This window comes from Monodon monoceros, unplaced genomic scaffold (genome assembly GCF_005190385.1).
Source record: "Monodon monoceros isolate NGI ecotype Baffin Bay Population unplaced genomic scaffold, NGI_Narwhal_1 Super_Scaffold_6, whole genome shotgun sequence".
Taxonomy (NCBI): Eukaryota; Metazoa; Chordata; class Mammalia; order Artiodactyla; family Monodontidae; genus Monodon; species Monodon monoceros.
Genome location: NW_021703783.1, coordinates 99901942 through 99965168, shown reverse-complemented (window position 1 = coordinate 99965168; position 63227 = coordinate 99901942). Strand labels below are relative to the sequence as shown.

The 63227-nt window shown below is 59.3% G+C and overlaps 1 protein-coding gene across 6 annotated transcripts; it reads left to right on the top strand.

Annotated features, from left to right (window-relative positions):
• The first annotated feature begins 2738 nt into the window (after positions 1-2738).
• Positions 2739-34959, top strand: BRD1 (bromodomain containing 1). Of its 6 annotated transcripts, XR_003791152.1 has the most exons (13): positions 2739-4348; positions 12347-12503; positions 17356-17487; positions 17853-17981; positions 18320-18632; positions 20115-20375; positions 25087-25394; positions 25477-25581; positions 31462-31597; positions 32007-32134; positions 32451-32560; positions 32747-32901; positions 33544-34959. XR_003791152.1 is itself a non-coding variant. In XM_029205736.1 (12 exons), exons 1-12 carry the CDS (start codon positions 2985-2987, stop codon positions 33725-33727), a joined length of 3174 nt encoding a protein of 1057 aa, XP_029061569.1. In that variant the 5' UTR covers positions 2739-2984; the 3' UTR covers positions 33728-34959. The 6 variants fall into 6 exon arrangements, 4 of the variants coding, with proteins under 4 accessions (XP_029061569.1, XP_029061567.1, XP_029061570.1 ...); XM_029205736.1 differs by lacking the exon at positions 25087-25394; XM_029205734.1 differs by having other exon boundaries at positions 25087-25581; positions 33544-34704.
• Positions 34960-63227: the final 28268 nt, after the last annotated feature.

The window sequence follows — 63227 nt, the reverse complement described above, 5'->3', positions numbered from 1 at the left end:
AAGGTGAGTGCGCCGGACGGGCCGGGGCCGGGGCCGCCGCCTTGCCCGCCTCTCCCGCGGGCCGCCGCCGCCGGCCTCTCGGTGCTGGTGCCGCCGCCATGTTTGGCGGCCGCCGTGGCGGCGCATTGTCCGCGGGCGGCGGGCGGCGGGGCCGAGGGAGGCCGCGGTGTCAGGGCGGCGGCGGGGAGGCCGGGGAACCGGAAAGGAGAGAGGCCGGCCGAAGGGGAGGCCGGACTGTCGAGGCGGGGAGGCCGGACCGGGAGGCTGGAAGGCCGGGCCGGGCGGCCGGGTCGGGTTGGGAGGCTGGGCGGCCGGGAAGGAGGGAGGCCGGCGGGTGCGGAGGCCTGGAGGCCGGGCAGGGAGGCTGGAAGGCCGGGGAGGGAGGCCGGACCGGGAGGCTGGGCGGCCGGGGAGGCCGACGGGGAGGGAGGCTAGGCCGGCAGGCGGGAAGCCGGACGGGGAGGGAGTGCGGGCTGTCTGGGCGCTGGGGCCCGTCCCGCCCGCCGCGCCTTCCGCCCGGCCGCCCGGCGAGAAGGGAGCGGGCCTGGGTCTCGGGTCCGCCGGCCGAGCGTTTGCCCGAGGGTCGCGTTATGTAACGGACGCTCTGGGCACGTTGAGCCCGGACGGGAAACTCCCCGTTCCAGGGCCGCGTTTGAAAGACTCGAGGGGCGCGCGGACCCGGGCCGCCGCCCCCTCCTCCCACCACCCCGCGCTGAGAGCCGGTGCTGGACTCGGCGGCCTCCGGGGGCCCTTTGGAAGAAGTAACTTGATTGAGGCGTAATTTACGGAGGACGCGCGCGCTGCGGGTGCGCAGTGGAGTTCTGACGAAAGGCCGCGCCTCCGTGGAGAAGGCGCCCACCGCCCGGGAAGGGTCGTGGGTGGAGGGCGCTGCGTGCACTCACCTGCCTGCAGTCCCGTCCCTGCACGAGGGTGTAAGTGGTTTGTCCAAAGCCAGGCGGGAAAGGCACTGGTTGAGAAGGTGAGCCGGCCCTGGGTGCCGACTGCCTCTCTTACGGCCACATGGCTTTTCAAGGTGTATTTATCAGTAGGGTCTGGAGAGGCTGCTGATCGTCTCCTCGTGGGTACGCTTGTCCCCGCGCGGAAGGGTCAAGTGTGGGTGGAGCCCGAGGGCCAGAGATCGGGAAGTGATGGCCGGGTGAGGTGGTCTGCAGAGTGACCCACGCCTCCTTTCCCTGTCACCATCTAGCTTTCAAGTTGCGGAGCTGCACGACCGTTAAGTGCTGTTTTCCGGGTACTAAGTGTCCAGGGCTTCAGTGCCCTCTGGGAGAGCGTGGGTTTTGAAGGGCCGATTTTGCATAGTACTGTTGGTTCTGTGCTTCCGAGGAGAAAATTACACGTTCGCTTTGCATCTGCTGAGTAACCGACTGTCGCTTCTGCCCCACCCCAGTAAGGACCCCTGAAGCTGTGCGCTGTGCCCTGGCGCACCGGCGTCCCCTCCGTGCAGGCTGCGGTGCTGACAGTGGGGGGGCCGTGCCCCTCTCCCCCCCCAAGGGATGGCGGGGCCAGGGCTAGCTGGGCAGCGGCTTGGCTGACCGCACAACAGGAGTCCAGGGCTGCGTGGGCCCCTGGAGACCCCCGAGATGCAGGTGAGCGGCGGGTCGGCTGCTCGTGCTGTTTTCCGTGCCTGTCAAATTGCACGTAAAACGTGGATTTCTGTTTGACAGAAGAGAAAACCACAATCGGAAGGGTCTCTCTTAAAAAGTGCATTTTTAGGGTCCGCTGGGGTTTCCGCTCGGGTTTGAGACGGCGAAGTTGGCCCTGGGAGGACTTTTCCTGGAGGCCAGGTGGGTCGCTGTGCGGAGGCGCCCCGTGCCGGCTCCGCGGGGCCCCATCCCGTGGTGGGCCTTGGGCTCCACCTTGGAATGTTGTCAGCCAGTCTCTTAAATGTTACTCTGCTTCCTGTTAGTAAAGTGTGGTCGTTTGGAGGGAGGAGGGGTCCTTGTCATCAGTTCCCGAGGTGCCACCCTGCTTGGCGGGCAGTGGTCCAGAGTCAGGAGTCATCACACGAGTGAGACCTGTAGTAGATGCGGTTGGTGACAGACGGCAGACGTCTGAAAAGAGCAAATGCTCATAAGTCTCTGTGGCCCAGATTTCGGGCACCTGAGCCTGTGCTGGCACCTGAGAATGGGAGGGCTGGGGGCGCCTCTGCGGGCGGCGCAGGGGGTCTTGTGGTGGCCCTTGCTGTGGCAGGAGGCGGGCCCGGCACCGTGGTCAAGCCAGCAGCTGAGAAGTGCTCTGAGGGGCAGGGCAGGTGGCTGGCCCGTGGGGGCTTTTCGTGGTGGCCACTCCTGAGCACTGTAGAGGCTGGGTGGAGGCCTTCCAGGGGTGAAGCCTGCCCCCAGGCCAGTACGGGGCTTCCCTCTTGAGCCCCGGAGTGGTTGGTGGCCCTGTGCCCTAACACGGTTGTGGAGGACGCATTCGTCGAGAGGGTGGACGGGGCTGTGGTCAGGCTGCTGAGGCTTCCAGGCTCCCTAGGGGTGCTGACGGGACCTCCACTTCGGGGCTCAGGGCTCTCTCCTGGGCAGCAGTAGGCGGGGAGCCAGGGGCCAGAGCCTGCCGGGGTCCAGCCCTGTGTGTGCGCTGTCCTGAGCTCAGGGCTGCGACCCCTGCTTGTGAGGGATGTGGCAGTCGGCTCGGTGACCTGTGGATCCAAGAAGGCGACCGGCGAGCAGTGGGCGTCAGCATCCTGGAAGGACTTGTCATCGCGTGTGCCTCTGGGAGCCCCTCTTCACCGCCTGCCCTCTCCTCTGGTCCCGGGCGTCCCTGGGGAGGGGCAGCCTCGGGGCAACGGGCTGTTGGAGGTTGTTGAGATACCATTGTGAGTCCCGGGATGAGTGATTCTGGAAACCTCAGAGATAGGTTTGCTGGGAGTTTTGTTTGCCCAAGCGTACCTGGTGGCTTTCGCCTCTCGTGTCCTCTGAGTTAACGTGTCCTCTGCGTCCGTTTCAGGGAGTCAGTACCAAATGAGGAGGAAAGGCCGAGGTCATCGCGCTGCAGCGAGGCACCCTTCCTCCCCCGGCAGCACTAAGCACTCCCCCACGCGAGAGACGCTGACCTACGCGCAAGCGCAGAGGATGGTGGAGATCGAGATCGAGGGCCGCCTGCACAGGATCAGTATTTTCGACCCTCTGGAGATCATATTAGAAGATGACCTCACTGCTCAGGAGATGAGCGAGTGCAACAGCAACAAAGAAAACAGCGAGAGGCCGCCCGTGTGCCTGAGAACTAAGCGGCACAAGAACAACAGGGTCAAGAAGAAAAGCGAAGCCCCGCCCAGCGCGCACGGCGCCCCCACCCCGGCCAGCGCGCTCCCCGAGCCCAAGGTGCGCGTGGTGGAGTACAGCCCCCCGGCGGCGCCCCGGCGGCCCCCCGTGTACTACAAGTTCGTGGAGAAGTCAGCCGAGGAGCTGGACGACGAGGTGGAGTACGACATGGACGAGGAGGACTACGCCTGGCTGGAGATCGTCAACGAGAAGCGCAGGGGCGACTGCGTGGCGGCTGTGTCGCAGGGCGCGTTCGAGTTCCTGATGGACCGCTTCGAGAAGGCGTCGCACTGCGAGAAGCAGAAGCAAGGGGAGCAGCAGTGCCTGATCGACGAGGATGCCGTGTGCTGCGTGTGCATGGACGGCGAGTGCCAGAACAGCAACGCCATCCTCTTCTGCGACATGTGCAACCTGGCGGTGCACCAGGAGTGCTACGGCGTGCCCTACATCCCCGAGGGCCAGTGGCTCTGCCGCCACTGCCTGCAGTCCCGGGCCCGGCCGGCTGACTGCGTGCTGTGCCCCAACAAGGGTGGCGCCTTCAAGAAGACGGACGATGACCGCTGGGGCCACGTGGTGTGTGCCCTGTGGATCCCCGAGGTCGGCTTCGCCAACACGGTGTTCATCGAGCCCATTGACGGCGTGCGGAACATTCCCCCCGCCCGCTGGAAGCTGACGTGCTACCTCTGCAAGCAGAAGGGCGTGGGCGCCTGCATCCAGTGCCACAAGGCCAACTGCTACACCGCCTTCCACGTGACGTGCGCCCAGCGGGCCGGCCTCTACATGAAGATGGAGCCCGTGAAGGAGCTGGCCGGCGGCGCGGCCACCTTCTCCGTCAGGAAGACCGCGTACTGTGACGTCCACACGCCTCCGGGCTGCACCCGGAGGCCCCTGAACATTTACGGGGACGTCGAGGTGAAAAACGGCGTCTGCCGGAAGGAGAGCTCAGCCAAAACGGTCAGGTCCACGTCCAAGGTCAGGAAGAAAGCGAAGAAGGCCAAGAAGACGCTCCGCGAGCCCTGTGCGGCCCTGCCGCCTGTGTGTGCGCCCTACATTCCCCCTCAGAGGTAAGCGTGGCGGGCCCGGGCCTGCTGGGAGGGCGCGCAGGGTCTGACCGCGTGCTGTCTGTGCGGCCCTGACGGTCCTCTCCAAGGTGGCCTCCTTCAGTCTCCGCTTCATGGGAGCATGGATGTTGCAAAAGACTTGAGTCTGTGAGACGGGGAAGTCTGTCTGGTTTCCTCGATGCCCGCGCGGGCCCGCGGCCACATCGACTGCAGCCACCCCGGCCTGGGGCCCCGCGGCGCCCCAGGAGTTGTTGTCATTGACGCGACAGAACACCGTTCCTCACCCTGCTCCCTCCCCAAAATTTGGGAATCTTGTGGGATTTTTAAATTTGCTGGAAACTTAAGCAGCGTGGCTGGGTAAGGCTGACCCTGGGGCAAAGATCAGAGTGGGGCGACAGGAGCCACGAGGCGGGAGGTGCTGGTCTCCCTCCTGTCGTGGGACAGGCTTTCTGGTTTTCCTGATTGTTCTCTCGTGGTATCGGCATTGCCTGGTCAGTGTTGGGTTCTTTGCCTAGAGCCGTGCGCGGTGGTGGGGTCAGGACCCCGCTGGCCACCCCCATCCCTGGACTTGTTTCCTCCTCTGCTGGTTCTCCTTGGTGCTGACTTGTTGTGCCTGAGAACGCTCTTGTTTGGAGTACGAGGTAAGTGGCTTGATGAACTTCTCTCCGGGTGTGGTTTGGGAGAGACGAAGACACTTGCTTGAGCTTTGAGGAAGTGAAGCCCTGTATGGGAGGGCACGGGTCTCTAGAACAGTCTGGTTAAGAAAACAAAGCATCAGGATGATGAAGGGAAGACGTAAGTGGGTGTCTGCTCCCGAGAGCGGTTCTGGGATGTTGTCAGGTCGTGAGATGTGGTGGGAACTGCTACTGAAGAAGTGTGACCTTTTTCCCAGGATGACATTTTTTTGTCTTTACGGAACAGTACCTCTGTTACAGAATCAGTAAATTCAAAGCGAATACAAAGTGCTTATAATCCCTCTTATCCAGAGAAGCCTTCTGTTAAAATCAAGGTGTCTCTTTGCAAATAAGCCAGTCTCACTTTTAAAAGACAGTTTCACTTGGATTTCTACCTGTAGGTCAAAAAGTATAGGATTTGTATCAAGAGCTTCTATCTTAAGAGCCCGAAATTTTCAGCTTTACTGAAATTGAAGTAAATGAAACAAAAAATGTGATCTAGTAAATTGAAAACCCAGAAGTCTGAGGTGCTGCCTTGTCTGTCCAGCCCTGCCTGGTTCCCGGCCCCAGGGCCTGCCAGCCCGTCCGCAGGAGAAAGCACCTGCGGTTGGGAAACGTGGGCACCTGGAGTCTGAGATGACCCGGTCTGGTGGAGAGGACGACTTGCTTTGGAGTAAACACTTAAGCTCAGGTGACGGAGCTGATCCACGTGCTGGAGGAGTAGCTGGGCCATGCTCCGTCTTGTCCTTTCCTAATTTAGGAACAAACTGTGACTTCGGTTTGGAGCAGACGTAAACGACGCACCTGGATGAGTGCTCGCGGCCACAGGCTTTGCTGTCAGTGTTGCCCAGAGTTTCCGGGAGACCCTGACATCAGACCACCCTGTGGCGTGTTGGGGCAGGTGCTGGGAGGCCCAGGCTCACAGCCACTGCTCTCGTCCCGAAGCTGTGGCCTGAGCTGCGGCTGGGCTGCTGGTCCCGTTCTTAGGACCCCGGCACAGTGGCGTGTAGATGGGAGTAAAGCTCCATGCTCTCCACGGCCTCTGGCTCAGGACCCGTCTAGAGCTGCCACCAGGGTGGTGGGCGTTCTGAGCGAGCTTGGGAGCCGGCCCGGGGCAGGGGGGCTGGAAGAGGGGCTCTGGAGATCTAAGAAGAGGAGGATACCCCTTATTCTCTGCAGAGAGGAAGGAGGGTTGGCTGTGAGAAGGCTGGGGGTGTGGCAGGAACTGTAAGTGCTTTGGTGACTGGAGGGGTTTAAAAGCTTTCAAGTAAGAAAGATAACTCAGATCAACTAATTTTGAGATCATAGTCTTCTCAACAAGAGGGAGATGGTTGGTTTAATTTGTTTTATTGTTTAGTGTTTCTGAGCTACAAAGATTACTTTTCTTGTCTCTCAGTAATAGACTCCGGAACAAAGATGCGGGTGTTCTGAGGCTTCGCCCCCCAGTTCGAGGACTCCGAGCCTGTGGTCAGGCCGGCTGGCTGGGGCGGTCGAGGCCTTGCAGGCTGCCGCATGGCCAGGAGTGGCGCGGGCGCGTTGATGGGATGCTGTGCTCTGCCCTGGGTGGGTGGGTTGGGTCCGGCGGGGTCCTCGCGGCCGCTCGGTCCCTTTGCCTGTGAGGGTCCAGCCTTCAGCGAGGATGAGCTGCTCCTGAGCAGTTGTCCCAGTGGCGTGGAGCTGTGCCCGCCTGTCTGTGTCTCTCCTCCTGCACCTGTTCTCAAACCAGAATAATGCTTTTCCCAGCCCAGAAGCAGCATATTTAAAGTTGGGGGAGATACGAAAAGCCAGGGCTGAAGAAGGGAGAACAGGCGTGTGTTCTCCGTTTTCTGGCCTGCGCTGGTGCTGTGCTCTTTCTTTGTTAAGTGTTGCCTTTTCCTTGAGTAGCCGCTCTTCTGATTGGATCCTCTCTGCTTCTTCGTCCATTTCGTCTGCTTCATGAGGGGAAGGGCGGGGCCAGTGGAGGTGGGCACCGGGGAGGGGCCAGGCCAGGTGAAGGGACTCGTGGAGTTGGAGCCTCCTGGGTCCCTTGGGGTAATTAACCTGGTCACTCTGCTCTCTCTGGTTGCGCTATGGGTGTCCCAGTGTATCTGGGGAGGAGGGGCCTCGAGGGAGGAGCATCCGGCCTGGCCTGGCCTGGCCTCGGTGATACGCGTGTTCCTGCAAACGTAATGAGCTGTAACCGGAAGTGCGTGATGGGGATGGAGGATCCGGGTCACGGCTCTGTCCCCTTGAGGGCGCCGCTGGGACACCAGGTGAGGGCGGCTGGAGAGCGGGTGCTTGGGAGCCATTGGGCAGACAAATTTAATGCCTGTTGAACTTAACAGCAAGAAGTTTGCACTTGAGTTTTGTATGTCTTTTTTCATGTTTCTGGCAGTTAAGTTTATTACGTGTTATGGAAGTTCTCATGGGTTGTGGCCTGGGGAAATGGGAGAAGCCTGTCAGCCTCTGCAGGTGGGAGCCTGGCTCTGGGCGCCCCGTGCATGTGGGTGCCACGTCTGCTCTGTGGGCGCCGCCGGGCAGCCCTCCCGCCCGCCTGCCCGGGTCCTCGGGGAAGGGCTGTTTAAGGAGCGACTCCTGGAGAGAAGCCCTACAAACCCAGCCAGAAGTCAGAAGTGCGGGTCGTGAAACGCACGCGGTGTGGAGAAGCCGGGCCGCGTGTCCCGCTCCTGCAGGTGTCCCTCCAGGTGTCCCTCCCGGTCACGTCGGGCGAGCCCAGCGGAGGCGGCCTTGGCGGCTCTTGCCGCCTGATGTGGGGCCGAGCAGTGTGTCTCCCCAGAGCTGCTCTGAGTGTTCTAGTTCCGACCCTCCTGTGGCTTCGTTGCTTTCCTTGGTTTTGAACTGGGGGCTGGGGGACTGGCGTCTCCCTGGGCAGGTCCCCCGTCCCGGCTGCCAGCTCTGGGCTCTGCACCTGCGAGGGCCCTCCTGGGGCGGGGCAGGGAGCGTGGGAGCGCAGGGGAGGACTCTGGATGCTTCGCCACGTGTCTCCGCTGCGTTGTGGGCTCTCCTGCCGCGTGTCAGTCTCGGAGATTCCTGTGTGCGTAGGACTGAAGCGAGTGCTGGGCGTGGTGCCGTGGGCCACGCCCCGTGTCCCTCGGGTGTGCGGCCCCCGGCTGGTGTCCTGCTCGCTTTACCCCCGCCCCCCTCCTCCTGGTGGTCTCTGCTGGGCCCGGCCCTGGCGTCACCCCCGCTCAGCAGTCCTGCTGTGCTCACACGTCCCGCAGCTGGGCATCCCGGGCCCACGGGGAGGGTCTGCCGAGGTTGTGGGATCCGGCAGTTTCTGGTCGCGTTCACTGTATCTGCTTCCGCAGAGATGGGGCGGACGTGCATTGAAGTTTTCTTTCATCCTAGCACTTGGAGTCGCAGCCTGGAGTGGATGGCGGGATGGACCTTGGCGCTTTGGGCACCCTCCCCCTCCAAGGCACAGAGACCGGCATTGCATCTCGTCTTGTCTTCATTTCAGTTTCAGTTTTTTGTTCAGAAATAACTTCAAATTTATAAAATGTTGCAAAAGTCGAAAAAAAACCCCACCCAAACGCTCTTTACCCAGAGTCCCCTCTTGCCAATAACCCGTTTACCCTCTTGGGGGTGGTTTCCACGCGCCCCTGCGTGTCTCCCAGGGTGGGGCCGGCCTCCCCTGGAGCCTTCCTGCCTCCAGTCGGGATCAGTCCCACTCAGCCTCCTTTGATTTGGGCATCCCCAGACCTCTGTGTCCCCTGCGACAGGCCTTCGCGGCTCACAGAGGTGTGCCTGGGACTGCGGGGCCCCTGCGTCCCCACCTGAAGGGAGTGACGTCCCCTGCTCCTTGGTGACCGAGGTGTCACCAGTGCCTCTACCAGATGATTTCTGCTCTTGATTTTTCTGGCGTCGGATCCGGGGGCCCTTGGAGGCGACGGCTCCTCTCCACGTGGCCTGTCGCTCTTTTCTTCCTGGCCTTCCTCCCCGCGAGGGCTGGAAGGGAGCATCCCCCTCAGCGGGGTCCTTCTCTCCCCGCCGGCGTGGACTGGGAGGTGTGGGTGTCAGAGGGGTCTGCCCTGTGGGTCCGGGCACTGAGGTGGGCAGCTCGAGAGGGGTTTCTCAGGAAAGGAGGCTCTGCCCAGCTGACTGTCACTGTCAACCTGCTTAGTGGTCGAGGGGAGGGCCCCCGGGGCGGTCAGCCGCCTGGCCTTGGCTGTGTGGCTGTGGCCGTGGCCATGGGTGCTGGTGAGGTCTGGCTGGGAGGTGTGGATGTGGTCCTGGGGCTCCTGCCTATGGTCCATGCGGTCGGGCCGGGGGCACCCTGGAGCCAGTGTGGCCCAGAACCGCTTCCCTCCAGAGGCTGACTCGGGGCTCCTCGGGTCTGGCGGGTGGACTTCACTCACGTACCCCGACCTCCCAGCTGGCTGAGCAGGGAGGGTGGACCCTGCTCCCTGCAGATGCCGGCGGGGTGGCCCAGGTGCTCCTCCAGTGTCTGCATGTCAGGTGTTGAGAAGGGAGGGTGGGCCCCGCTCCCTGCAGACGCCGGCCGGGTGGCCCAGGTGCTCCTCTCGTGTCTGCATGTCAGGTGGGGATGGCTCTTAATGCCATTTGTGCCTGTTTGTCGTGACTTTTATATAAAAACTTTAAAAACAAAAAACTAAGATAGTAACATCGTTTATCAAATGTAGCAAAAAAAAAAAAAAACAAACGTTAAATGACCACTCGCTTTTGGGACCCCTCCTGTCGCATCAGCCCACCACTCGTCAGTCACAGCAACCACTCTTTGTAAATGGGGGTGGGTTCCTCTGGTTTTCCTGCCCTGGGCGGCTTGCAGTCTGGTGTGGGCTTGGGCGATGCCCTTGGATGCAGTGCCAGCACACCAGAGTCAGTCCCAGCTCTCCCGGTGGTGGGTCTCTCTCTTGGGTCTCTCTCTGCCCGGGCTCAGCTTGTGGGTGGCAGGTTGTTTGGTTGTGCTCATCACGTGTTTTTCCTCAGCTTATCTTCTCTTTTTTTTTTTTTTTTTTTGGCTGTGTTGGGTCTTCATTGCTGCACAGGCTTTCTCTAGTTGCGGCGAGCGGGGGCTACTCTTCGTTGCAGTGTGCGGGCTTCTCACTGCGGTGGCTTCTCTTGTTGCAGAGCACGGGCTCTAGAGCGCAGGTTCAGTAGTTGTGGCGCACGGGCCTAGTTGCTTTGTGTCACGTGGGATCTTCCCGAACCAGGGCTCGAACCCATGTCCCCTGCATTGACAGGCGGATTCTTAACCACTGCACCACCAGGGAAGTCCCATTTGTTTGTTTTTTTAAAAAATTAATTTATTTTTTATTTATTTTATTTTTGGCTGCGTTGGGTCTTCGTTGCTGCGCGCAGGTTTTCTCTAGTTGTGGCAAGCGGGGGCTACTCTTCGTTGCAGTGCGCAGGCTTCTCACTGTGGTGGCTTCACTTGTTGTAGAGCACAGGCTCTAGGCGTGTGGGCTTCAGTAGTTGTGGCACGTGGGCTCAGTAGTTGTGGCTCACAGGCTCTAGAGCGTAGGCTCAGTAGCTGTGGCACACGGGCCTAGTTGCTCTGTGGCATGTGGCATCTTCCCGGACCAGGGCTCGAACCCGTGTCCCCTGCACTGGCAGGCGGATTCCTAGCCACTGTGCCACCAGAGAAGCCCCCCATTTGTTTCTTTACTAGTCTTTTTAGAGAGCACGGTTCTGGTCTTGTTGAGATTTTCTTGTGTGTTGTTTCCCGTTTCATGATTTTTTGCTCTTTGTCTTGTTTTCCTTCGCTTTATTGAGATTTAATTGACACATAACATTGTAAGTGCGATGATTCGAATCACTTATACGTTGTAGTGTTGGCAGGATGAGGTCGGTTCGCTCATCCTTCACCTGCCGTACTGTTGCTGTGGTGGGGAGAAAATGGAAGCTCCCCTCAGCGGCTTTCCAGGGCGCTGCGCGGCCTTGGGGCAGTTGCCGCCACCTGCGTGCGGTCCTGGGACCTTCCTGTCTTGTCTTTTCCTGACTTCTTCAGTGGGGTGCTCAGCACATGACGAGTCAGCCTTGTATCTGTGCTGCCCCACTTGGCTGTTGCAATAACTGAGTGCGTGTTAGAACACACGTCTGCGTGTGTAGAGACCCCCGAGCTCTGTGCATTAAGATGCATGCACTTTGCTGCCCCTCCGTCAAGCCGCTGTCAAAAAGGTGAAAACAGCCCCCAACAGAAGGGCGACTCCGGGGTGCCCAAGGTGAACACAGCCCCGTCCGCAGACAAGGAGCCCTGGGGTCCCTGGTGCCCTCTGCTGGAGCCATCATGGGACAGCGGAGATGCTCTGGCCGCTGCTGGCAGGCGTTCCAGCCTTGCCTCTGGTAGCAACGCGTGACCAGGTGTCCCGAGCGGGTGGGCCTGTGGGCACGCTGGGGCTTGGGCTCTGCGTCTGCCTGGCTGCTCTCGCTGACCCCTGGCCTGTGCTTGGTGTGGAGCTGCCCCTTTGGTGGGTCTCCCCCGGGCACCCTGGGCAGGGCTGCCTTGTGTGGCGCGTGGCCTTTGGCACCGAGGCTCGAGCCGCATCCACTGCTCTAAGGAGGAGGACCGTCGTGGGTCTGGATGCGGCAGAGCCGAGGGTGTCGGCACAGTTCTGTGCAGCTCAGGGTCGTGCTTTTCAAAAAATGTGCTCTTGAAATTCCTTAATTTCTGACCTGAAATGTTGATGTTTGGTGCACAGTGGGGAAGCCTCCTTGTCCTGTCGAGGTTTAGTTCTCGGCTGCCTCGCTCGTCTTCCTGAGGCATGTTTCAGCAGCAGGGGTGACGGCAGGGACCGGGAAGCTGTCCTGCTGGTCTCCAAGGGTTTTACGCCGTTTTCGCGTCCCCTCGTGCAAGTGTTGTTACAAATCCTTCACGCTTTGCAGTCCTTGAAAGGGTGGAGTTTCGCAGGCGGCTTGGGGACGCTCACGGTCGTTTTGGTGAAGGGTAGCTGCCCCCCTCCGCTGCTTCTGCCTCCATTTATGCCATTGCTTTCCCTCTTGAGGGGACCAGGGCGCCACGGCCCTGAACCCCGTGAGAGTGGGTGACTCTTCAGGGTCGGCCACACCTGGTGGAGGTCGGTGCGTGTGGATGCCCGACTCAGAGAAAGCGGAAACACCCAGGGCTCCACCCGTTTTTCTTCTTAGATGTGTGCTCCAAGGGCCGCTGGAGTGACCACGGGTGGACGCAGCCTGCGGGTAGGCGGAGAACCAGGGAGGCGGTGGTGGCCGTGAGGGCACCGCCGCTGAGAGGTGCGGTGGGATGCACGCGGTGTGTTAACAGTAACGCTGTGGTTTCTCGTTTCCATGATGAGAGCGCACCCATGTCTTGCTTTACAGCTAAACTCTGAGTTTTTCCGTGTTCTAGATTAAATAGGATTGCGAATCAGGTGGCCATTCAGCGGAAGAAGCAGTTTGTTGAGCGCGCCCACAGCTACTGGCTCCTCAAAAGGCTGTCGAGGAACGGAGCCCCCCTGCTGCGCAGACTCCAGTCCAGCCTGCAGTCCCACAGAAACACGCAGCAGGTACGTGCCCGCGCCCCCGGTGTCCCTCAGCCTCCAGTGCCTCCGAGGAGCTCGGAGGATGCAGGCTCAGGTGTGTGGCCGGCCTCTCGGGCCAGGGGACCGCGTGCTGGCGTTAGCCCGGGGGGTGCAGGCAGTGCCTTCGTCTGCCTCTTTCCCAACCCTGCACGCGGGGATGCCTGCCGGGGGTGGAGCGGCAGGGGACAGGGGGCGCCGTGTGGGAGCGATGTAACTTGGGGGCCATGCCGAGGGCGACGAGGGCCAAGACAAGTGAGGGGGGGAGCAAAGAACAAAACCAGACTAGCGCTTACGTCTTAGCGGTTGATCTGCGTTCATAGACCTATCTGGTGTTGTAGAGCGTTTCTCTGAAAGGATGGATTTAGAAAGGAAGGGGTCGACCCTGCGATGCCCCAAAACAAGCAAGAGTCGTCTGCCCGTGTGTGCTGAGGGGCGCAGCCTCCTAGACTCGGGCGCACAGCGGGGGCCCTCCCGACCGGTTCCTGTTGGATCGCCGTGGCTCCCGCCGCACCCTGAAGGCTCTGCCGTCTGTCCCTGTGGATCATCAGTCAGAGCGGCCCGGGCGCTGCGTCCGGCATCTGGGTTCCTGGCGTGAAGGGAGCTCCCTCCACTGAGTTCTGGCCGGGGCAGGACTGCCTGGCAGCTGTGAGGGTCCCCATCCCTGGGGTCCCCACGTCGAGGGAATCAGCCGCTGTTTTCATCCCGGTGTTCCGGGAGTTGCTGCTTCCCGACTCTGCTGTCGCTTCTCCTTGGTCCCGGCGTGAGGCCCGGGCTGAGCGCTGCCCTCTGCACCTCGCCAGCGGCGACGTCCTTGCTAGGGAGCCCCTTCTCTCGATCTTCCCAGTTCTGTCGTGCTGACAGCGTAGGTCATTGAACGTTACTAACACACTTAGACGCTCAGTTTGACGTCTTCTTAAGGCTTTCTGGAATCCAGAGGAACCGTTAAGATCCTGGGCCTCTGTGGGGTGGGCTGTGTCCCCGACCCTCCTTCATCCCCAGGAAAGGAGGCACCGCAAGGCTACAGGGTGTGCTTCTCAGACCCGCTGCCCCCGAGGGTGTGCTGTTGGGGCCGTCTCTCCCCTGGGGGTCCTGGTGCCCGCAGTGCCATCTGAGTCCCCTCCCCCGAGACGTGGCACAGGCCTCTGTGCAGACGCAGTGCTGCTGCCCTTGTTTGCTCGGGTGGACCTTGCACACCAAGCGGCTCCCTGAACCCTGGGCTGCGGCTACGGTGGACGTGCGCACAGAGGGGCCGGGAGGTGCCGCGTCCTGAGCCCTGCTGGCCTGCCGGGTGCTCAGCTGTCCCGCGCCCGCCTGCCCGCTCCATCCAGCGTCGGGACCGCTGACTGCTTGTGTTGGTCGTGCTGCCGACCCTGCGGGCCGGGGGCGCCCGTGCTCACCGGTGGGGGCCTGGCCCCTGGGGCTCACCCTCAGCCTTCCGTCAGACCCGGGCCTTAGTTAGTGGCGCCCTGCGTGCTCCTCCCTCCTCCGCATCGGGCCCGGAGTTCGGGTCTCGGTCAGGGCTGTGTCGGAACACGTGCCCGTGGGCCGGGAGGGCCAGCTGTGGGCTGGGGGCCGTTCAGGAGGCCGCAGGGCTGGAACCATGGGGACTGAGGTCGGCTGGTTTGCTTGGGTGCTGTCTCGGGAGTTCCAGGAAAGGGGGGCGGGGGCCCAGAGTCTGCAGGCCTCTGGGGTGGCAGGTAAGCAGGCGTCGCAAGATCGGGGCAGCGAGGCAGGACGGAGGGCTTCGTCCTCGCCTGGGTGACGGCAGAGAAATGGGAGACGTGGAGAATGCAGCCCCAGGAGTCTCGTCTCAGGGCCCTGGGGGGGGCGCAGGGTGAACCGCGCTGGGAGTGGCGGCCCGGGGCCTATGTGGTTGCCGGTGGGACCTGGGCTGGGTTTGGGGGCAGGAAGCTGGGGGGTTGGCGTGTGCACGCGAGGGGCCTGCCTGCACCTCGGGAGCGGGGTGGGGGGTCACTCCTGGTGGAGCATGTGCTCTCAGGAGGCCGGCACGAGGGTTCGAGGCCAGTCGTGTTGTATTCCCATCCTGCCCCACACGAGGTAGATTTGTAACAATGGGAGGATTCACCCACAGGAAACGGGAAAGGGAAGCGTCAGCTCTCTTGGCAGAAGGAATTGGGAGGAACCACAGAGATCTGGGTCCTTATGACTTACACTGAGCCCTGATGTGTACCTTGGCTTGGCCAGGAGAGGGCTCTGACTGGGTCGTATAGAGCCCAGCTGTGTGGCCTGTGTGGGCAGGGACACGGACGCGGGGTGGCCTGCCACCCGCCACGCTGGGGGCGTGAGCTCCCGCTTCGTGGGAAGGTCAGGAGGCGGACGGGTGGAAGGGCGGCACCCAGCTCCTTCTTCCATCGCGTTCGAGCAAAGGTTGACTTGTGCGGACGTCCGAAACATTAACGTCCCACACGGGACGTTCAAGGCTTGGTGTGATTTTCGATGTTCTTTGAAACGTTAAAATTACTTGGTATTAGAAGTTAAGCTGACTCATTTAGCCCTGAGCCGGGCCCTGGAAGAGGGCAGGTGCAGCCCTTGCCTCCCGTGGCCGCCTTCTGGTTGGGGACAGACAGACAGACGGAATGAGCTGGCCTGGGGCAGACGAGATGCCTCGGGTTGTTGGGTGCTGCCTCCTCGGTGGTGTGTTCAGAGCGGGTCCCCTTGGCGGTGACCCTCCCTGGAGCCTGTCCTCCGCCATCCTGCAGAGCCTGCTGGGGGTGAGGGCCTGCAGCGAGTGCTGGGGTGGGGTGTGGCTCCCGTCCCTCCTGTCCTGCCTTTGAGCGAGCATGCCCGCCCCCTCACCCCGATGCGCCCCCTGGCGGGAGAGCGTCCCCTGCCCGCTGTCTGGTGGCTTTGGGACAACACGGTTGTCCTGCTCTGCTGGGGCAGGGCCACTCGGCTGTCTGCCTTGCTGCCGCTGGCGTCAGCTTCAGGGGCCGGGGTGGCTGTCCCTCAGGGTCTTTAGGCCCTTGGTGATGTCTGGGGAGTCGAGTGCGTGTGCCAGGGCCTCACCCCGCAGAGCTGGCCTGCCCTGTGCCTCCAGCACAGGGTTTTGATCCGACCTAGGTGGTCCTGACCCTGGCGGGGGGGGGGGGGGTCCTGGCCGTCTCCCTTCCAGGCAGTGGGTGTCCTCCCCTCCTTTGTTGGGTGGACCTCGGCTCGATTGCAAGCCGTCCTCTTAAGATCCTCTTTCCTGAGAGTTTTTTGGAACCAGAAATGGCTTCATTACTGCCCCAGTTTATGGAACTTCCCAGGGTTGGTTTTAGGTGAAGTAAGACCACTTGAGCAGAGTCAGAAACTCAGGCCCTTTTGTGCAGAAGAGGCGTGGGCCTCAGTCAGGTCCTGCCAGCAGGTTCCTGCGTGGTGGGGCCGTTGTATGCGGGGAGAGCCGCCCTTGGCGGCCCTTCAGTCCTGCAGCGGGTGGTAGTGGGCAGTGCGCACAGCAGATGGGCACCAGGGGCTTGTTGGGGCTTACCTGCCTTCCTCTCCCTCATTATCAGCTAAACATCCTGTTAGCTGATATTTTCAGCGTCTATTTCAGACTAACGGACAAGGTGATTTTCAGATGCTCTTGGGGAATTTGGTTTTCTAAGCCCACCTTTCAGTGTATTTATTTACTGGCTTTGTTCATACAGCCGATGTTACTGTTAACTCCTGGTTGATGCCTGAGAATTTCAGATAACGTAAAAACAAGCCCAGTGATTGGAATCTGGTGGAGCCTGGAGGACGCCTGGCGGAGAGGAGGCCCAGGGCCAGCCCATGTCCCCGCACCCGGCCTCCTGGGCCTCGCTCTGCTGCGTTTCCCCGTAGAGCGAGAAGAGAGGTGCCTTGCAGCTCGTCATTGGTTCTTTGCCTTCAGACGCCAAGGTCCTAGAGGGCAGTGTCAGCCCCTGTGTGGTGGCCTCAGGGTTGATCCTCACCGTTTCTGCCCTCGGGGCAGAGCGCCCCCTGCTGCCAGGTTCAGGCTTCGGACTGGGATAGGACTGCGATAAGCGTCGGGGGCCGGACCCCGCCTGCTGGCTGTGCTGTTTCCGCTCTGTCTGGATGGGGGGTGGAAACCCGAGGGGCAGAAGGGACCGGGGAGAGAAGAGGGCCTGAGAGTTGTTCCGGCGACAGTGCCGGCGCTGCTGTCTTAGCTGAGGCTGGAGGTGCGTGTGTCCACGACGGCAACAGGGAAGGGGAGCCCCGTGCATAAAGTCGGACTTGGCTTTGGGACTGCTGTAATCGGGAGGGCCCCAGACACCCGCTGGGAGCCTTAGCGGGGCTGGTGTGGGAAGGTGAGGAGCCCGACTGCCCCTTCCTCCCGGAGCTGTGGTCAGGCAAGCCTTCAGCTGAGATGCCGGCACAGGGTGGGCTGAGCCTGGGCACGTGGGCTTCCTGGTGGTGTCGGGCGCAGGCGGTAGAGGGTGGGCGCCTGGGGCTGGGGACGGGCAGCAGTCCTGACCCTCCGGGAGGAGCGCGCTGAGGGCCCGAGCGCCTGCGCAGCGCTGGGGCGGGAAGGAAGTGAGGACGTGCGCGTGGGGGGGCTGGGCGGCCTGGCTGGGCGAGGGTCTTGGGAGCGCCTAGCCGAGGCTGCCCGGAGGGCGCGCCGCCCGGGCGGCCAGGTCTCTCCACCGGCGTGCCCTGGTCCCCAGCCCTCGCTGCTCAGCCCCATCCCTCCCCGCCAGCGCTGGCCTGGAGATGGGCTGGCAGGGTGCGCACGCGTGTCCCCAGGAAGGACGTGCGCGGGGCCGAGACGCTGGGGAGGTGGCGCCTGGGCCTTGGAGCCCTTGCTCGGCGGGTCTGTGCGGGGGGACGAGGCCGACTCCATTCCTCTCCTCAGAGAGAAAACGACGAGGAGATTCAAGCTGCCAAAGAGAAGCTGAAGTACTGGCAGCGGCTGCGGCACGACCTGGAGCGCGCGCGCCTGCTCATTGAGCTCCTGCGCAAGCGCGAGAAGCTCAAGAGGGAGCAGGTGAGGCCGCGGGGGAGGGGCGTCCGGGGGCGGGGCGTCCGGGGGTGGGGCGTCCGGGGGTGGGGCGGGGCGTGCAGCTGCTTGTCCCCTGGGCCCGCAGTCCTCGCCCCTTGCCTCCTCCAAGCCGTCCTCCCTGGTGAGGGGTGCAGGCCGGGTGGCCCTGACCTGTCTTGAAGGAGGCTGGCTGGCCTGGGGTGGTGTGGTGTCCATTGCGGTCCCGGGAAGCACGGGCAGGAAGGGGCACCGTGTGTGCCCGTAAAGTGGGCCCCGTCGGCCACAGGGCGGTGTTGAGCGCTTGAGGCAGGAAGTGGCTTCTCAGCGGGAGGGTCCCCTCGGGCCCTGAGACCGCGTGCGCTGGCCCCCAGGTGAAGCTGGAGCAGGTGGCCCTGGAGCTGCGGCTGACCCCGCTCACCGTGTTGCTGCGCTCCGTGCTGGACCAGCTGCAGGAGAAGGACCCGGCCCGGATATTTGCCCAGCCAGTGAGCCTGAAGGAGGTGGGTGTCCTCGCCCTCGCGTTCCCCGTCCTTCCTCACGTCTGCGGTGACCAAAGGGACGAAGAAAGAGCCCTTCCCAGTGCGTGTCTGCCCGGCCAGGGGACGGGTTCCTGCGTTTGTGCTTTAGGGGCCTTGGCTGGGAGGGTCCTTGGAAGGACCCAGGCTTCAGTTTGGTGTGTCTCACTGCTGCCACTCGGTACTGTGTGAGCATTGTGTGTGTGCGTGTGTTCATGTGTGTATGTGCACGTGTGGCTGCCCTACGTGGCAGCTGTGCTGGTTATGTAGCACGAATGAATCCTGTTTTGTCTGTAAACGGCTGTTTTCTTCCCTGGAATCAGGTTCCGGATTATCTGGATCACATTAAACACCCTATGGACTTTGCCACGATGCGGAAACGGTTAGAAGCGCAAGGGTACCGGACTCTCAGGGAGTTGGAGGAGGACTTCGACCTCATCGTGGACAACTGCATGAAGTACAACGCCAAGGACACGGTGTTCTACCGGGCGGCCGTGCGGCTGCGTGACCAGGGTGGCGTGGTGCTCAGGCAGGCCAGGCGCCAGGCCGACAGCGTCGGCTTCGAGGAGGCCTCAGGGATGCACCTGCCCGAGCGGCCCCCCGCGGCCCCCCGGCGGCCTTTCTCCTGGGACGACGGTAAGCGCGGCTGTCCGGGAACAGGCGGGAGGGTGCTCCCCCCGCAGACGCCGTGCGGGTAGGCCCAGGAGAAAGGGGGTGGGAGCCACACACTGACTTGAGGCTTCCTAGTAGCCTCGTGAAAAAGCGGGAAACAGGCGAAACTTATTTTAGTGATGTGTTTTTAACCCACCGTGTCTCATGTGGCGAATTTAACGTGTAAACGACATAAAGATTGCGGAGGGTTGCGTCCACTGGCTTCTCATTTCCTCTTTGCCACGTAGTGTGTATTTTACAGTCAGTGCATCTCTGTTCAGGGCAGCCACGTTTCAGGGTCCCACTTGAGAGAGACGCGTGGCCTGTGGCCCCGAGCAGGATGGCCTAGGTCGGCCTGATACAGACCAGGAAGCAGTGTAGCCGAGGCCTTGGGCCCATGTGGGCCCTTACGGACTTGGGAGGGCATCTGTGGCCAGAGCAAGGCTGTCGCTGTGCTTGGAAGTTAGCAGGGCACAGGCACGGGGCCCTCTCCCCGGCGGTGCACTCCTTGCGCCGTGGCCTTGGGGGGGCCTGCCGTCCGCTGACTCGTCCGACCCTTGGAAGCTGCTGCCTTGCTGCACGGCTCTGCCCCCACAGGAGCCCTGGGCGGGCAGGGGCGCGGGACTGCGGAGGTCGGGCCTTGCAGGAAACAGCCGGGCGAGCCACCACAAGTGCTTGCGTATGCCTCTGCACCCAGGTTTTACTGAGGATAGAATTAGGGATGCAAAGTCTAATCCGCTCCTCCTTCAGCATTGGGGTGGCACGAGGGCGGACCAGACGCTGTGGTGAGGCTCCTCAAGCGACGTGCCTTCTGTTTCCGTGAACCTTCTTATGTGCGGGCTTTTGTCAGGATGCTTTCTGCTGTGTTTCCCTATACCGTCGTCTCGTTCCCTTCATGGACGAGGTGGTGCTTTAGTAAAAGGTTTGCCTGTGGGGGGAGGTGTGTTCCTTTGTCTGGATGGCCGCGCACTGCCGTTTTTGTCCTAGTTTTTATCTGCAGGGGCTTCTGTAGACTCGTTTTGTTTCTTGCCCGCTTCTCACTGATTTAAGATAATCTGTGCTTTATGAATTTTGGTGTTTGGCTGAAATGGAAATTGCTAGCGGTTTTTGTAGTAAATGTGCCCCAAACTCCAAATTATCTGTGAATTTTGCAGCCCAGTTTTAGAAAAGCCAGACGGCAGCCTGGGCCCGAGACTTGAGGTCAGACACCAGTCGCGATGCGCAGACGCCCCACGCTGGCGCCCTCGGGGAGTCCACACCTCCCTTGGGCCCTTTCTCGGAGTCCTCGCTCGGCCTGGGCGGCTGGCCTCAGCAGGAGGGCTCGGCGTCCCTGGGCGCCGCCCCTGCTCCTGTGTACGCCCCTGGCGGCGGCCCTCGTGGGCGCCACGCGCAGATGGGGGCCCGGGGCTCCCCGGCGGGGCCGGCCGGGTGGTCTGAGGCTTCTGATGGCCGTGCCTCTGCTTCCAGTGGACAGGTTGCTGAGCCCGGCCAGTAGGGCCCACATGGTCCTGGAGGAGCAGCTGCGGGAGCTGCTGGACATGCTGGACCTCACGTGCTCCATGAAGTCCAGCGGGTCGCGGAGCAAGCGGGCCAAGTTGCTGAAGAAGGAGATCGCCGCTCTTCGGAGCCAGCTGAGCCAGCAGCACAGCCAGCCCCCGGCCGCCGAGTCAGGTACTGCAGGCTTTGAAGAGGACGGTGCTCAGCTGGGGCAGGAGACCGGGGAGGAAGGTAAGCACGCTCGGGGGCGCGGGCCAGGAGTGCTCGGAAACCTCCGGGCACACGCCGGGCCGTCCGTGCCGTCTGCGCCGCGTTTGGGCACTAACGAGAGTCTGGGGCGTGGAATGAGACTTTTTTCTCAGCTTGGTTCCGGAAAACTATTTCAGGAGCACCGTCTATGTCGTCCGCAGCCTTGCCAGGGTGGTTGGAGAGTGACGGGGGGCATGACTGTGTGTCGGGTCAGGAGAGTGGAGCAGAGTCGTTGCACCGGGTGCCTGGTGACCTGCGCGGGGTGCGCTCAGCCCTCACTGGCTCGCTTCTGGGAGGGCGGAGGGCCTGGGGGGTGCGAAGGTCCCTCCCGTGCTCCGTCGTGGGCCGAGCGTGTGGGGCACAGGGCTGGGCCGGACGCACGCCCAGAGGAGCCCCCTCCCTGGCAGGACGGGCCGTGGACGCCAGTTCAGCCTGGGCTCTGGGAGGTGACCTCCGGGGGCTGGAGCTCTAGGGCGGGCCGAGGGCCCCCCCTCATGCTCTCCTTGCCTCACCTGAGGGTCAGCGCGTTTCAGGCAGCGACACAGGCCGTGGAGTCAGACTCCCTGCCAACACAGCAGTTGGCAGCTGTTTTAGGGTCTTCCTGATTTTTTTCCCCACCGCGTCCAGATAAGAATAACAAAGACGTTGATCAAACCAGACGCCAAGTTGTTCTACAGCTTATCTTCTTAAAAGAGCTGTGGTGTGCTGCGGACGGGTGCCAGCCTTGCGGGCCTGCAGCGTCCTGGCAGTGGCCGCGTGTGCCTCTGCATGGGCGCCCGTGGGCTGGCGCTGGGCCTCCCCCTGGCGGAGCAGTGTCCTGCGTGTCCCCCTCCTGTATTATCCAGTTGCCTGAGGCAGCAGTGGGGCAGGAAGGACCTGGAACCCTGAGCTCTCTCTTCCCTTAGAGAGCGACCCTGAGTCGCTCCTGCAGACTTTTCCTCGCGATGGCCTCTCTGTGTGCATGGCTGCGCTGTCAGCTGCAGGCTCTGCAGCTTCTCCTGGGTTCTGGGAGTTACGTTAGGTCCGTAGAGTCTGGGGGAGCCTCCCTGCCACCACCTGCGCCGGCCCTGCCTCTTGGGGTTCTGGTTCTGAGGAGCTCTTGCCCAAGGGGACCTTCGACAGCCGGGCCTACCTGGGTTCCCGGGCTGTGCCCTCTTCTGTGCCTTCAGGGGTCCTCGGGGTGCAGCGTGGGCCTGGAGCGTGGGTTCCGGCATGGGCACCTGCTTGCCTGCCAGCTGGCCCCTTCCCGCTGCCTGAGCTGCCCCTCCGGCTGAGGGCATGCGTTTCTCTTCTTGTGCAAAAGAGTGGGTTGGGGGGAGAATGTGTCGACAGGTTGGTCCGCCATCAGCTTCTGAGCTCTCCTGCTGGGCGGGCGTCCCCGGCGGCCCCTCTCGCTGTTCCGTGGGGCTGGCCCACATCGGAGGAAGCAGGTGGAGGCGCGGCAGATGTGAGCAGGGAGGCCTGGAGCCGTGCTGGTTAGGAGCGACACGTGGAAGGAGAGGTGTGGGTGGAGAGGAGAAACAGCCGGGCTTGTCAGGGAGGGTGGGGGGGCGCCCCCCGTGAAGAAGCGGCATGGCCTCCAGACATTGGGGCTGGGGTCGTGTGGATGACACAGAGGTTGGCGGAGGCGGCGGAAGCAGCCGTTTGTGAGCGAGTGTAGAAACGTGTACTTGGGATCACCGTCCCGGGGCAAAACTCAAGAATCTTCTGAAAGACTCAGGACCACAATATCAATCCGTCACGCTTGAAAGAGTGGTGATTTCTCAACATCAAATGCGGTCTTAGTTGTGATTTAATGTTCACGGGTTTCCGTTGGAAACCCGAGCAGGGAGGAGACGCTGGCGTCAGGCGCCAGGCAGGGGCGGCGGGCGTGGGGCTCCGCGCACCTTGGGGCGGGCGCCCGCGGACTCTGCCCGCGGTCTGTGCGGTGCTGGTCTGGGGCTGTCAGCCGGGGAGCCTCGTGCCCGGGTCGTCGGTTTCACACACGGTGAGGTTTCCGTCGAGCGGCGGGGGGGGGGGGGGGGGGCAGGGCAGTGAGGACGGCGTGGCCGAGGCCGTGGGCCTGGGTCGCTGAGGGGCCTCTGTCTCTAGCTGTCGGGGCTTCGGTCCAGTGTCGGGTTCGAGCCCTGTCTCCGCTGTTTTAAGACTGCGCCCGTCTCTTTCCCTGGAGGCTCCAGAGGGGCTGCCAGGGTCAGCTGGAGGCTGGACGGTGCAGTCATGCTCGAGTGAGGACAGGGGCCCCTGACTCGGGAGGGTCGGTGGCACGGCGTCCAGACAGGTGCCTCGCTGGGTCCCCAGGCCGTTTGTGGCTTTGGTTTGGAAGCGTCTCTTGGGCGGGTTGGCGCCACGGGTGTGGACGGTGGAGAAGCTGCCCTGCAGACGCCCCGAAGCAGTGGGGCAGGTGGGGTGCCCCGAGTGGAGCCGCCGGGCTGTTCTGTGTGTGATGAGCTCCTGTGAACAGGATTTCAGGTGCTCTGCATTCTTCGTTTATGCCACGAACAAAGAGCGTTGGTTCTGGAAGTTAATCGAGCGTTTTTCACGAGCGTTTAAGCGGCGTGTGACTGTTCGCAGCCAGTGACTGTACAGGGACTTGCGCTCTCGTGTCGGCTCCGTGTGCACCCCCCATGGCCCCCCCAGGGCCCTGCTTGGACCTGCTCTGAGCGTGGCGAGCGCGGCAGGGTCATTGGTCACTGTGCTGTCTGTCCTTGTCTGACGGACGAGGGCACGGAGGCTTGGGGCCAGTGGCCTGCGAGGGTCCCGCAGCTGGTGGTGGGGGTGGTTTGCACCGGGTCACCTGAGCAGCTTCTGTCCTTGACGCCCACTCTGCATCTGCGCGGCCCCCAGAGGCCTGGGACATGCCTCTGTGAGCCGCCCCGGCAGACTGCAGGGCCCTGTGCCGTAGCGTAGCCTTCAGGGAGGGGGAGGGTCGGGTGGCCCCTCTGAAGAGCCCCCCCGTTCCCCGCGGCTGGCACAGGCTGGGTGTGGGCGCAGTCCGCCGTGGACCATGTGGTCCCGGGCCTCGTGTGCGGGCGGCCAGGGCCGTGGGCGCCTGCCCCAGCAGGAGCGGCCAAGCCTGGGGGTGGGGCCTGAGGTCGCCTAGCCCGCTTGCTGAGTGGGGGGGGCCTGGCGGGGGCGGCACTGCCACCCCTGCGTCCCCCTGCCTGCCGAGGCTGCGGCAGGTGCTGACACCTTGGTGTCAGGTCAGCACGAGAGCCCCTGTGGGTCTGGGGGCGGGTGCGGGAAAGGGAGGGAGGAGGGCCCCGCCCCTGGGAAGATGCCCTTGGCGTTCCTAGTGAGTGACAGGAAGCCTCTCAGCGGTCACTCTGCATGTCCCTAGTTCCCACCTGGTCAGTGTTCCCCACGTGGTCACGAGCAGCGGGCGGGGGAGGTTCCTCACCAGCCTCGCGACGGCAGTGGGCCTCAGGCCCTAGCGTTTGCACACATGCGCGAGATGAGTCAGTGTCTGCTTCTGAAAGCTTCTAACAGCTTTTGGTCCAGGAGAGGCTCTCTGCTCATTTTCTGAGTCGCTGTCACGTGCTTTAACAGGCTTTGAGTGGCGTTTGAAAGCGAAGGCCCCTCTGGGGCAGAGCCTGACCACAGCTGCCTGGGCAGAGCGCTCCTGCAGTTCCGTGCCACCCTCCTGGGCTCCGAGCCTGGCTGGCTCTCCTCACCATAAGTTGGGAGAATTCTCGAAACATTTGCTCAGAGACGTAAACGAACCTTAGAAGTTGTGTAGCTTTTCATTTTCAGAATGACTTTGGATTTAAAATATTAACCTTATGTGTTCTAGACGGTTTTGGGGAGATGTGCAGGTTTCATAAAATAGAAACGGTACTTTGTGATGATACGTACTACTTAGTGTCCTTCTGGTTTTATGTCATACATCCTGAAGCCAGTATCAGCCTTGCCTGGAGAGAAACCTCGGTGGCTTTTATCCCAGAGGGTGTGCCCGCCCCGGCCAGCCCCGTCCTCCCTGGAGAGGCTTCTCCGGCCTCTCGGGGCCCGGGGCTGACAGGCTGGCTCTCAGGCGTCTTATTTCCATGTTAGTAACTTTTAAAGCCTTTTTCTTAAGAGGTTAAAACAGTCTTTGTCCAGAGGTTGTGTTTTTATATTTAAAGTCAGACTTAGAAGAAAGAACTTAGGTTGTAATGTCTCTGGAGGTGGCACAGAAGTTAGTGTATCTGAGAACAGAGTGGGAAGTGTTCCTGCTCTCCTGGATCGTTCGCAGCCACTCACCACTCCCTGGTTTTGACACGACTTAGAGTGCCCTGGTCAGAAGTCAGGTCTACGTGCTGTTTCCTCTGTCTCCTAACCTTGTGGACCAGGTCAGGACTGTGGGAATGCCCGCTTAGAGCCCCTTAGTTACGTGAAATATTTTTCTTCCTCAAGGTAAGTGGATGTTGATTGCAGAAACTGTCATGAACTCGAATGATGACTTGATGCTGGCGCACGTGCGGTGGTCTTCAGGGTTGTCTTCAGAGGGTAACTCTGGACACCTGGGCGCCAGGCGCCGCGGCCTCGGTGTTAGGGAAGCGCACACAGGGTAACCCGCGGCTGCTTGCAGACAGTTATGTGTGATGCTGTGTTTCCTTAATTGAATTAGTATTTTGGTGGATTCACATTTATAGTAAGTTTTATAATAGATTTTATAATTATCAGTTTTCAAAAATCACTTTATTTATAATTTTTTCAGGAGATAAATCTCCCCCTAAACTTGAACCATCAGATGCATTACCTCTTCCTTCAAACTCGGAGACTAATTCAGAACCACCAACCCTCAAACCAGTAGAACTCAACCCAGAGCAGAGTAAACTATTCAAAAGAGTCACATTTGGTAATGAATCACATAGCACTTGCACTCAGAGCGCACTGGTAATCGGACACCCTCCAGAGCCCACCCTCGCCAGTAGTGGCGATGCGCCGGCGGCGGCCTCCGCGGTGGCGGAGCCATCAAGCGATGTAAACAGACGCACTTCTGTCCTCTTCTGCAAATCGAAAAGTGTAAGCCCCCCAAAGTCTGCCAAGAACACTGAGACCCAGCCAACTTCTCCTCAGCTAGGGACCAAAACCTTTTTGTCTGTAGTCCTTCCGAGGTTGGAGACTCTTCTGCAGCCAAGAAAAAGGTCGCGAAGCACCTGCGGCGACTCCGAGGTGGAGGAGGGGTCCCCGGGAAAGCGCCTGGACACAGGTAAATGCCGCGCCGGCCGCGTTCTGTCTCGGGGCGGGGTGGGAGTGGGGGGCGGGGGTGGGGGGGTGGGGTGTGCCAGCAGCTTCGGTGTTTTGCACTTTGTTGTCCACGTAAGAAGACAGATGGTGTTTTTCTTTGAGAAGCCCTGAATCATAAGTCTGAGGTGGCACCACCTTGGGGGGCCTGGGGGCTGGGGGCCCTGCTCGTCCCTCCCCTTGGAGAGTCTGGACCCAGGCCGGCTTCCGAGCGTGGCTGGTGCTTGGCTGTGCTGTCCGTGTGGGCGGGTCCAGGTGCAGCAGGTGACAGCGGGCGTCCCGCAGGCCTCCCTTCTGAGGCCCACAGGGTCTGGGCTAAATGCGGTGTGTCACCCACTTGCTTAAAGCGTACTTTGACATTTTCTCGCTGTCCTGTGTGGCTTGGTTGGTACACCCCACGATGGGTTATCTCCTGCTGAGATAACACTTGAAAGTTTCTCATTTACTACTAAGCTTTTATGGCTTAAGCTCGTCTAATTAACTCACCCAGACATCCCTGTGCTGGCGCTCCGTCAGGAATTTCCCTCCAGCTTTGTTTGCAGGAGGCACCTTCCTGCTCTTTCAGAGCCAGTTTCCAGCCTTCCCGCCGGGAGGCGAGGGGTGTCTGTGCTGGTCGCCTAGCCGGTTGCCATCCGCGCCCCTCCACGGCGGCGGGCCCGCGGGGCTGTCTCCTGGGGGCGGTCTGAGCTCCCTTTGGTCCCGGACGTGGACCAGAGCCGGCTCGTGTCTGCTGCTGCTCTGTCTGCCGCATCCAGACAGAGAAGTGCGTCTCCTCCTCCGGCGCTTGACTCAGTTTGAGCCACGGGTTCGTGGGGCCGGCTGGGTGCCTCGGTCCCGGGCGTCCACCCTGGAGGGGCGGGCGGCTGCAGCCCGGCGTGCGGGGAGGTGTGTCGCCTGGCTGGCTGTCCTTCCACAGTAAACTTTTGCACACGTGATTAGGGTTATTGAAACGTTACATTTTGTGCTTTTAGTTCGATGGATCAATATCAAGTTGGTGTTTTTTGATAATTTGTTAAAACTTTATTTCTGAGTGCTGCCAGCTGCTTGAGTGTGTCCAGGGTACAGATACAGTGGAGCCTGTGTCAGTGCTCGGGGCTCCTTAACTAGCCTGGGGCCTTTCTCGGCCGAATTTAGCGAAAGAGCCTCAGCTTGGTTTTCAAGCGCACTGGAGGGTCCCGGCATCTGCACCGGGAGGCGAGTCAGGGCGTTGTGTTCTGGTGCAGCGTGCGCAGGGCACTGCGGTCAGGGGTCCCTGGCGAAGCTGGTGTCCGGGGGGGTGGGCTGCCAGGCCCCGACGTGGCCCTCGCCGCCCGGCCGTTCTTCTGGAACCGTTGCCCCCCCCCCCGCCGTGGGCCTTCAACCGCCGGGCTTTCGGGGCCCTCTTGGACTCCCTCACCAAAGGTCCCTTGTAGAAAATCACGTCCGCTCCTTCCGGTTTCCGTGTGTAGAAAATCACGTCCGCTCCTTCCGGTTTCCGTGTGTAGGAAATCACGTCCGCTCCTTCCGGTTTCCGTGTGTAGAAAATCACGTCCGCTCCTTCCGGTTTCCGTGTGTAGAAAATCACGTCCGCTCCTTCCGGTTTCCGCGGCTGAGCCGAGGATCTTGCAGGTGTTCAGTGGTCATGGTTGAGGCCGGGGGTTTCCCGCAGGCTTTGCATGAGGGCCGGGGTGCGTCCGAGGTGTCGACCCCTACGGCCTGGCTCAGACGGAGCCCTTTGCTTCCCATTCCAGAACGGCGGTGCCTGCAGTGGTGTGCGGTGAGTCCTCAGGGTCAGCTCGACCCTCGGCTGGCCCGTCGCCCGGGCGTCTCGTGGGCTCCGCGGCCGGGTCCCTTGCCCCGAGCGGCAGTCTCTGCAGTCTCGGGACTTGGGGTATTCCGAACCTTCTGTTTTCCAAGGGTCCGTCTGCGTGCTCTGCCTCGTAGGGAGCCCGCGGGTGTCCACAGTGTGCTGCAAGGCCTCCAGGTTAGGGTGAACCCCGCCTTGTTCCTTCCGGGCACTCAGGCCTCTCCTCGGAAGCGCCCGCGGGCGGCGTCGGCACGCTGGCTGCTGCTCCTGGAGCCGTGCCGCCAGGCCCTGCGTGGTTTCCCGCCTTCCTTCTGTGACCGCTGGCTCGTGGGCCCCAGGCCAGGACACCGTGCTGCCCGTCTCCTCGCCTGAGATGCCTGCACGCGGCTCCCGTCGTGCGTGTGGCGGGTCGTGTGCGCTTGCGTCTGTCGCCGTGTCTGCAGGCTGCTCGGGCAGGAGGCTGCTCTGCGGGGCCTGCGCTCCGACTGAACGGCTTTTTCGCTGGCTTTCAGGTTCTCGTTTTAGCTACTTACTAACACGCTGGGTAGTTCACTTTTTGAATCCTAATTATTTTCTCTTATCTTGGACTGGAGTTCTGCTACGCGGTCATTTTGGAACGCAGAAGGATTCCTGCACCCTTGCGTTTCACCCAGTTCTTGTGGATGACATTAGAAGCATCCGTTCAGCCACCCTCCAAACACAAACAGCAGCCCTCGGAGGAGCCGTGCCCCCCCCCCCCGCCTCTCTGTAAGTCAGCCAGACGCCCGCAGGTGCCGGGGCCGGTGCCCGCCCTCCAGCTGTCTGGGACCTGGCTGGGATGTCGCTCGGCCTCCCTGTGGATAGGGTGACGATGCAGAAGGAAGCCTTGGGCCGAGGTGCCTGGAGAGCGTGCTGCGTCCACAGATGACTCGCGTGGATAGAGCTTCTGACCCGCCCTCGGCCGGCACAGGACCGGTCTGAGATGACCAGGGGCTCTGGGTTGGGCGCTGGGCTCGGGAAGGACTGTGCAGGCCACACACGGTGCCGGACCACGTGGCATCAGCCCCGTCTCCCCTCGCTGTCTGCTGTTAGCACCTCCTGGCTCCCGCCGGGCCCGCCCGCCCTCGCTTGTCTCTCCTCTGGCTCCTTCTCCCGCTCGTCCCGGGGCTCTCGGGGAGGCACAGTTCTGTTTCTGGTCGCCACGAGCGGATGTCTTGGCTGCGGGCCTGGGGGCGTCCCATGCTGGGCGTCCTGGCGAGCCTTGCACGCTGCTGCGTCTTCTTGGAGCCGGTCTGGGCAAAAGCAGGGTGTTGGGATCTTACTTGATGTGCTTCTGTGTTTTTATTGCAAAGTGGAAAAACGCATAAAAAATGCAATTCTGTTGCCAACAGTAAAAATAAAATCTTGGAGCCAAAATAACAGGCATGCCCCCTGCTCCGACAGGCTGGCTGCAGTCCCTGTGCCCACTGGCCCTGGCACTGTGTCGTGTGAGGGGATCCCTTGCGTCCACACCGTGTGGTGGCAGGGGGCGCAGCCGCTCCTGTCGCTGTGCCTCTTGCTGGGCTGCCGTCCAGGAGGTCTTCACTGCCCGGCGAGGGCGTGGCGGGGTGGACCTTGGGTGCCCGGCACACCTGTGGGAGCACCTGGAGGCTTCTTGCCACCCGGCAGGTGCGAGGCGTTCAGGATGGAGGTCGCTGCAGCCACTAACGACCCGCGTTTCGGGAGGCCTGGGGGCGCCTGGACGGCCTTGAGCTGCAGCTGGGCCGGGGCTCCCCGCTCGGCATGTCCTCCTTTGGGGCAGAGAAGGGAGTTTAGACTCCGGGGTGCCTCTTCTATCGCCCGAGGCGTCAGCCCTGATCCCCAGGGGCTCTGGGGGTGCAGCTCATGTCTAGGGGGCGTTGGCCGGTCCCTGAAGGCACTTTTCACCGGGCGCTAACCTGGCTCTCGGAGGCACTGCGGGGGCACCTGTGTCTGCCTGTGGTTCTGGGCCCACTTCTGTGCAGACCTGTGACCCTGCCTTACTGAGTGGCATTTCAGGTCCCTGCAGGTCTCTGGGTGGTGTGGGGTGGCTTGCGGAGGCTGGCCCTGCTCTGGCCACGCGGCCTCGTGCCCTTGGGCTTGTCTGCTGCTCAGTGCATGACACGGGGAAAACCATACGTGACTAGCTGGTCACCCTGGGGGCGTGTGTCCTCTTGTTTCCCAGCTGAGGACTCCCCACTTCTGGGTCTTCTCCCCTGGTGTCACTTGTCACTATGCGTGCCATGTGGGTGATGTCTGTGCCGCCTCCCGGGGACGACATGAGTGCAGGCTTGCTCGGTGCCCTGGAGCCGGGGCCGCTCTCCCCTCTCCTTTCTCCGCAGTCAGGAGGCCTGTTCTTCGTCTGACCTTCACCATGCGTGTCCTGTGACGGGCGCCCTGCCCTTCCTCTTGCCCTTCCTGGCTGCCGCCTCCTGCCTTGGGATGGGGGGGGTTGCGGATGGCAGGCCCCATGCACTGCTCGCCCCAGCTCTTCCCAGGCGCCGGGTACCTGTCACAGGTGGTGAGACTCCCCGTCACCTTCTAGGGTCCCTCTTCCTGCTCTGCCAGGACAGGCGGATGGGCAGCCTGCTTTGCCGGCGGGAGGTTGGGCGCAGGGGGAGGCTGTCCACGCTGGCTGTGCTTGGAGCAGCTTGGTGGCTGCGTGACCTTGACCCCTGGGCTGTCGCCACACGGTGCGTCTGGACCTGGCCCAGTGTCGGGTGCTGTCCTGGGCCCTCCCCGGGGGGTACAGGTGGGATCTTGTAGCAGCGCTGGTGTTGGGCTTGCGCCTGCGTGAGCGCGGCCCCTCCTGGTGGACCTGGGCCCCACGCGCTGGGACCACCAGAAGCGGCCGTGGTTCAGCCGCTCTGTTTCATGGGCCTGCCTTCCTGAGGTGGTTTGGTCCGAGTTCCGAAAATGAGTGCAGCACCCGTCACTGCCTGCAGGTACTACTTATAAATGTGAGTTAGGGTTGAAACGGAAACGCTGAGCTTCTCCTGTAGCCAGTGGTGTCAAGTCTGACGGAGATGGAGCAGGACGTCTGACTGGCTCGCTTAGGGAGAGTCGGGGGCTTCATTCTCCTCGGGCGCAGCAGAGCGCGCTCGGTTCCTGCATTTGTATTTGCCAGCGGCTGTCTGTCTAGGTTTGCTCACCTCCCTTTGTTCACAGGAAAGTAACGTGGAGCAGATGAGAACCCCTGTAATCTGGCTTAACTACTTCAAACATTTTTTGAAAAAATGGATTTAAAAAATTTTGAAGCACGAGGAGTGGGATTCTTTTCTGGGGAAAAAACACGCCTTCCCTGCAGCCGCCGCACCCAGAGGGGCCGGGCTGGGCCTGGCAGCGCTGGACACAGGCGGCAGCTCGCGGCCCCTTCTGACCTGGGGTGTCCTTCCTGCCTCCTGCTGGCGTCAGACTTTTCGGGGGCAGGATGTGTGGTTTGGCTTTGAGATTTGCCTCGATTAAAACACTTCGCAGGTGCTAAGGTGAAGCTGTTGGCTTGTTGGGCTGCTTGGGGGTTCTGGCCCCCTGGTGGCGCGTCCTCACCCGTGTGCCTTGGTGCTGCTGGTCTCGGTGGCGTCTGGACACAGGGCGCCCACGTGAGCGAGACGCTTATCTTGGATTTCAGGAGGTCGTGAGCGTTTTTGGGGGGTCCTGCTAGTGCTTTGTTTTGAAAGAAGGTTTTCCTTAGACATGGACGTGCTGATCCCCCAGAAGCCCGTGGCTCCCCTCCCCCCACCCCCCGGGCGCCCCCCCCTCCCCAGACTTGGGGCCTCTGTCGGCGGGCGTTGACCGTTCAGGAAGGAGTCGCGGGAGGCCCTCCTTGCCTTTGTGGGGCTTGTTTTTAAGAGCACCTTCTGGAGACCAGTGTGCCCTGACTTCGCCGTGGCTTGTCATCTCCGTTCGGTGCCCCCTGTGCCCCTGTCCCCGTGTTCTGAGCGTGCTGGGTGCTGGGGTGGGCAGGGCGCGATTGTCTGGCGTTGTCCCCGGTTTAGAGAGGGTGGTGGTGCGGGCACCTGCCGCGGGGAGCTGAGCTCAGGGCCGCGTGCACCTGTGTTGCAGGGCTCACCAATGGCTTTGGGGCCGCGAGGGGCGAGCAGGAGCTGGGCGGCGCCCCGGGGAGAACGGCCGCGCCCCGCCGCCGCTGCGCCTCCGAGTCCAGCGTCTCCTCCAGCAGCAGCCCGCTCTGCGACTCCAGGTGGGCCCCGCCCCGAGCTGCCCGCCCACCCTCCCTCCCTCCCTCCCTCCCTCCCTCGGGGGCAGTGTCTCTTCCGCAGTGATCTGCTTTGTAGAATTTCACCAGAAGTGGGAAGGCAAACCCCATAGAAGTCTAACTTGAGTTACGTCTATACTTGGTGTTTTCCTGCTGAGTCTTGCCTTTACCAAGTTGGTGGCTGGGAATTCCCTGGTGGTCCAGTGGTTAGGACTCTCACTCCCGGGCCCGGGATTGATCCCTGGTCGGGGAATTAAGATCCCACACAGTGGGGCCCAAAAAAAAAAGGTGGCCAGCACGGCCCTGCCGTCTCCCTTCCCTCCTGACCCCTCCCCGCCTCCCTCGTGCAGGGCCCGCGGCCGGGCTCTGATGGGCCCCTCTTTCCCTCCTGAAGCTTTAGCGCGCCCCCGTGCGGCCGGGGCAAGCCCGCCCTGGTCCGCAGGCACACGCTGGAGGACCGCAGCGCGCTGATCTCCTGCATCGAGAACGGGAACTACGCCAAGGCAGCCCGGATCGCGGCCGGTGCGTCCACGCCCGCCACCGCCTTGTGCGCGGAGTGGGAGATGCTGGGGACCTGGGGGCCGGAGGCCTTAGAGCTGGGGGTGGGGTGGGGTGCAGGGCGACTCGGTGTCGCGGCTTGAGGGCGGGTGCGGAGGCCCTAAGCACCACTGTGGGCGCTGGGCCGGCCTTCTGCCTCCCCCGGGCTCTCGCGCCCTCAGGTCGGGGCGGTCGCACCCCCAAGACCCGTCTTGCCACCCTGGGGCGGCCTCAGCTGTGCAGCGTGTTGGGTCCCGGGGGCCCTGCCCTTCTGACTCCTTTCTCTCCCTCTTCTCCTCAGAAGTTGGTCAGAACAGCATGTGGATTTCAACTGACGCCGCGGCCTCCGTCCTCGAGCCCCTGAAGGTCGTGTGGGCCAAGTGCAGCGGCTACCCCTCGTACCCGGCCCTGGTGAGCCATGTGGCCGTGTCCCCGGGCCCTGGGGACAGGCGTCCTGTGACCACTTGCCGGGAGACGCACACGGGGGTGTCGGGGTGTGGGCGGAGTTCCTTGAGACCCCCCTCTCGTCGGGCCCTGGCCTGCTCCAGGGCACGGGGTGCGAGGGCTCCACCGCGACCCCGTGTCCTCCCTTGGCAGATCATCGACCCCAAGATGCCGCGTGTGCCTGGCCACCACAACGGGGTCACCATCCCGGCGCCGCCGCTGGACGTGCTGAAGGTCGGCGAGCACATGCAGACCAAGGCGGACGAAAAGCTCTTCCTCGTCCTGTTCTTCGACAACAAGAGAAGCTGGTGAGTGCCCGCCGGGCCCTGGGTGGGTCTGTGTGGTCCCGACGGGCCTCGCACGGGCTCCCAGACCCCTGTGCTCTGCCAGCGGATGCCCCTGCCTTGGCCCCCGACGGGCCGCGGTCCAGACCCTGACCTGAGTGCTCACGGGAACTGCCCCCCCGCCCTTCTGGCGCCAGGCTCGTCTGTCCTCTGCACTGTGGCCCTTTCTGTGCCCGAGGCTGCTCGGTGGGGAGCCGGCCGCAGTGTCCCGTGCGGCTCCATTGGGCTTGTGTGTCTTGCTGCCCCCTGACCCGGGCAACCCCCCTGCTGTGTTCCCTGTGGCTCAGTGGGTCTTCTGGACCCGTGGCCCTGCCCTCCACTCCTTGCCGTGTGAGTGCACGTGTCGTGCGTGTGTCTGTGCCCGTTGGCGCGTGTGCGTGCCCCTTGGTGGCCACTCAGGTATGGCGTGGACGGCCGAGGGCTGCAGCGGCCCCCCGGGAAGTGACGCTGAGTAGAGGAGGTGACCACTGATTTCCATGCTCGGGCGCTTTCCGAGATGCCACTTGGCCTGAAGTGCCCGACGGCGTGGAGGCTGGGTGTGTGTGCGGTGGCCGAGGGGCAGGTTGACACTGGCGCAGCCTCACAGTGCATTCTCTTCCTTCAAAGGCAGTGGCTCCCGAAGTCCAAGATGGTTCCCCTTGGCATTGACGAGACGATAGACAAGTTGAAGATGATGGAGGGGAGGAACTCCAGCATCCGGAAGGCGGTGAGGATCGCCTTCGACCGCGCCATGAACCACCTGAGCCGCGTGCACGGGGAGCCGGCCAGTGACCTCAGCGACATAGACTGACGCGGCTGTGGCCTTGTCCATAGTGTCGATATGCTGTACATACTGTATATTCACCACTTAACTTATTCTGATTTTTAGGTGTAGTTTAATTCTTTCTCCCAGGGAGGGGGAGGTTTTATTTCCCAGTTTTCTACGAAATCATCCCCGCCTGGGCGCTCTGTGAATGGCGTGGGCGCGTCCCCCGAGTGCAGCTCTGTGCCCCTCACGGGTCACTCCAGAGGGCGCTGCCAGCGTCGCTTCCTTTGATCTGTAGCTGTTTTTTTTTTTTTAAAGACTTTTGAATGTTTAATAATTTTGTAAATCAGGCTCTTTACACAGAGTACCACTTATTTAATAGATGGGATGTAAATTTACAATGACAAATGTGTATTTTAAGAAAGAAAATGACATTATTTTGAATGGTACTTTGTGGAAAGAGGTGGAGAATAAATTTATGCCGCGCGCATCACTTGCAAATCACCAAAAACACTCCGCCGCCCCCGTGAGGGCTGGGCAGGCGCCTCCTCTGGGCCTCGCCAGCCTCGACCACTCGCCAGCCTCCGCCTGTCCGCTCCAGCCTCCCACGGGTGTGCCTCCCAGCGGATTATTTATTGTAGAAAGTGTATCATTTGCTTTATAATGAGAGAGAAATTGGCAGAAGTATATTGATATGCATTTTTATACAGGCACATAAAAATTCAACTTGCTTCGGGAGCAGGATGTGTTGGTTGTTGTACAAATGACTCTGGCTGTGTTCTTTGATTTTGTAACTTGTAATCTTTTGTTTACAATGAGGGGCTTTCTGTAACTTGTTTTAATTTAGAACACTTTGGTAGCAATAGAAACTTTGGATACATTTTTGTATGGTACACGTGATGTATATAGAATTAGTACTTTATTTTTTATTTTTAAGAGGTAAAGCATTATGTTAGGGGAAAAGGTAGGGTGGGTTTCCAAAATGGCATTTTTTATATTAAAAAATAAAGTCAAGATTTGGACGGTGTGTCCCTTTCATTCCTACATCATTAGAATGCCGGGTGGGCGTGCAGCCTGGCGGCCGGGCCGGGGCTGGGGCGAGAGGGTCCCTGCAGCCGAGGCACGCGACACACCTTCATCTCAAAAAGTGTCACGGGATGTCATTATTTATTATTTTACCTAATCATATTTTTATTTTAAAATGGTAGTTTAAAATTTTTAAATGTTTTTTTTTCTTTTAAGTCTGCATCGTTTGTAACATCTCCATAGAAACTTGAAAATAAAACATCTTCCTTTGATAGTTTTGTCCCGTGTCTGACGGACGCTTTCTCTCTGCTGTGGTTCTGGGGTCCTCGAGGAAGGCCTGTTGGGGCCACGTCACCGCGGGCGAGGCCCCCGGCTGTGGTCGGAGAAGGGACGGGAGGGATGGAGGGACGGGGTCTTCACGCCGGAGCCTGGAGCTGCACCCGTGGCCTCCTCTGCCCCCACTGTCCCAAGTCACGGTCACGCCGAAGGGCGCGAGGGGCTGCCGCGGCCTGAGCTCTGCTGGCGGCGTCTGCTGGCGGCGTCCGCTGGCGCTGAGTCCTGCTGCTGTGGTTTCCACGGAGCCCCGCCATCCTGGCCGCCAGGGCCAGGACGTGTCCGGGCTCGTGGTGGGGCCTCCTGCGCGCTCAGCTCAGCCCCGCTGGAGCTGGCCCTTGCCGCCGCTCGGGCCCACTGGGCGGGCGTCCAGCCTGTCCCCGTTCCCCTGGGGCTTTGTGGTGTCAGCACCGAAGTCAGTGTCTCGGGAGCTCCTCACCCATACCTGGGGCCCCTGCCAGTCCGGGGCAGCCCCAAGGAGCCCCCGTCTCAGAAGCTCACTCGACCCAGCACTGGCCGTCCGACCCCACCCAGGGCGTGGCTGTGCCGCGGCCCCAACCCCGAGCAGGGGCCTGGCAGGTGGGGCTGAGGGCGCCCCGTGTCCTTAGCAGGACCTCCTGGGTCCCACTGCTCTCTTGGATCCAGCCCCGGGGGCCCTGGGGCTCCTGGCTGTGGCTTCCTTCTTTCTTGGAGGGCCTCTGGGCAGGTGGGCAGAAGTGGCAGCTTCAGAGCGCAGGGGGGTCTGTAAGGGCAGCTGGGGGCGAGGACCCAGTAGGGGCACTGGGGTGCCTCAGGCCGGAGCCCAGCCCCCCGGGAGGCGGGTGGTCTCTCCTCGAGACCTGCAGTTAGTCCCGTGTGACCCGCTGCCTGGGGCCCTGGCCCTGCAGACTTGAGGATGCAGGGCTGGGGACTCTGGGGGACACTGGGGTCTTGTGGTCTGAGCAGTGGGGCCCAAGCCTCCGGAGTGCCCACGTGGCAGGCCTGCGTGGCCCGGCATCTGGCTCCCAGCGCAGGGGCAGAGCTACAGCCCGGCGCTGGGGCGTTTCGTGTCCAAGGAGGCAGTGTGGACGGTGCTCATCGTGTGACCGGGGCTCCCGGCCCTGTCCCCCCAGGCAGGGCCCAACCACGCGGTGAGGCCTCCTCCCCAGTTCTGTGGGCGGCACTCAGGGTTTCCCCGAAGCAGACAGGGATCCTCACGTACCCCCAACAAGCCCTCTCTGGGGTCCCCCACCCCAGACGTGTCCTCTCGGTGTCCCCCTTCCAGGCGTGCTCTGCGGGTAGGGCAGACTCCCCACTCCTGGGCCAGGTGGGTTTGGCTTCTTGGGGGATGGGGGGCAGAGGTCTCCCCCAAACCCTTCCCCCCAAACCAGGGGCTGACCCCAGGCTGGGGAGGGACTGTCCACACACCCCTGCACCCCACAGACTTGTGGGGTCAGATCTTGCCACCCTTGCTCGGACCCCAGCCCCTCCTGGGACCCCCAGGGGAGCTCCCTTGCAGTGAGGTGAGGCCAGGAGACAAGATCAATGGGAAGTAACTGGGAGCATCACTTCCAGGAAATGTCCTCCATGTGGGAGGAGTTTCCTCCTGCTGGCTGGAATGTGGATGTGGTGGCTGGAACTGGAGCAGCCATTTTGGACCATGTGGAAAGCGGCAGAGCCACAGGCTTGATGGAGCTTGGGCCTTTGATGTAAGCACAGAGCTTTCCTGTTGTGAAATGCAATTCATATTTTATGGCAAGACAAAAAAAATTTAAACAATTTTTTTCTGCCCTTTGGCCCCCTCTCTCCCCCTTGCTGTGTATCTGCATGTTGCATCGACCACACCTTCCCCACTGGCAGAAATGCCTGCTCAACCATAAAGAGCAGTATTCTCCCAGCATCAACAAGACAACTCCTTAAAGATAAATTTCCTTCTCGATCTCCTAAGGGCCCGATGACGCTTAGATCGGGATTGTGTAAATTGTCAGTAATACGTCATTTGATGTACAGCCCTCTGTCTCAAAAACCTTATATAACTGTGCCTTGACTTCTAGTGGGTGGAACAGTTCTCAGAGCTTTCTGAGATGCTCTTCCCCAGGTTATAATCCTCAAATTTGGCTCGAATAAAATGTTCCATTTCTTTTGTAGATCGACCGACTAATTTTTCTTTATTTACTTTTAATTTAATTTAATTTTGGCTGCATTGTGTCTTAGTTGCGGCACGCAGGATCTTCACTGAGGCAGGCGGGATCTTTTCATTGTGGCGCGCGGGGCTCTTCGCGGTGATGCGCGGGCTTCTCTCTAGTTGCAGCGCGTGGGCTCCAGGTTGCGTGGGCTCTGCAGTTGTGGCACGTGGGCTCTCTTGTTGTGGCGCGCGACCTCAGTAGTTGTGGCGTGCGGGCTCAGTTGCCCCGCGGCATGTGGGATCTTAGTTCCCCGACCAGGGACCGAGCCTGCGTCCCTTGCATTGGCAGGCGGATTCTTATCCACTGCGCCACCAAGGAAGCCCTCGACTGATTAACTTTTTTGTCGACACTACCAGGCCTGAAGATTTTTTTATGTGATAGGAACATTACCTTTTAAAGCCACAGCTGTTTTCTTTAGAGCAGGTAAATCTCACATCGGTCAAAATGAAATCATTAAAATTCCAGAAAAAATCGTGGAGTGATTATTTATTACCATGGAGTGAAGATGATCTTTTAAAATATGACACAGCCTCCAGAAATCACAAAAGAAAGTATCAGCGTATTTAACAATGTAAACTTAGAAAGTTCGTGTGGGCGTGGTCAAAAACATCCCATCACTCACAAGGTCAAAAGACCGATTCGGAAGAATATTTGCAACTCAAACCACAGAAAGAGGGCTCATTTCCTTAAGAAATAAAAGTCCTACAAATCAGTTTTAAAAAGAGCACCAATAAGGATAGAAAAAAATGGGCCAACAATGGACTCATTTCCCAGAAAAGTGAATACAAATGATTCTAAACATATTAAAAAATGCTTCATTTCACTCATAGTAATAGAAATGCAAAGTAAAACTGCTCCCTAGAGGCCATTTTTAAATTGTCAGGTTGGCAAAGAAAACAAAACCACAGGAAATGTCCAAGGGAGGGGGATGAGCCTTCTCAGACGCTGCTGGTGGGTGAGCGGCTGAGCTGATCCCCCTGGGGAGGAATCCACACCAGTCCTCAGACTAACGCCCTTTAACCCAGTGCTTCTACCTCTGAGCATTTATCCTTCAGTTATATTCTCACCAGCGTGACATGACTCTGTCAGGTGGCAGCATTTCGGTAAAAGCAAAAGGTTAGAAACAACCTAAATGTCTGTCCACAGGGGATTGCCAAGATCAACGGAGACACGCCGCGTGGCGGAGTCCTCGGCAGCTGTTGCAAAGAGTGAGGAAGGGCTGTATGTACTGATGTGGAAAATCTTCGAAATAAAGCGTAAGAAGCAGAGCGGGGAAGAATGGGCAGGCTATGCCGCTGTTTGTGCCGAAGAGGGGACTTGCTTGCATCTGTGGGAACTGAGTGTGTCCAGAGCCAGGTGGCTGAGAGGGTCCCTCCAAGTGAGGCTGGCGGGGCCCAGCCTGGGGTCCCATGAAGGCTGTCGCGCAGCCGCGCCTGGTCTCCGTGTAAAAGGATGGGGATGCCGAATGGACAGACGTGCTCCCCTGGATGGCTGGGCAGCAGGGGCTGCAGGGAATCGGCCTCGGGTCGGGGGACACTGGGATGGCCCGGAGGGGCCTGGGCTGACTGGGTGGGTGGGGGGAACTCCTCGGGGCACATCATGTTGCCTCCTCTACTCTCCCATACCAGCTGTTTATAACCCAGACGCTCACTTTAAAAATGCATCATTTCAATAAAAAACTCGGCTGTGGTGTGGTCAAAACACTTGATTGCTGCTGAGTTACAGGGCTCAGCGTGGGCACAATTTCATGGTTATCTCCGCCAGTTCACACACGAGACTTGTATTTAAAAATAAATGCTTTGATATCCTGGTGGAGTTATTTTCTTTGGTCTTAAAAAGCAATATACACAAAGATATTGAAAATTTAAAATTCATCAGTGCTCTGAGACTCCATCTGTGGCTCTCCGAGACACAAGTGGTGATTTGTCAAGCTTGGGTGGGGGACTTGGCCCTTTGCTGCAGGTTTGGGGAGAAACTACAGAGAGAGGCTCCCTGGGAAATCCATCTGACTGCGACCAGGCACCTGGGAGGGCTGGGCTCCCGTTCCCAGGACAAAGAGTGATGCTTCAGGCCCCAAGCAGGAAGCGGGTGCCCCGGCTCCTGGCTGCCTGCTGGCTGGTGTGGACAGATACGGGGCCGTTATGCGCTTAAAATGTTCTTCTTGTCACTTTTAACGGGGTTCTGTTACCTTATTTCATTACAATACTTCTGTTGCACATGAAGAGCATCTCTTGTGGTACCAGCTCCCAACCTGAAGCCCCAGACGCGCCAGGCCCACATACCTCCCTCCACTTGGTCGACCAGAAGAGGCCCCCCAGGGTGGAGGGAGACAGAGGTCCGAGGTCTGTGGCTACGTCCAGGGTGGTGGGGGGACCCTGTGCAAAGGGCCCTGGGCCGGGGGAGGGGCTGGCGGGGGCGGGAGGCCCAGGCCCTCCTGCCGGTATTAACAAAACAGCCCAAGTGGGAAAGTGGCGCTGCACCCCTCCCCCTGCCCCTCCGCCTCCACGCTGGCTCTGTGACCCCCCGGCCTCCGTGACCTGTCCCTGCGGTGGGTGTGGGGTCTCCGTCGGGTGACGGACAAGGTCTGTGGACAGGCCGGTCCGTGCTGACCGCTCAGCCCCTAGAGTCAAGCCAGGAGTCGAGGCACCTCCGCACCGCGCTCGGCTCAGCAGGAGAAGCTGCCTGTCTCCCTCGAGGAGAGCATTTCTGGCCTTTAAGTGATGGTTTGATGAATAAATAATAGTCACATATAAACATAAATATATACGCACACCAGTGTTGACTGTGTGTGTGTGTGTGTGTGTGTGGGTGGGTGAACTTGAGCCTGGCGTCTGGGCTTCTGCTCAGCTCTGTCGGCAGGGCTGAGGCTACGGCCCTGGGGTGGCGACTGCAGGACGGACCTCTGCGCCCAGTTGGCACCGCTGGTGAGGGGCAGCCTGGCCCGTGGCTCCCGGGCAGTGGCGTCTTCCTGGCGTTTGCTGACGACTCTGCGCTCGGTGTGAAGCTTTCTGCACATAAATCACCATGTATGATGTGCTGGCCGTGCCTATTACAGCCGAGCATCCTTAGAGAAGCAGCAGATTTGTTTTAATTTATACGTAGCAGATGCTCCGACCTCGCTGGCTCACCTGGTGAATCGCGGCCTCTGTGCATATTAAACAGGCCGGAGCCAGGAAGGTGCTCCGAGCTGTGGGTGCGCCCGCCGGAGCTGGCCTCCCCGGGGCTGGGGGCTGCTGTGGACCCGGGGGCTTGGCACCGTGGGCTGGGGAGCAGCTGCTGGTTCCCTGCTTGGCTTCCCACCCCCGTTGGGAGCCTGACGTGTGCCTGTGCCCCAGGCCCCGGGTGCCCCCTGAGCAAGTCCTCCCCCACCGGGGCCTCCCCAGAGGGCTGCGAGCCCCACACCTGCCGCCCGCAGGGACGCCTGGCCAGGAGGGCTCCGCAGGGGAAGATGGACGGGCTCTGTGGACAGTGCAGGGAGGAGGGGGCCCTGGGGAGCCGGTGGCCCTCTGGGAGGGAGATGCGTCTGGCTTGTAGGCGCTAGGGGCCCCACCATGGTCCCCTCAGGCCTGCCACCAGACCTCCTCTGTCCTTCCCCCAGAGACAGACCTCACTGCACGTCCCCGGTCGGGCGCCGCTGGGCGTCAGCAGCCCTGCTGGGCGCCACCCAGCTGCCCCTCCACTCCTGCCTGCCAGCCATGCCCTCCCCATGTCCCTTCGCAGACCCCTGGACTGTGTGCCTGGCAGGGCCCCCTGGGGAAGCCTCACTGGCCTCCTTGCTTTGCCTCCCTTCTCCCTTCAGCCTCCACCTCTGGCTCTTTCTCGAGCTTCCTGGCTGCCTCCCCTCCCCTCCCCTCCTCAGTGCCGTCCATTCCCTAGGGCCTTCCTTCATGCATCCGCCTGGGTCCACAGATGTTTCCTAGGACCTGCTGTGTGCCAGGCTCTGTGTGGGACAAGACATGGGTGAGAGCCTGCTGACTCCCGCCCACCCCCCATCCCCAAGGCAGGAGCTGGGCAGTGCCCAGAACAAGGGTGAGGAGTCACAGGTATGCTGGGCAGGCTGCCTGGAGGAGGTGTCTCATAGCACCTCCCAGGACGGGGCGCTCCTGGGTGCATGGCAGGGAGGGGTCAGGAAATGGACCAGGTCAAGGGGGGTGGAGGGGCTGGGGTGGGTGGGGGAACCCCTCAGAGAGTCCCAGCAGGGCGGGAAGGCCACCTGGACAGGCAGGCGGGCCACCGTGCCGGCCGGGCAGTTGTGCATGTCAGGTGAAGCGGAGGCCGTGACGTGGCTGAACTGAGCTGTAGAGGAGGCCAGTCTGAGGCACCGGGCTGCGGACACAGTCCTGCCCCATGGGCTTCCCGGGCACAGGGGCTCAGAGGACACGCGGGTCGGGGCGGGGCAGGCGTCCCGAAGCCTTTGTTGTTTCTGAACAAGGGGCCTTTCCGTCTTGCAGGCTCTGCATGTTACGTGGCCAGTCCTCGGTGGAGGTCAGGCAAATGCAGAGACCTGGGCACCTGGCAAGGGGCCGTGGGGCTGGGGCAGATGAAGAGGGGGAGGTGCTGGGCGTCCGTGCTCCAAGAACTGGGATGTCACCCAGTGGGGTGACATCATCCGAGTTATGTGGAGCCCCAGGGGCTACGGCTCTAAAGGGCAGGGGCTTGGGGTGCCCAGGGCGGCTGCACCCGAGGGGTGCACAGGGCGGCCTCTGAGAGCCGGTCAGTCTTCTGTGGCCGCGCTGAGCGCAGGTGCGAGATCAGAGGGGACCTGGGGCACAGGGAAGGTCTTGTCCAGAGGGACCCGGGGACAGGCCACAGGAAGCAACAGCCCACCGCAGGCCCCCATCGAATGTCCCTGGGACGTGGGGTCAGGAGCCACGGGACCGCTGGCCCCTCAGACTGCTTTGCTTCCGGTCTTGCTGGGGGGCCGGGAGGCCAGAGACCTGCCTGAGAGCACCGCCTGCGTTCTGAGAGCTGGCCCTCCTGTGTGGGCGGCCAGGGCCCGTGCCCTGCCAGGGAGGTCCACGAGCGCCTTGTGGACCTTGGTTAGACGTGGTGATGGGGACCCTCCTGTGCCCACAGCAGCCCCGACCCAGACAGTGGGGTTGGTGCGGCCCCTCGGCTGACCTGGACAGGCGGGCAGGAGGCCAGGCCCACCCTTGATGACCCCGGGCAGCTCCTGGCATTTTGAGAAATTGGATTGTGAATGATGAGGTTCCGCTGGCTTGCTCCTGATAGATTCCTGAAAGTTAATTGAAAATAAAATGCATGATCTTTTCTTTTGATGAGAAAAGGCAGATTTAGCTGGAACAATGCTCCAGCAATGGGGCTGGAGAAACTTGGAGACGGTAGAGGGAAAATGAAAGTTTGAAGGCACGTGAAAAACATGGTAATTCTCACCAAACCGCGTGCATTATGAGTATTAATACCTGGGCTGCGAGGCACTGCCCCTCTCCAACACTGCCAGTTCCGGGGTCCGTTGTCATCACAACTCATTACCGTGCCATTTGCTTTTCCACTTATACTGACCGTCCCCAGGAAATCAGACTGGGAGCCTGGAGCTGGAGCCATTGGCCGGCTGGGGCGGGGGCCATGCACCCCAGCCTCGCGGGACCCCCACTGGCCCTGCTGCCCACCCATGCCTGTCGCTCTGCTCACGAGGATGGTCCTGACCCACTTCCTTCCCAAGAGGTCTCAGAACCGAGCTCGGCCCTCAGTGCTGTGGGCACGGTGCCACTGGTGGTGTTGTCCCCTGGGCTCCTGGGCATTAGAGCCCCGGCCTGGGGGCCAGCTGTGCCAGCTGTCGTGCTATTGTCCCCTGCTGTGGAGCAAACCACCACAGCTCAGACCCCACACATTTATTGTCATCCACAGTTTGTGCAGGAAGAGGTTGGCACGGCTGGGCACTCGGCTCAGGGCCTGCGCGGCCGCAGTGCTTCACGCCAGTCAAGCAGTTGGCACCGTCCAGCTTCTTTTCTGGCTGTGGGACTGTGGCTTCCTTTCCTGCTGGCTGTTGGCCAGAGGCCACCCTTGGGTCCTGGTGTGCGGTGGTCCTAATGCGGCTGCTTTCCCCCCTGATCCATCAAGACGGGGTTACCGTCCCACGTAAGGAAGTCATGTGCCCGTGGTCATGGGCGCCCTCATTCATATCATGTGCTCCTGCTCGGAAGCAAGTCACGGGTCCCGCCCACACTCACGGGGAGGGGCCACGCAAAGCGTGGACACCTGGATGTGGGAGGCCCAGGACCAGCCAGCGGCTGTCGGCCGAGACTCCCCAGGGGTCTGAGCCCCACAGCACATGCTGTGCGTGCTTCCTGGGGAAGAGAAGTCTAGGCACCCCTCGCGGGGTTTGCCAAACTGGCCTAGACCTCGCCTCCCTCCCCTCTGTCGGGCCCCTTCTCCCTGACCTCCCAGACTCCCTGGGCCTTTGCCCTCCCCTCCTTGTCCCTGACCACCTGGGCAAAGGCAGACGTGTCTGCACCCAAAAACAGAGCATCAAAACGGTGCGGCAAAAATCAATAGAAATGCAAGGAGAAATGGCCACATCCACAGATGTGATGGTAGGACATTGGGCTCCTGTCAGCAGTGGGCAGCTCCGGCCGGCGGACAATTATAAAGATAGAGCTGAGCTCAACAGCGCCATCCATCGACTGCATCTAATTGACACCTACAGACCGCTCCATCCAACAAAGCGGGATACACATTCTTCTCAAGCTCACATGGAACGTTCACCAAGATAGACCACATTCTGGGCCATAAAACACACCTTAACAAATTCAAAAGCCTGGTAATCAGATACAGTATGCTCTCAGACCACAGTGGAATTAAACTAGAAATCAATAAGAGAAAGATAGCTGGATGGTTGCAAAATATCTGGAGAAGAAACAATGCACAGGTCAAAGAAAAATCTCAAAAGAAATAGAAAAATATTATGAATTAAATGAAAATGAAAATATAAGTTATCAAAATTGGTAGGATGCAGTGAAAGTCGTGCTTACAGGGAAATTTACAGAAGAATGCCTACCTTAGAAAAGAAGAAAAATCTGGAACCGATAATTAAGCTCTCACTTTAGGAAACTAGAAAAAGAAGAGCAAATTAAATACCTATTAAAGAAATCGAATTAACAGTTAATAACCTTCCCAAACAGAGAGCACCAGGCCCAGATGGCTTCACTGGTGAATTCTACCAAACACTGAAGGGAGAAATTATACCAATTCTCTACAAGCTGTTCCAGAAAATAGAAACAGAGGGAACATCTCGTAACTCATTCTATGAAGCTGTGTCACTCTAATACCAAGACAAAGATATTAATTACCAGGAAAGGAAACTATAGACCAATATTCCCCGTGAGCATAAGATGCAAAAATTCTCAACAAAACATTAGCAAGTTGAATCCAACAGCGTATAAAAAGGATACACTGGGACTACGAACAAGTGGGATTTGTTTCAGGTATGCAGTGTTGGCTCAACATTAAAAAATCAATTAATGTAACCCATCACATCAACAGGCTAAAGAACAAAAATCACACAATTATATCAATAGATGCAAAAAAAAGCATTCGATAAAATACAACACCCGTTCCTGATAACAGTTCTCAGCAAAATAGGAATAGAGGGGAACTTCTTCAACTTGAACATCTACAAAAACCCTTGCAGGGAACATGATACTCAATGGTGAAACACTAGATGCTTTCCCACTCATTTTTGATGGCTCAGTGAAGAGGCACCTCCTCCAGGCAGCCTTCTGGACTCCTCCCTCCCTCTCCTGAGTGAGGGGCCTCTTCTCTGGGGTCCACAGCTCCTGGTGCAATCTCGACTTGCCCCTCCACGTGTCTGCTGCTCCTCTACCTGTGAGCTCCTTGAGGGAAGGCTCACTGTTCCCAAGTCTGGCCGAGGGGCTGCATGGGTGAGCTGAAGCCAGGATGAAACAACACAAGTGGGGTGAGTAAATTCTGCAGTGACGGCCATCACTCAAGGAGCTTTTGGAGGGAGGAGCTGAATCTGGGTTAGGGGCACAGTTCAGAAGTTGGTCGACGGGTGTGGGGTGGGTGACTGAGAGCGTGATTGATCGCTGAGGTATGTGCAGAATCCAGGCCAGTGACTGACAGCCGGTCCCCAGTGGCTGTCACCTCCACTGTGTGGGCAACTGTGTGTGATGGACAGGTGGGTGGGACCACACCTCAGGGAGCTGGTGATCGACTCTTAGAGTGAGTTCTCAGAGGTGAGTGAGCAGTTACTTGGGAGTGTTTATGGCCCACCTGCCAGGCTAGAGCAGGCTTAGAACTCAGCAGGGTCACAATGAGCTCTGGGCAATCTCTGGCGATGCTGACTGTCAACTATCTATCCCTCCGTTTGTCCATCCATTTACCCATCCATCTACCGACCCACCCACTCTCCATCCGTCCATCCATCCGTCCATCCACATGTCTAAGAAGCTCAGTAAACTCCAAGCACGTGAAGAAAATGACACCAGGTACGTTGCTTAAAACAAGTGCTAAGAGAAAATCCTAAATGCAGGCAGAGGAACAAAGATAAAAACGATAGCCGGTTTAGCCTCAGAAACAATGCAAGCCAGGAGGCGGTGGGTCAACACTGTCAAAGTATTGGAATAAAATACTGGAACTGAGAACTCTACAGTGAAAATATCTTTCAAAACTGAAGGCAAAATAAAGACTCCCGGACGTACAAACCCGAGGGAGTTTGTCGCCAGAAGACGCAGAGCAGCAGTGCCGTCTGCTTCCTTTGATTCTGCTGCAGCTCAGACCAGGGTCGTGGTGTCCAGCTGTGGCTGGCTGGAGACAGAGGGGCACGCTGGCCTACGGTTACCCTCCTGAGCTACGGAGACCCTCCTCTGGGCCACACGGAGCCTGGCTGGTCAGAAATAGGGCCCCTTCTTGGGGGAGCCAAGCTGGACACAGGGAGGATCCTTAGAGCGTCCATTCTCTGACCCCCATCCTGACACTGGCAGACCGTGAGGTCTGCCTGAGGTGCCAGCTGTCTGGATCGACCCTCCTCCCACCAGGGCCACCAGGCTTGCTGGCTGGCTGCTGCCTCCTGGTCATGTCCCTCCCGTCTTCCTAAGTACCCAGCCGTCCACCACCCAGGACCCAGGCAGCCAGCTGGTCCTAACATTCCCAGCATCTTAGCTGCCTTCACGTGTGCCAGGTATGCTCTGTGCCTGTGCTTTCCGGGTTCTGGGGTTGATCTGGGGTGCAAGCCAGTTAGCCACCTCTGGGCCAGGGGCACCGTGTGGAGCCCCTCCGCACCCCAGGGGCAGCCCTTTCGGGTTCAGAGGTTGCGGCTTCACCTGAGGACTTGGTCTCGATTCTTCTGCTTCTCGGTGTGAAACCCACCAGGTGAGCTTTGGGGCAAAAGCTGAGGAGCGCTTGAGTGCCCGAGTCCCATCCGCTCCTCCAAGGACCTCCTGCCCACTCAGCTACGGGGTCCGTGTTTGTGCCCGGCCCGCGTGGGGTACGCATGGTGGAGGACGTTGGCAAGGCTCCTTGGGCACCAGCTTTATGGACGGTTTCCTTCTGGAGCCCTGATCACCACCCATCATCTCCGTTGCTAGTTGGAAGCCAATGCTACCTGTCAGGCTAAAAGCCCAAATGTGCAACCTTCACATTTAAAATAGTCTAATAAGACCCTGGCTCTCAGGCCTTCCAAGATACACACTTAATCTGTGGACCTTAATCTCCGAGGATGTGGTGACATTTGCATCTCTTCGAGTTCACACCTGTCAGCTCTGCTCCATCACCAGGTGCGGCCTCAGAAGGGGCCCCGGGAGGCGCACTTGCCCAGTAGCTCACTTGTCCCCAGGAAAACGCTTTGAAGGGATTTTAAAACAATGTGTCTGACTCCATTTTAAATTAAAGCCCAATCAGTGGTCCCCATCCAACTTTGTAGACAAGCCTTTGTTTCGGTTTCTCGACACCTGTACAGCGATCACAGGTACATAATGGTGCTCAGCCGTCCTTGTCTGAAAACTTAAATTGCCACCTTCAAACACAGTTATTCTAAATGATCCAGCCGTGCTGGGGGGCGGCCCGAGGGAAGCTGGGGGGCTCAGTAGCTGTGCTCACTGCTCAGCGGGCTGGTGTGTGTGTGGGAGGCTCCCCACAGCCCACTCAAGGCCACGTGACATCATGGGGTCCTTCTGAGTCCCGCGGCTGGGCCCACTGGTGGGGGTCCTCTAGGACCAGGAGGAGGCTCAGCCCTGTGGAGCATCTGCAGCCCAGCTCCCTCCCCACTCTGTCCCCCGTGTCCTGGGGGCTCCAAGGCCCCTGCCTTCTGGGGCCTCCTCGTGGTCTGAAGCCACCCCCTGAGGACTCGCTGTGCAGCTGCTCCAGGGGCCCAGGACAGCCCAGGAGTCCTCGAGGACCGGCCCTTCGAGGGCACTCCTGCCCCACTGCCATCTGCATTCCGCAGACACACATTAATCACCTACTGTGTGAACAGGGCGGAGCGTCTCTGAGCTCTGTTTAGGCCTCCCCGGGATCTGAGAATGTTATTCTGTTGCGAGGGCTGTCTACCATCCTATGTGGGTTTCCTGGAACAAACTAAAACTGCTCAGGGTCTATTTATAAGGAGGATTTTCTTAATTGCAATGCATATGCAGTGATTTTTATTAATAAAAATAAATTTTGCTTAAAAGCAAGAAAATACATTAAACAATATTTAGAGTCTTGAATTTATGTGAAGTAGCTGATCTAAAAATAAATGAGAGAAGAAAGTCGGGGTGAGTCCTTCAGGGAGGACAGCGTTTTCCCAAGTGGAAAGTTGGGGCGGCCCTCTGCGCCTGGACCCCTGGTGGGCACACCAGGTGGGCCCTTCTCCTCCCCCGGGTCCCTACAGCTTGATCTGATCTAGTGGCCACCTGACCAGGGATCATATCACCTGCTTTCTAGCGCGGCTCCCTCGGGGTCCGCTCCGGCCTCTCAGGCCTGGGGAGGGAAGGGGCCCAGAGGCTGTCCAGAGTGGCACTGCCCTCGTCCTTGCTAGGGGCCTCGCTAGGACCTGGGGGCCTTCAGAGGAGGCTTGGGTGGGGGGCCTCGTGTTCAGCAGGTCCTGGTGGTGGCTGGTGCCCGTGGCCCTGCCCAAAGAGGATCCAAGACCTCTCCCTTGCAGCCCCTTGGCCTGGGAGTCTCCCAGGCAACCCAGGCTCCTCCCTGCACGCCCAGTGCCTGAGCCTGGGGTCCCGTTCTCCTGGATCTGCCCTGTGCCTGCCAGGTTCGGGGGTACAGCAGGGAGGCCACTGTGGGCCGGCTGCAGACTGGGCCCCCAGGCCCCTGGGACAGCGTGGCGGGCAGCGGACATTTTCCGCAGCGTCTAAGGCTTCGGTGTTGATTCTCTCGGCCGCTGCCCTGGCGGAGGGGCCCCCGTCTTCGGGGTCCCTGGGTCCCCCGTTGTTGCTGGGAGTCCCCAGCCCTTTCCCTCCGCTGGCGTCATTCCCCATGTGGCCACCGGGTGGCAGGAGCGCTCTTTGCTGGCCGGGCGCCCGGTGCTGGGACCAACCTCAGCCCAAGACTGATTCCTGTGAACCCAAAGTTTGGGAGAAAAGCGTAAAACGCACACCAGGAAAAGTTTCAGTAATAATTTTGGGCAGAATCTGGACGTTCCCCTGGATTCTGAAGTGGATCCCCTTGTTAATTAGCGGCGTGTTCAGGAGCAGAAGGGCGGGACCTGGGGCGTTAGCGGCTCCGGGCGGGGGGCCGGGGGCAGGGGGCGCCTCACGGGCTCCGTGGGGCTTCATACCCGGGGTGGGGGGCGCGTTCCGTGTGTGATTCCTGATCACCCGCGGGGGGCGGGACGCTGTGGACCCGGGAGAGTTCCCGTGCTGGGCCGGGGCGGGCGGGGCCCAGACCCCAGGGTTGGGGGCCGGCAGGCAGGGCTGCAGAGACCCTGCAGGGCGGTTGGGGGACGCTGGGGCGGGTGGGTCCTCTGTCCCCCAGGCCCCATCTCTGGAGCACACCGAGTCGGGCTGAGAAGGCGCGGATGCAGGGCTCCCCGCCCTGGACCTGGGCCGCAGGGGGCTGACCGCCGGCCCCTCACCACAGCCCCTGGGAAGCCCCCTGCCCCCCCCACCCCCAGAGCAACTTCGGGGCCCAGGGGAGGGGGTCACTACCTGGGTGACGGCTTCTCGTCTCTCCTCCCCCCAGCCTGGGCCCCCAAGGGTGGCACCCGGTGCTGCACCCCCTCCTTCCCCCAGCACATGGCTCAGGGCACAGCTCCGAGCAGGGGCGTCCCCTGTGCCCCACGGTGACCGCGGGAGGCTGGCGTGGCGTGGCGTGGGGACAGGGGCTGGCGTGGAGGGGCTCACACCGGCGTAGGTGTCTCGGTGCTCGGTGCCCGCCGCCGTCGCCCCGAAGGCGGGCGGTGCAGTGCGCTAGTGAAGACGGGGGGCTCAGACCCCCTCGTTCACCATGGTAACGAAACGCTGTCTTGTTCATCTTCCCCCTTGAAAGCACATCTGCAGCCTGGCCACTCTTTAGTGGTGGATGAAACCGTGGTGACCTGTGTTTCCCAGTCGAGGAGGACAAAGCTCCCGAGCTAGAAGTGAACTTCACTTGGATGAGCGGGCGGAGAGGACGAGGGGGCGGCGGCGCCTGAGCAGGACGCTGGAGGGCGCGGCCAGCGGGCAGAGGCCCCGCTCTCTGTCTGCGTCCCTGTGAGGGTACCAGGGCCTCTGAGGGCAGACGGGACCAGCGCGGGGCAGGCCACGGTGGGGAGCGGCAGCCCTGGGTCAGCAGAGGCAGGAAGAGGCAGGAGGGACCCTCCCTGGAGCCCAGCCTGCACCCTGATCTCGGACTCCAGCTCCGGGACTGTGACACGGCCGACCGCGCCGTCTCGAGCCCCTTCCCCGTTTGAGTGTCGTCACAGCAATCCCAGGAAGCCCCTCAGACCCTGAGCCCCTCGTGAGCGAACCACGGGCCTTGCACCTCTCACGGCCACGCGGGGCGGGAAGCAGGGGCCCAGACTCGGCTGGCATGCAGCCTGTTCCCCTCAGGGCTTCCGCCTCCGCCCTCCTCCTCCCACTGGCCTGGGCCCAGGGCAGGGTCCGTCCGGCTCCGGGTACAGGGGGTTCCTGGCCATGTGCCTGTGATTCCTCCCCCATTGGGGGGGGTGGCGATGCCAGGTGACACATGACTGTGGTCACAGGCTCTGTCCTTGAAGATAACAAGGCCTGGGGCTGCCCCCCATGACCCCGCCTCCCGCGGAGCCCAAACATGGCCCCGGAACACCTGTGTGTGCAACCTCAGGCCCACCCTGGTTCCCTCCAACCTGACGCTGGGCCCCCTTCGTCCCCTCCTCCATCCCCACCCCTGCGCTTTCTCAGCACAGGTCAGAGGATGCCTCGGTGCTGAAACTCTTCCCTTCTGCGGGTTCCTGGCTCTGACCCCACCCCCGCTCAGGAGCAGCTTCTATCCCAGACCCTCTGTCCCGTTAGCTGTTTTTCCTCCCCTGCTGCTGCTTGGCCGGAAATGACCTTGTTGAGATGGAGGGTGAGCTGTGCTGGCCTGAGCTGGTCCCAGGGGGCCGGGCCTCCCTGTCCGGGAGGGAAGGGCTCTGAGAGCTCCGGGCGCCCTGGCCTTCCCTTGGGCTCCTCCCCTGGGTGCTGGGGGCAGGCCCTGCCCTCCTGGCCCACCTCCCATGGTGGGAGAACCATCCCCCCAGGGCTGTGCTGCGGCAGTCCAGGTGCCCCAGTGCCATGGGGGCTGCAGGACGGGGGGGGGGCACTGACAGGGCTGCAAGGACGTCATGTGTCTGGGGTCCAGGGCTGCTTATTCCTGGCAAACCGACGAAGAAACCGACAGGTGGGAAAGAGGGACGGAGGAGGCGTCCCGGCCTCACGCGCTCAGCCTCCGTGCTCCTGTGGAGCCCTTTGGGTGGCCCTGCATTCGGAAGGTGTTGCATTGCCCTCCGCACCTCTGGCACCGGCTCTGGGTGGGTCCTGGGCCTGTGTTGGGGGGGGCAGCAGGGCCCCGGGGGTACCTGGGAACGCAGGTGAGTTTTTGCCCCTGAACCTGAACCCTGGGCAGCCTGTCCTGGAGAAGCGCCAGCGAAGGGCAGAACCCAAGGGACCTCGGTGCTGTCTGGTCCAAGTTCAGACGCAGTGCAGGGCCCCTGGGGCCTCCGAAGCTCGGCCGGGCTTGGGGACTCTGGCCTCCTGGGGCAGCGCTGCCTGGCGGGGCCTGGACTGCAGCTGAAGACCTGCCTTCCGGGCTTAGCTTGGCCCCAGAGGGAGTGCCCTGCTCACTCGGCCTTTGCCCTCCCTGCCACGGGCTGGGTTTATGTTGCCTAGAAAGTCTAAGTGCCTCTATGTGCACACACAGGCCTGTTTCCTATCCCCACCACAAACTCGTTAACCTGGCCGCAGCCCTTTCTTCTCACCCCAGCGCTGTGTCTCCGCTGACTTTGGGCCACAGCTGGGGCCCCTCTTCCTCCTGCAATCACACCCCCATCTGCCCCGCTGCTCAGGCCAGAGGCCCCGGGGTCTTCACAGCTCCCCGACCAGCACTGCTCACTAGGGCCGGCTCCGAACCATCCAGAAACAGCTCCTTCCCCGGCTGCTAGCTACCTCCCAGCTCAAGGGACACTCTGGCGCCCTCCCCGCATCCATCCTGTCCGTGCAGGACACTCGAGGGGCCTCCCCTCTGCCTAAGTCCTCTGAGACCGCATGCTGCCTGGGACCCTGACGTTCAGGCCCCGTGGCTGGCCCTTGAACCCCACCCAATCCACCTCTGCCTCTCCCTCCCTGTCAGGCCTCGCTGGCCTGCACGTGGGCCCAGCGGGTTCCACTGGTGTATTTCTTCTGTGTCTCCTGTCCTTGGACGGTGTTCCTGGGCTCTCGGCTTGGCTAGCTCACTGTTCAGACCTCTGCTTGGATTTCGCCCAGAGCGCTTTGTTACACGGCTTTCTTTTCTTTTCTTTTCTTTTTTGTTTTTTTAACATATATATACGTTCTTTCTTAAAATATTCTTTTCCACGGTGGGTTATCCCAGGAGACTGGCTCTAGTCCCCTGTGCTGTACGGTAGGACCTTGCTGTTTATCCGTGCTGCATGTAATAGCTTGAAGCTGCTGACCCCAAACTCCCAGTGCATCCCGCCCCCTCCCCCCACCCCCAGCAGCCACAAGTCTGACCTCTATGTCTCGTTACACGACTTTCTTCAACTCTCCTCCTGCACAGAGGTTGTCCTGTTTCCTTGTACGGGGACTTTGAGCTCCAGGAGGGCTGGATGCCGTCCCTCTGCTTTCCTGCTGCATCCGCAGGACTGAGAATGGCCTGGGCACCAGGTGGTCTTCGATACATGGCAACTCTTAGTGAAGATGTTCTTCCTGCAGACCCCAGAAGATACCCGCCAGCCAGATACCAAACCCAGGCCGCCCCCCAGGGCCCTCCTGGCAGCAGCTGAGTGTGGTCAGAGGTGGGTAGAGGGCAGTGTGAGGGCTGCAGACAGCCTGGCAGTCAGAGTTCAGGACGTGTGGGAGGTGCTATGGTGAGTTCTGTGTGGGCAGATGTGGCCCTGGTGCCCTGTTCTCTCCGCACAGGCACCCTGCCTCTTTTAGAAAGGAACAGATGTCAGTCATTTACACAATAGTATGAATTTATCACCAGTGATAATCTTACATTTCCTTAAAAAAGTTAATGAAATATTTCAGTTATATAGAAAAACAGAGAAAATAATCTGATAGACTCACACGTCCACCACCCAGATCGGCTGGTGTTAGCGCTTCGTCACGCTGCGTCACTGGCCCGCCGCTTCACTTTGACGGAGGTGAGCATTAGAGGCAAGGCCGTGGCCCGGCCCTTCCTCAGCTGGTTTCTCCTGCGGTAGCTGCTGTCCCGAATGTTTGCCCTGCTGACGTGGGGCTCAATCCGTCAACAATAGCTGATGTCGTTTTGGGTGCTATAAACATTTGCATAAATGGGATCATATTCTGTGATTCCTTTCTCACCTTTTTCCCTACTCAGCATGATGTTTTGGGATTCATTCACGTTAATAAGTGCGTCTCTAGTTGATTCATTTAACTGCTGCACAGAAGAGCGAGCTGGTTTGCACACTCACTCCTGTGCTGAGGTGATTTACGGCTCCCGGCTGCCTGCACCCTTGGGGGCTTCGCCTCAGAGGTGGCTGGCACTTGCCCCAGCATTTCTAGGAATTGGAATTTGGAGCTGGGTGTGGCGTCCTGTCTACCAGCTCACCAGAGTGGGAACTCTCCATCTGACCCTCCAATGTGAAATTTGTTCCAGAATGTTCTAGCTTGAAGGACATTGCATTGCACTCACCAGATTACGGGAGCTCTGATAAGCTCTGGGAAGATGCAGGCAAGTGTCTGGAGGAGGGCTTGCAACCGGTCCACTCCCAGAAGTCGAGGTCAGCCTGGCTTCCTGCAGGAGCTGAGGCAGCAGCTTGGCCTCGGTAAGTAAATACAGGTTAAGTTATTGGACGGAGATAACCCGCCGTCCAGGAGTGAGAGGGAGAGGGTCTGCCAGGAGGAGGTGGGGAGGGCTGATGGGGGAGGCTGTGGATGGAGCTTGGAAGGACCCAGCGGGGCGTGAGGAAAAAGGGGTGCTGAGGACCCCGCATTCCTGACGTGGTCCGCTTGGTGGGTGGCGGAGGCTTTCCAGACAGCGAGCCTGGGAAGAGAGTTATTTGGGGGTTTACATGGATTTTAAAGAACCGAAGCGTGGGGTGTCTGAGAGGCAGCTACGTGTACAGGCGGGTGGTCTGGGCTAGAGATAGGCTTTCAAAACGTGACAATAATCGGAGTTCCACTTCCAAGGTGGGAGTTCAAGGAGCTCCACAGACTCATAGACTGCCTCCCAGCAAAGCAAGAAAAGCTTGTAAAAACTACTTAAAAAAACATTTAAAGTCTCTTGAAATTGTCCTCAGGGCCTACAGCAAATGAAGAAATATTTATTCAAGAAAATTTACTAAGACTTGGTAAGAATTCCAAGAGCTGTGGCATCGGACCCGCGACTGCCTCACTTTCTCCCTCCGCCAGCTCAGTCTGATGGAAGCCCCACTCCAGGCAGGTAAAGCCATTCTACCCTAACCCTCCCCCTGGCCCCCAAAGGTTACCAACCCCCCAGCATTCCTCACCCACTCCAGGTCCAAGAGGTCCTGCACTGCATTCCTGGTGAGTGTGGCCAGGAGGTCGGAGGTCCCCTTCCCCCCTCAGGTGGAGGCTCTACCCAGGTGTGGTGGGCTGACCCCCGGGGACCTGACCACCCTGGCCCCAGCTCTTTATCAAGCAGAGATTCCCGACCAGGAGAAGTAAGCCTGACGACCACAGGCCACGCCTTGCCCAGAGTGGTGGCTCAGAGACTCTGTCCGGGGGAGAGGTGGTCCCTAGAGAAGAGGGCTCCAAAGGCTCCCCTGGGGAACCTACTTCATTTGAAACTGAGTGTGTGGAAGTTCAAGCCTCTGGAAAAAAGCAGTAGCTCTTCTTAATTAACAGCACGCACTACCCCATGGAACACTAGAAAGAACCATGGAAATACACAGCTGAGAAGAGCCCCCCTGGGCCACAGCAAACCTCAAAGACCGGCCTGGATTTAGCTGGATTACCTGCTGAGTAACTTATGTTCCAGCAGTGAAAGTAGCAGAACAGCAGCTGGTGGTCAGTGGAGCTGAACAGGCTGGGTGTGACGCCAAATGAGGCAGAAGCCTGACGGAGAGACAGGGAAAGACGCAGCAGGTGGGAGCCTGTCGTCCAGGTGACTGCACGTCCCCAAGGCTGAGCCACCTGACAGTGACACCAAAGGCTTCACCCGGTGGGAAACAGACTTCACTAAAGTAACCCAGCCCATCTGAAAATCAATAGAATAAAAGACAGAAAACACATGATCATCTCAATAGGTGCAGAAAAACATGTGGCAAAATTCAAACCCCTTCATGATAAAAAGAGTTAAACTAGGAATAAAGGGGAAGTCCTTCAACCTGATAAAGGCGTTTAGGGAAAAGGCAGAGTTTGTGTAACACCTGATGGTGAGAGACTGAATGCTTTCCCCTAAGACGAGGAACAAGACAGGGATGTCCACTCATAGCCTTTCCAACATCACACCGGAGGTTCTAGCCAGGGCATTAGGAAAAGAAAAAAGAAAAGAAAAGAAAAGAAAAGAAAAGAAAAAGAAAAGAAAAGAAAAGGAAAGAAAGGCATCAGTATTGGAAAGGAAGGAGTAAAAGTATTACCATTTGCTAATGACATGATTTTGTATATGAAAATTCAAGGACTCTACTGAAAACTATTGGGGCCTATAAACAAGTTCAGAAAGTTTGCAGGTTACAAGATTCATATACAAAAATAAAATGTATTTCTATACAGTAGCACCGAGCAAACTGAAAATGAAATTAGGAAAACGATGACACTTAACAATAGTGTCAGGCTTCCCTGGTGGCGCAGTGGTTGAGAGTCCGCCTGCCGATGCAGGGGACATGGGTTCGTGCCCCGGTCCGGGAAGATCCCACATGCCGCGGAGCGGCTGGGCCCGTGAGCCATGGCCGCTGAGCCTGCGCGTCCGGAGCCTGTGCTCCGCGACGGGAGAGGCCACAACAGTGAGAGGCCCACGTACCGCAAAAAAACACACACAAAAACCCAAAAAAACCCAATAGCATCAAAATAATAAAATACTTAGGAATAAGTTTAACAAAAGAAGAGCAAACTTACCCTCTGAAAACTACAAAACATTGTTGAAAGAAGTTAAATTAGATCTAAATAAATGGAAAGAAACCCATGTTCATGGATCAGAAGGTTTAATATTGTTAAGATGGCAATACTCCCCAATTGATCTCCAGATTAATTGTTATCCCGATCAAAATCTAAGCTGACTTCTTTGTAGAAATAGGAAAGTCTTTCTAAAGTTCATATGGAATCTCAAGGGACTCTGAACAGGGTAAACCAATCTTGAAAAAAGATGAACGAAGTTGGAGGACGCATACGTCCTGATTTCAAAACTTACTACAAAGCTCCAGTAATGAAGACAGTGTGGTACTGCCATAAGGATAGACACATAGATCAGTGGAGTAGAATAGAAAGCCCCCAAATAAAACCTTACACTGGAAGTCAACTGATTTTTGACGAGGGTGCTAAGACCATTCGTTTTGGGGGAAAAGAATAGTTTTTTCAACTAATAGGGTTGGAACAACTGGATACGCACATGCAAAAGAATAAATTTAGATCCCTACCTCAGACTACATGCAAAAATTAAATCAAAATGGATCAAGGATCCAGTTGTAAGAGCTAAAACTATACAACTCTTAGAAGGAAACATAGGTATAAATCATCATGACCTTGGATTAGGTAATGGTTTCTTAACTATGACACCAAAAGCACAAGCAACAAAGGAAAAAATAAATAAGCTGGACTTCATCAAAACTGAAAAATGTGGGCATTGAAGGACACTCTCAATAAAACGAAAAGACAACCCAGAGAATTAGAAAAAATATTTGCAAATCATATATCTGCTAATGATTTGTATCCAGAATATGTAAGAATTATAAAAGGTACCATTACAACTCAATAATAAATGATAAATTTAATTGACAAATGAGCAAAGGATCTGAAAGACATTTCTCCAAAGAAGAGATACAAACGGCCAATGAGCACATGAAAAGGTGCTCAACATCGTTAGCCATCAGGAAGATGCAAATCAAAACCACAACGAGATACCACGTCACACCCAACAGGACGGATAGCGTCTAAAGGACAGAGGATTACAATTGTTGGTAAGGATGTGGTGAAGTTGGAACTCTCGTGCATTGCTGGTCAGAATGACAAATGGTGCAGCCACTTTGGAAAACAGTTTAGCACTTCCTCAAAGGGTTAAATGTAGAGCTACCAGATGACTCAGGAATTCTACTCCTAGGTATATACCCAAGAGAAGTGGAAACATATGTCCACACAAAAACTTGTACATAAATGCTTATAGCAGCACTGTTTGTAATAGCCCAAAATTGGAAACAATCCAAATGTCTGTCAAAGGTTAAATAAACAAAATGTGGTGTATCCGTATAATGGAATATTATTCAGCCGTAAAAAGTAATGAAATACTGACACATGCTGCAATATGGATGAACCTTGAAAATAATATGCTAAGTAAAGAAGCCAGTCTCAAAGGACCATGTGTTGTATGGCTCCATTTATATGAACTGTCCAGAGAAGACACATCGATAGAGATAGAAAGCAGATCACTGGCTGCCAGGGGCTGGGGGAGTGGGGCTTTGGGAGTGATAAAAATACTCTAAAATCGATGGTGATGGTAGATGCAGAATTCCATAAATATACTAAAAGGCATTGAATTGTACACTTCAAATGGGTGAGTTGAATAATATGTGAATTTTATTTCAATAAAGCCATTATATATAAAAAATGGTAACTATCAAAAAGCTCCTTTATGCAACCACCCCGCTGGGAGGCAGGGCAGGAAGGCACAGATATGAAGGGGACTCAGACTCTGGGCCCCGGAGATTAAAGGCGGTGCTGATGTCCATGGGTGCCACGCACGTACCATCTTTCCTGCGCGCGAGCCAAGTTATCACTTTTATGGAGTTGCTTTTCCAATTAGGGCCATATTTATAATTAGTTTGGAAGCCATTAACTGTCTTATTACTCTTCTTCTTTTAGGTCAAAATCCTCTGCTAATTACTAACCATAATTTTAAAGACAGAAGGGCTGAAGTTGGGAGTAGCTGTGCGTCTCTCTCTGCCTCCTGCACATACATATTGTTGATTTTCATGAGCCTGGCGATGAGGCCATGCGTATGCATGATCTGTGCATTCTCTTCTCTCTTGACAGGGACGCTGGCCTCTCACCCCAGGGCCAAAGATAGGAGCGGACAGCCCGGTCCCCATGGGGCTGCTGTGCAGAAGGACCACGGTCTCAGGATTCCCAGCACCATGGGGACTCCGGGGGCTCACGGGTGAGCCTATGACCTCTTGCCTCTGAGCAAAGGGTACGACTCCTTCTGGCCTCAGCCAGGAGAGGTGGGACTCAGGGGCCTACACCTGAGTCACACCTGCACGGTGGGTGCCGCCCTGGGGGCTGGGCACGGCCGGGCGGGGGCTGCCTGGCCCTGATGGAGGGGAGGCCGTGGGCATCCTGGCTTGGAGGACGGAAGCCGGGGCCGAGGAGGTCTGTGCCGTCTGTTCTGGGAGGGGCTCTAGGCCTGGAGCTGGCAGTGAGGCTGGGGTGCTGGTCGTGGCTGGGTGAGGGTCTTGGAGAGGGGTCAGACCAAGCCCACCTGAACTCTCCCCAGCATTTCTTCCTTTAGGCTCCTTTGAGTTATTAAGAAAATATTGAAAGCTGCCCTTAGTGGGCCTGGTCAGAGCCAATTCCTGCTCCTCCGGGAGAGGAGGGCCCTGGGTGAGGCAGTGGTCCGCAAGGACTTCTCTGTGCAGCGGGTGGGCCACAGACCCCTCCCCGCCCTGGAACACTGCTTGAGGCTCTCCTGACGCACTGCCTTTTGTCATCGGAAGATGCACAAGCGCCCGTTGTCTCCTCAGGAAACTCGGCCGTTTCACTCGGGGACCTAAAATGCTCTACGATTCTGTGCATTTGGCAAAATCATTTTTATGCGAAAAACAAAAGATGGCCCCGTCACTCACTGGGGACATGGTGCCTGGGGACTGTCCCCGTGCCAGTCCCCGTGCTGGGAAGGCGCTGGGTGGGAGGGATTCCGGCCTCGGTGCCGGCTCGCCAGGTCTGGGGGCTGGACGCTGGCAGAGTGGGAAAGCCTACCTTTGGCCCAGGGGCTCATGCTGGGAGCATTCTGTGGGAGCCCCGCCCTGGGCCGGTGACTCCCCGTCATTGGCGGGGCCATCGGGGGTCTGCCACCCTGCGTCCTTCTTCTCAGTTGGGTCTTTTCCGTGTGGTGTCCTGGGTTCAGAGCTGCTCGACCTTGTGGCTCTCGGCCACAGCTCAGACAGACATCTGTGAAACAGACAGAGGACAGGACGTGGTGATGAAGAGTCACCGCAGGAAGCCCTGGGGTGCAGCGGGCAGCAGGCGGCCGCGCGGTGCCCTCGTCCCCTCCAACAGCAGTGGGTGGTCTGCCGTCCCCTCACCTCCCACAGTGACGGCAGCCTGTCTGTCCTCACCAGGCCTCGGGGTCAGTGGACCCTCCTGTGGGGCAGCGGACCGTGCCTGGCCTTGGACTGGCCGCACTCAGAGGCGAAGGTGAGGCTCCCCACCCCATGAGGGCGGTCGTGGCCTGAGCGTGGCACACACTCAGTTGGGTCCCCGTCTGCCACTGAGAAGGGGTCTGTCTCACCTGGCGGGAAGGTGTCGACTGAGCCCTGGGCCCTGCGGGGATGCTCAAGGAGAACTCAACTTAGGGGCATGCGCTGACGTGCCCTGGGGGTGGGACCTTGAGGCAGGGTCGGGTCTGCTCTGCCAGTGGCAGGGTAAGCAGCAGGGGGCCCTGGGCGTCCTGCAAGGGCGGGTCTGACTCTGGGCGCAGAGGTGGGAGGTGGGCAGCCCCACCCCGTCTCCAGTCTCAGACTCTCACTTGGCAGAGCCCCAGCTGTCTCTGTCCACTGGGGAGGATGGTCCACCCACGTGCCCACGGGCCCAGCAGGCCCCTGAGTCCCAGACCCGCTTACTGAGGGAGCCCAGAGTCCAGAGCGTGATCTCCCTCCTCGTGCTTCCAGGTCGGCTCGGACATTGCTGCCTCCGGGAAGTCTTCCTAGGCTGGTGCCTTCCTTGGGGCTCTGCCGGCCCCTGTCCTGGGTGTGGGGTCTGCAGCAGGCACCAGAGAGGGCACCTCCGCTCTCAGGCAGCTGACATCCAGCGGGAGAGATGGACAGTGTGGATGCAGCTCCTGGGGTGGGAAACACACAAGGCAGGGGCTGGGGGCTGAGCTGCTGTGGGAGCAAGGAAGGCTCTTCTGTAACCTGGTGACGGAGGGGATGATCTTCCAGCTGGTGGGCTGGGGTGGTGGGAGATCAGCTTTCCCAGTTGCGTGCGACCTGGTCACCCTGCCCTTCGTCAGCCCTTAAGGGGGCTGGGGGTCCCTGGTGGGTGGGATGCAAGCCCCCCAGCCCAAGGTAGAACCCTAACTCTGGGGGCTGTAAAACCCTCTGGGATTTGAGGCAAAGAAATTTGTCAACACACAGCTTCTTTGAACAAAACAAGAGATTTCCTCTGAATAATATTTGCGGCTAAAAGCGAACTCAGTTTTTCAGAGCTGTAATTGTGCTCATTCGGAAACCGACTCCCATTTGGCCTCATCCTGTGTTTTATGAAATAAAGACAAAATTGCCAACACATTTCTTTATATTTCCGTTTGGAAAGGGTTATAAATAGCTGGGCTTGGTAGAAGCCAATATGGACACACAGCTGCAAACTATTCCCGTCAACAGTGGAGGAACCTCGGCCCCAGTGTCAGGATGGAGTCAGAGATCAGTGTGACTTTGGGGTGAGGACACCATGGTCTGCACAGGCCCTGGTGGTCCACCTGCCCCTCCAGGAAGAAACCCACGCTTCTTTGTGGTCTAACTTGGATGTGTCTGCCTGAAGTTATAGCTCCTGAAGTTACAGAGCTGACGGGGAGCTCACCCTTTCACAGGAACGCCTGGTCTATTTCTGGGCAATTCTGTGATCCAGAAAATGCTTTCTTTCACTGAACTTAAGCCCAGCAAGGCTGCCCAGCACCTCTGCTCCTTCCTTCCATTGCCAGACCTGAGGCCACCGTCCTGGTCCTTCACTGCCACCCCTTCTCCAGGACGCTCACCGCTCGTCCTCCCATAGCCTTTCTCTTGCGTGGCTGGAACCCCCAACTGCCCACCACAACCGGCCCCCCTGCTCAGGCTCTGTTCAGTGCTGCACTGCTCCCGGCCGGAGCTCTAGGCTTGGGCTGGCTCAAGCCTTGTGGGCGCCTTGCCTGAGTGGGAGAGAAGCCAGGGGCCTGGGAGTTTTGGTAATTTGGTGGCCGTGGGCAGACAGCTGAGTCCCGTCAGTTCCTGGGCGGTGCCTCCCGGCCCCTCTGGCCCCTGAGAACGGGGGCTGTGCAGGGCGTCTTCCCCATCTGCTCTTGTGGAAGCACCTCTCTGTCCCTGACAGCACATCCTCCTGCAGCCCGAGTCCATCGATAAACGTTGCCAGTGTTGTGTCACCTGCGGCAGTTTAGCGAGCAACTCTGCCACGCTTCCCTCAGCCTGAGCTGGGCTGGTCAGCACCTCGGACAGTGCCCCTCCCGCCCTCGGGAACCAGATTCCAGGGGTGGCGTGGGCGGCCCCACGTGTGCCCTGCTCAGGGCTGGCCACCTCCCTCTCTGGGCCCCCAGGGCCTGGCCCCGCTCAGGACACTCCTACCTCGGCGGCAGCTCACTTGGACTTAGTCTTGGCCATGAGGTCATCAACCGAGGGGCCAAGCCCCTTCCTCAGGTGTGTCCTGCAGGCGAGCAGAGCACCCCCTGTGGTGGGAGGTCAGGGATGGACCGCCAGACCTCAGGGGTGTCCCCGGCCCCGACAGCAGAGCCGGGGAGCCTGCCGTGCACACACCTCGCTCCTAGCGCCCACCTGCGCGCCCTAGCCCTCCCAGGACTAGGTGCTGGACCCCCTGGGCCACGCCCCCCCCTCCTCGTCCTACTGCTCTGCTCCTGGTAACGGCCCACACTCCTCTGGGCAGAAACAGGACTGGATTTCCCTGCAGCAGCGCGGGCAGCTCCAGGAGAGGCCAGACTTTCTCGATAATGAGGTTGGGTCTTTGAGCGCAGCTGCAGACACATCGAAAGTGCGCATGGCCCACGTGGCCCAAAGTCACGTGCTTTGAGAATCGTCCCGCCAGGAGACAGCTCTGGCATCAGTGGAGCGGAACAGGGGCGTGTAAGGTGCTCAGCAAACGAAGCAGGAAGTGAGCAGTGAGGGCTGCTGGGTGGAGGACGGAGCCTTCTTCTTGTGTAAACAAGGGTCACAACACCCCCGCCCCCAATTAGTGTGACTTTGGTTAAAATGGAATAATTATGAGCAGCGCCAGGGAAACTATAGGCTTATCTGTGCTAGGAGCGAGGTGTGTGCACGGCAGGGTCCCCGACTCTGCTGTCGGGGCCGGGGACACCCCTGAGGTCTGGCGGTCCATCCTTGACCTGCCACCACAGGGGGTGCTCTGCTTGCCTGCAAGACACACCTGAGGAGGGGGCTAGGCCCCTCGGTTGATGATCTCACGGCAAAGACTAAGGACGGGATCCCTCCGTCCTGTGAGCCCTCCACCTCCCACATGGCCCCAGAGGTTGCTCTTGGGTCCCCTCTGCTCCAGGCAGAGCGGAGGACAGCATGGAGGACCGTGTGCAGGTGGCTCTCGAGGACCAGGCTGCAAGCCTCACACCCCACTCCTACCACCCACGCGCATCTGCCGGAACTCAGGCACACGACGGGCTCTGACTGCAAGGGAGGCCGGAAATGTCGTTTAGGTGTGTGTCCAGGCAAAAGAGGAAACAGATTCGGTGACCAGATAGTCAGTTTCTGACACATTGCTTGCTTCTGATTACCGAATAATGGATGCGCCATTTTTCCAATGCGTGAAACCCATGTACCACAATGTCTTCCTCACCACCAAGGAGATACTTCAAGATCCCATCTGGTCCCTGCATCTGGTGCAAAGTCCTGGATCTCTCCCCAGAGAGATATCCATCTTTCTGTCTGTCTACCTATCTATCATCTATCTATCTATCTATCTTTCTGTATCTATCTATCTATCTATCTATCTATCTATCTGTCTATCTATCTATCTATATCTATGTTATAGAGGCACAGAGATACATAAGACACACAAAGGGAAGACAAATGTATTACTTGGTATTTCTGAATATGAATACAAATAAATGGAACAGAAAAGTTTTATTTTAAAAGGTAATGAAAGGCTCAACAAAATACTAAAAAAATCAAATTCAGAAACATATGAAAAAGATTCTACCCCATGTTCAAGTGGGATTTATCCCTGGAATGCAAAAATGTTTCAATATATGAAAATATACCACATCAACAGAATGAAGAAAAAAAAGAAACATATGACCATTTCAAATGA

Coding starts and splice junctions, on each gene's coding strand:
- BRD1 (XM_029205734.1), top strand. CDS start 2,985: ATGAGGAGGAAAGGCCGAGGTCATCGCGCTGCAGCGAGGCACCCTTCC. Junction 32,135..32,450: donor GGCAGCCCGGATCGCGGCCG/GTGCGTCCACGC, acceptor TCTTCTCCTCAG/AAGTTGGTCAGAACAGCATG. Junction 32,561..32,746: donor ACCCCTCGTACCCGGCCCTG/GTGAGCCATGTG, acceptor CTCCCTTGGCAG/ATCATCGACCCCAAGATGCC.